Raw genomic sequence first — 53,938 nt, 5'->3', positions numbered from 1 at the left:
GAGAGATAAAATATATCAAATGAGATGTCATTGCGTAGATCTCGAAAAGTTATGTGGAATCAAAAAAAGAATTGCCTCATTCGGATACCCGAGTCAAAAGTTATGACTTTCCAAAGTTTTACAGTTCATAAGTTGACTTTTTTTACTACGTGTCAACACCAGATGATTCACGCCTAAATTAGACGTGAATGCCTTGGGAATCATGCCTAATTTGGGCATGAATAGTCACGCCTAATTTGAGCGTGAATAACTGCAATAAATTCAAAAATAATTTTCAAACTGCTACCGATTCGTAATTAATTATTAAAAGTATAATATTTTAATTTTTTTACCGTCAATTTTTTGGTCAAATAGATAGTTGTCACATAAATAAATAAAAAATACGTTGCAATTAGTTCCCTTTACAAAATTTCCTGCTCCCACTATATACACATGAGTATAGTAGAGGAAGCTAAAGGAGTTGTATAACTCAATAACCAAAAAATAAATAAATAAAGGTAACGTGATGCATTTATTATGAATGTTGTACTAAGAGATAATGAAAGTTAAGGCATCTTGTGAATTTAGTAACAAGTTAGCTTTTGCAGTAAAGCATGGGATAATTTATAGAAAGGACGTAATTAAGAATTAACTGATACTCTCAGTGACCCAACATGAGGAATATATCCTTTGTACTTGAAATAAAGGAGCTAGCCATTTTCCAAACTAATTAAGTCTAATACAGCGCATTGCATAGTGCGTAGATAGAATCAATCCAAATAATAAATTTCCAGACTCTGCGTTGATTCTCTTCCACAAATGGCTTGTAGATGACTTTGCTAATTCTGGTCATGATATTGAAATTGAAACCATATTTTCTAGTGATGGATAAACAAGATTCTGAGAGAAGGTTTTTAGCATTTAATATGTAGCTACCCTTTATTAATTTAAATAGGTAAACAAGGATTTTAAGAATTCTCTGGGCAAAGCTTTTTTTATAATTAAGAAAAGTAATGATATTTACACCTTAAAAATCTTACATTAATGATTTTGGGAGAGCCGCACCCTATAATGGATTCAACACTACTTGAATTGGAGTAATCAATGAATTGATGGACATATTCAAAAATCTTACATTATTCTTACACCATTTTTTTTTAGATAATAAAACAAGAAAAATATATATACAATCTCTTTCTACATTTCTTTAACCAAAATGTAAAAATATGTAGAGACGTTGGTGTGTAAATATCATTACTCTATTTTTATTTATCTATAATTCATCCATAGTCGGATGTTATGGGAATTCACATTTTGCAGAATAGGTCATCTGATTCTTGCTAGAATATTATGTTAAAGTAATAGCAATTAAAGTGTAGTTTGGTGCACGTACCCAAAAAAAGTTTAGTTTGATGCTTTACTTAATGTAGTTAGCCGGGACTAGGTGCTGATATAATCATAACAAATATTGTATTATGTAAAAAGTAATATATCTGATCATCGGAAAGAAGCCTAGAACCAAAGTGTCTTTTCAAATAAAGGTGTGTTCTTGACTTTCTTTTTCTCTCCCGAAAATGCTCTACATACGAAAAGGTGACTATTTAAGTTACATTGTGCTCTTGTTGAATTCTTACTCGTAATTACTAGAGTCCGATCTATTCTTTTCTTTCTGCGTGTTTTGGATTGTATCTTCAAATTAAGCATGCACGCGTACGTAGTAAAATACATGACGAATTAATGGCCACAAAATTGACAACGGAGCCAAATGTTGTGCCTCATCCACCCCCACAATGCATTTGGTTTATTACACAATAGTCTAAGACCAATCTTGTTTATTAACATATTGCTTTTTAAACTTGGTTACTATCTCTTACGGTATGGACTAGTCTCCGTATGAAGTTTGAACATTGATAATTTAAGTTTCAAACTTCTATATTTTAAATAAAATTATTATACATAAAACTCAGTTTATCAACTGAATCACACACACAGGGTCAATCGGATGTCAATTCACTTGACATAAGATTTGTAAAGTCGGGGAATCATAACCATACAAAAGTGGATTAATAGTAATAAAATAAGAAAGAGAAATATGATATCTATTTTGGATCAATTAAATAAGAAAAATAAATACCCAAAATGACATAGTTTTGGGTGACAAGACAGTCGAGTGACATGACGAATAATATATATATATATATATATAGGGTAGGGATTTTTTGACTCCAGAGTAAGATTTAAAAGTCTTACTCCTCATCCCAGCCGTTGATTTCTGTTCATCTAACAGTTATAATTTAATAAGTTATAATAATTATATATATATATATATATGAAGAGTTATATTTACAAACTTTTTGTTTATAAACTACACTATGTACTCCCGGAAGAACACTGATAGAGAATTGTATGACAATAGGGATATAAACGGATACTGTGTTCTCCCGGGAGTACATAGTGTAATTTGCAAAAATTTGTAAAAAAAAATTGTAAACACATCCTTCTGGGTTTTTGACCCTTTTGCCCCTAATTAAATAATTAATAACCAATTTGCCCCTCCCCCAGAACTATCCACCATCCTGCCCCCATTTAGTCGATTATGTTGCACTTTTAATCGACTAAATGGGCTAAACTCAGAAATTATGAAACGCGAATTTTAGTCGACTAAAAACTCATCTTAATCGACTAAATTGTTTGCACTTTTAGTCGACTAAGCACATTATTTAGTCGACTAAAGATCGCGAAAAACCCTATATCCAGACCTCTCTTGGGCTCATTTTCAAAATATTCGAAATCAAAACTTCTCTCTTGGTCTCTTTCTCTTGTTTGTCAGCTGGGAACCTTCCAATCACCCTTCCATTTCATCCCACCACCTCTAAGACATAATAATTGTGAAATCATTGTCATTTTCCTTTATTTCTCAATTGTTTCCCCCAAATCCGAACCCTAACCCCTAAAATCTGATTCGTACCCACAAAATTCGTGTGAAAGATGAGCTCAAGTCCAAACATGTATGTTACCATGATTTACTACGATGGAAAGCATTATGAAGGCCCCAACGGTGTTCAATTTGAAGGAAAAACGAAAATGTTGAAAATCAAACGGGGCACTACGTACAATGAGCTGAAGGAGAGGATTAACCAAAAATTGGGGCTACACGGGAGCCATGGCGTTCAACGGATGATCGCCAGGGTAGAGTCTATAGTTGGTAAGGATGCTATATTCTACATTGGTAATGATATATGTGACGATGAAGATGTGGATTGTGTCATAGATGCAATTGTGGACCGAAAATTTCAAAACTTTATTGAGATATATGTTGAAATAGACTGTGGTCAATCTTCATCTGCACCTGTGCATGGAAGAAGTCAAAGTCAAGAAGACAGAGTGGTCGGTTTATCTGCACCTGCACCTGTCTTAAGTCAGATACCACTGAGGGAAATAGACGAGGATGAGGATGGGCATGACGAGGATATGGACAGTGAAGACGATGGTGAACCCGAGAGTGTTATTCCGCTAGGTGACACCTCAGATACGGACGTAGAGGGGAATTTTGACGCTGATACTAGTTCAGGAAACTTGAGTTCCCAGGTTATGCCACCGCTCCGTGTTGACCCTGTTAGCAGTGGTAAGATTGTAATATAAAGTTTTAATTTTGCATATATATATTTGTGTTTTCTTTCGTACTGACGGATAAGTTTAAATTTGGACGTAGGGTCTGAGATTGAGCCATTTTGGAACGACAGCCCACACTATTCGTTCATTAATTGGGCTCACCCTAATGATGAGACGGAGATATTGTATGGCGACGATGACATCCACGGTGGCTGGCATTTAGGAGATCCATTATATTTGTACCAGGAGTTTCGAACTAAATCTGAAATGCAACATGCTGTCAAATTATATTGTATGAAGTCTCATCGTACTGCTGTGGTGGCAAAAAGTGATGACCACAGATTTGTGATGAAGTGTCGACACCATAATGATGGTTGTCCCTGGTACGTGCAGGCTATGTTGCCCAAGAATGGAAATAGTTGGGTTGTTAGTAAGTGGGGTAAAAAACACACCTGCCTAAACCAAGGCCTTACTCGGGACCATAGACAGCTGGATTCTGATGTAATCTGTGCAGCCATTATAAGTATGTATTACATTCATTTTTGTTTATGGTTTAATTTTTCGGTATATTTATTGATTGTGTTGACTTCGAATTTTGTGTAGGTATGTTAAAAGAAGATCCATCCACGAAACCAGTTCTTATTCAGGAGAGGGTACAAAGTTTGTATGGATACAACATATCTTATAGGAAGGCTTGGAAGGCTAAAATGAAGGCCATTGTGAAGTTGTTTGGCGACTGGGAAAAATCATATGCCATCTTACCTGGTTGGCTGAACTACATGACACAGATAAATCCTGGTTCTGTGTTCAAGATTGATACGGATCAGTGTTGTGACGAACGACGAGTCTACACCGATAAGGCTGTCTTTCGCAGGGTATTTTGGACTTTTCACCAGTGCATTGAGGCTTTCAAATATTGTAAACCCATAATCCAAATTGATGGCACGCACCTGTACGGGAAATACAAAGGTACCCTCTTGATTGCTACGTCACAGGATGGTGATGGATTCATTCTGCCTATTGCGTTTGCCATTGTTCCACCGGGTGAGAGATTGGATGATTGGTTGTGGTTTCTTAGCCAGATGTGTTTCCATGTCACACGTAGGCATGGTATCTGTCTAATATCCGATCGTCACCCCAGCATCATCAGGGCTGTGAAGGATCATGCCGGTTGGCAGCCTCCATTTGCGTATCACGTGTTTTGTCTTCGTCACATTGGAAGCAACTTCAACACTAAGTTTAGGGACGTGGAACTGAAGAAAACGCTGATGAAACTAGGTAACCTATTTACATGAATTTTGTACATGTTGTATGTAATGTTGTTTATGTATAACTCATTGCAATTTGGGTTCATTTTTTGCAGGTTACATGTGTTCGAAGATTCACTTTGATTTAAGATTTCAAGAATTTGTCGACAGTAACCCACAAGTAGCCTCATGGATAGATCAGATTCCCAAAGAGAAATGGTGTAGGTCTTATGATGAGGAGGGCCGAAGGTTTGGTCATATGACGACAAACCTATCTGAGTGTATCAATAAGGTCCTACGGGGTGCACGTAATTTGCCAGTAACGGCATTGGTCAAGATGACGCAAAGTAGACTTGTTGAGTATTTTGTGAAGAGGCGTGAAAAGATCCAAAAAGTAAAGGACAAAGGCTGGAGAATTGCAAAAAAGGTTGAGGACTTCTTACAAAAGAATGATCAGTTAACTGTCAGTCTCCGTGTCCGTGTTTTTGATAGAGACTTGCAGTTGTTTGAAGTTGAGGATGCCTACAATCAATCTACGCATGATGCCGGCGACATTATGAGGGTTGACTTGCTAAATCGTAAATGTCAATGTGGACGGTTCACAGCTAGACGATTTCCTTGCAGTCATGTGCTAGCGGTGTGCAAGGTTGAAAAATTGAACCACTATGACTATGTCGATCCTGTGTTCTCAATTACACAAATTGAGAAGGTCTATGCTGCACATTGGTTTCCAATGGGTAATGAGTTGTTGATCCCAGAAATAGATGGTCCAACATTAATCCCAAATGCATCTTTGGTTCGTGCACAAGGAAGACCGAAGTCTTCAAGGATACAGAATGAAATGGATTGGGTTGAGTCCCAACCCACAAGCAGTCAAACTAGATGCAGCACCTGCAAGCAAATTGGTCACAATAAACGTACATGTCCTATGAGGATTAATCCTAGCTGAAGCAATGTTGTGCATGTATTTAAGGTCTTTTGTAAGAGTTCATGTAATTTTTGTAAGACATTGTGATGTTACTTTGTGTTACTGTTTAACTCATTATGTAATTTGACATTTCATTTCTAAGTCCATTATCTAACATTGGTCCATATTGATAGATTGAAACTCATAACTAATACTAATATTACCAAAAAATGAAATCACCAAGTTTCGGGGAGCGTAAACAAACGGTTTGGGGTAATACGTACCCAATCGCATACGAATCCTGTACAATACTATTTTGTACCTGAAAGTGTGTTCCCCAAGTCATTATATGCGTGTACATTGATATTCGATCGGTTCCGTGCCAAAAAAAACGTGCAAAATAGAATGGGGTGTCAAAACCAGTTATTTAGTCGAGCAACCCGTACTGGTTTAGTCGACTACACAGTTTAGTCGACTAAACCAGTACGGGTTGCTCGACTAAATAACTGGTTTTGACACCCCATTCTGTTTTGCACGATTTTTTTTGGCACGGAACCGATCGAATATCAATGTACACGCATATAATGACTTGGGGAACACACTTTCAGGTACAAAATAGTATTGTACAGGTTATAAACCACGAATGTGCATGTACTGCAAAAATGCAATAATTAAGGGTATCCGAAACTTGTGTTCTTATTTTAACTCTGTTAAGGTCACCTGTTCTGAATTTCATTGGACATTTTAGACCCGTTGGACTGTGATTAGACACAAATTGAAAACATGAAGGTAAAAGATATTTGTTCCTTCATTTGGTAAACAAGAAAACAACAATAATTACGTAAACGGTTCACAACATGATGGGAACATCAAATAGTTCATTTCATAACCATAATATTACATAAGCTACAAATGTAAAATAGGAAGACCGAAGTCAATTACATTACAACATACACTAGAAACGTAAAATAGAAACATAAACCCTAAATCTAATCCTCATCCTCCTCGGACGCCGTCTCCTCGTCATCCTCATCTGACACATCAGCCCCCTGCCCTGCAACATCCTCAATCTGCTGTCCTCGTCCAAGCTCTAGACGAGCAAGCCTATCTTCAACACACTTGAACCGTCCCTGTATATGTCTAAATCTTTCATTTCCCTTCTGCACGTGACTCTTCCTCCATTTTTTGTGTTTCAGCGCCATTTTTCCTATTTTCTTCAGCGTGGCGTTTATGCCCTTCATGACATCACGTAATGAAAACCCACCCTCAGGCTCAGCTATCTCCTGCTGGTCACCCTCATCATCATCGTCATCATCATCCTCCACCTCGGGGTCAACCATGTCTACAACTGGAGCAACATCAGGAACCTCAACATCAGCCGCACCTGTGAACTGCCACACTCCTGTTTGGGGGTTCTTTGTCATCTTGCACTGCTCCAGTAGACGTTTTCCAAACTTATGATTATACCCTGTGGTCTTCTTCAAGGTCACATTACCCATGGGAACATCAAAATGCTCCAATATCCTCTGAACAAGACAAGCAAATGGAAGTGCACCCTTGTGTTTGGCCTTATACATCATCCAACACACGTAGTGCCTCCAGTTCACCGAAGTACCATGTCGGATAGCCCACATGATGGGAATGTCATGCTCCAACACCCTGGAATGATTGAACGCTCGCGGAAACAAAATGTGGGTGATGACATAGTGTAGTATGCGGGACTCCACAGTAAGCAACCCCACCGTATAGGCAATGTGTTGCCCACGGACTCTCCTCTGCTCCTGCACGGCATCACCGCGTGTATATCCTGGAAGTATGGTCCCGCTGTCTGCGTCATATTCCACAGTCTGGGCAGAATCAAAGTCATACCCCAGTAACTCCAACCATACCGGAGCCGTCATGATGATGTCCACCCCGCAGACCCTAGACCTCAGCTCACCGTGATGGTAGCTGAGATTATGGTAGAAGGCCCGTACATGCAGCTCAGAATATGAACACGACAGTTCAGCCAAGGTCCTAAGATGTGATTCCTCCAACCACCTCACAATGTTAAAACCTTCTTGTTCAAAAAAGGCTGTATCAAGTGATTTGGCCCCACAAATCGGTCGGTTAACAAAGTCACGGACAAAAGATTCATGAACCACCGGGTCATTCTCGAACAAGTATCCGAATGGGAGGTCCACAGCAGCGGGGTCTTCCTCTTGTGGCCTTGACGAAGACGGATGGTCTTGTCGTAGCTTTTGTCGTCTCTCATTTCCAGTGCTAGACGATCTTCTACGGCCAGCCATGGGAACAACTGTACCTACAATGCAAGTGGAAACAAAAATCAATGAACAATAACAATATCAAAAAATTTAAAATTCAATATAAAAAACAAAACCTAATCCTAAAATAAAACAGAAATCAGAAACCCAATCCCTAACCCTAAAACAGAAACAGAAACCCTAACCCTCAACCCTAACCCTAACCCTAACCCTTACCCTACACCCTAAAACAGAACACAAAAACCCATTCCTAACCCTAAACACTACAACCCAACCAAAACAGCAACGTAAACCCTAACCCTAACCCTAACCCTAACATAACCCTAACCCTAAGCCTAAGGCACCACATCAACCCTAACCCCCACCCTCACAACACACTTAGCACCCTACCCCTAACCTAAATCCACAAAACCGCAAACATAAATCAAATACATGAAGAAAATAAAAAAAAAAACTAAACTTAAAACCAAATGCAAGTCAGAATACGTTACCTAAATGTCGATTTCGCAAGTGTGAACCAAGGAAGCTTCAATCGCACCTTCAAGGGTTGAGATTCAGACTTGGTTGGAGAGAGGGGACGAAATGCAGCCTTTTAGTCGATTAGGGTTTGAAAATAACCCCCTTTGCGAAATGGGTTTTTTTTTAAAAAAACCTGATCTGCGACATTTAGTCGACTAAATAATGTGCTTAGTCGACTAAAAGTGCAAACAATTTAGTTGATTAAGATGAGTTTTTAGTCGACTAAAATTCGCGTTTCATAATTTCTGAGTTTAGCCCATTTAGTCGATTAAAAGTGCAACATAATCGACTAAATGGGGGCAGGATGGTGGATAGTTCTGGGGGAGGGGCAAATTGGTTATTAATTATTTAATTAGGGGCAAAAGGGTCAAAAACCTCATCCTTCCCCTGTATGTATATGTATATATATATATATATATATATATATATATTTTTTTTTTTATATATTTCCCATTTTGTAGCTAGGAGATAATTTTATATATTAATGCTTCTCATAAATGTCTCTCTTGTTTTCACATAGGCTCATATGAACCCTATACACTTTTATAGGAGTGAAGAAGATAAAAATGAAATAGAATTATGTCCTACAAAACATGAGAAACATTATATATATATATAGGAAAAAATATTTCTACAGCCACTTTAGATAAGCTTGTCTACAACTACCTCTTTTTCACTGAGTATGTCTGGTCATACTTTAAAATTACATTTTCTCTCTCCACCACGTCAGCCGACAGTGTTTGAGGAGAGAGAAAAAAGAACAGCTTTATTGTTATAACTAAGTATGACCGGTCATACTTAGTTAAAAAGGAGTAGCTGTAGACAAGCTTATCTAAAGTGACTGTAGAAATATTTTTCCCATATATATACATATAGGGCTTATATCGTTTCTCAAGTTGCTTGAGATAATTTTATCTCAAACTACTAAATAATAACCGTACAAAGATGGATCAATGATGATAAATGAAGAGAAAGAAAAAGGAAATCATAATCATTCAAAGGTGAATCAATAATTATAATAAAAGAAATAAACAACACGATATAGTTTTTGGGTGGACGGAGATAAATATATCTCAAGTAACTTGAGAAATATTTTTCTCTCTCTCTGTATATATATAGTCTCTTTCTCTCTCTATATATATATATATAAAGAAAAATATTTATCAAGTTGCTTGAGATATATTTATCTTCGGTTATCCCAAAAATATATGGTTTTGTTTATTTATTTCCTTATTTTAATTGATTCACCTTTGAATGATTATGATTCTCTTTTTCTCTCTCTTCCTTTATCACCATTGATCCATCTTTGTACGGTTATGATTTAGTGACCGAAGATAAAATTATCTCAAACAGCTTGAGAAATGATAAACCCATATATATATATATATATATATATATATATATATATATTACTTATTATCATTTTAATTTTATTATCCTTACTCCCCGCTTTTTAACCTTTAATAGACTATCAATTGATGCAAATTTTCTCTTTCTTTATAGGTAAAGAGAAAGTTAGGACTTGGGTTCAAAAAAAATTAACTTCTCATGTTGGAGGAGAAGTGTATTTTCCATATATATATATATATGTGTGTGTGTGTGAGGTAGGATCTTTTGACACCAGTGTCAAATTTGAAATTTGACATTTTATCTGATAGTCGTTGGATAAAAAAAGATCAATGGTGTCACATGCTTACAGATTAGAGTCGTTGATCTTTTTTGATCCAACGGCTCTCAGATGAGGTGTCAAATTTCAAATTTGACACTAGTGTCAAAGGATCCTATCTCTATCTCTCCCTATATATATGGGAGACTGTTGTAGTGATAAATAATTGGTATAATTAGTTGAGAAAAATAAGGAAGAGATAAATAAAATAAAATAAATTATTATATTTGAGATTGTTGATTTAAATATAATCAACAGTTATAAAAAAAATAGTAAAGGTATGAAGTTTAAATAGGTAGGCAATATAATCATGTATATATATATATATATATATATATATATATATATATATATATATATACACATATGAAAAACATTTTCTCATGTTGCATGAGAATTCAACTCTCATGTTGTGACCCTTCGATTTGCGTGCAAAACTTTTCTTTTCTTCTTCTTTTTTTAATAAATGTGGAGTCCACCACTAATTGAGTCACAACATGATAATTGAATTCTCATGCAACATGAGAAAATCAAACCCATATATATATATAGGAGTTATCATTTCTCAAGTTGTTGGACGTCTAGCTAAGAATCATAACCATACAAAAAAAAATATTAAATGTGGGGAATAAATGAGAATCAACGATCAGGATTACTAGTTAGATGTCTAACAACTTGAGAAATATTTTTGCCATATATATATAGGGTTTCAATTTTCTCATGCTATAAAAACATCTTGTGTGAGGGGATATAGCTCAGTTGGTAGAGCTCCGCTCTTGCAATTGGATCGTTGCAATTGCGGGTTGGATGTCTAATTGTCCAGGCAGTAATGATAGATCTTATACCTGAACCGATGACTCACTTTTTCTAAGTAATAGGAAAGAGGACCGAAACATGCCACTGAAAGAATCTATCGAGACAGAGATGAGCTCTCAAGAACGTAGAGGAGCTAGGTAGGATAGACAGTTGGTCATGGATTGTACATGGACGGTAGTTGTAGTCGGTGGTCTCCTAGGATTTCCTCATCCAAGATCCTGGGAAAAAAGATCAAACCAGCCTTTGCAAACAGCTTGATACACTATCTTCCTTCAACCCTTTGAGCGAAATACAGAAAAGCAAAAGGAAAAAAGAATCCATGGACCACAAGACCACTCCATAGAATCCTGTTCAAAAAGCCAAATGCATAAGCTATTCGCTCTCGGACTGGACAATAAGGGTCATTAGAAGGACAATGACATATTCGACCGCATTAGGGGTTTTCGTTTGCCTCATTCGCAAAACCCAGTTAGCCCACAAATTTCTGGTGGGAAAATCAAGTCTCGTTCCCGCCATATTATCCTCGCTTATCAGTCTGCATTAAAACCATGGCTTCCGATTCTTCTCCGACGAATCTCTCCTTCTAAGTTCTTCACATCATTTTCATTTCATTTGGAATTTGGTCAAAAATCTCTTTTCTCAGGTCCTTCATTTCCTTTTTCATATAAGCGTTGAAGATGTGATTGTTAATGTGGTTCATCTTGTTCCCTCGAGCACATTGTGGACATCATCCTGCTTGTCCTTTGATTTTGTAAGTAATTGAACATGTCTTTTAATTAAGCTGATCAAGTAATTAAATATTAAAAATATAAGTTTTAACTAAACATCTGATCATACGTTAACTTATTTGTAAACTTTGATTGACTGATAGCAATTAGCAAGGGCTCTTCGAATGTTAAATGAATTTAGCTTTATTATCTTGAAATATTTTTTCATACTTAATTAAAATATATCTTTACTTACCCAGTGGGAGAAGAGTAATGAATTTGACTGTTTGCGCCATGGATTTAGGACAAAAAAAAACATTTTAAATTTTATTGAATGAGATAAAAATGAAAAAAGAAAACGCTACATAATTATAAATAATAAATTTAACAACAATTATATTATTTACGAGCATGAGTATTATACAGAATTGGTTTTTAAGAAATATAAATAAAGATTCTTTTTATAATTCGTCTACTTTTTTTAGCGTAGAAATTATTTAGAGTAAGGAGAGGAGATAGTAGTCTCAGTCGATAAACTAAAAAAAAATAAAAATATTGGACATGTTAGAGATTAATTTAAAAAAAAAAAAATGCATGAAAATGGTGCTGTAGCTTCATGTAATATAAAATGGGACATGGAAGGATTTAGACTTTAGAGAGAAGGTGAAGGAAGGTGTAGTGAGGCAGTGGTTGACTTGAGAGTAGTGCGCCGTGGTTGCTGTTCGCCGATGGATTTGTTCCGTTCGGAGCCGATTCAATTGGTTCAGCTAATTATCCCCGTCGAATCCGCTCACCGCTCCGTCTCTTACCTCGGCGACCTTGGCCTCCTTCAATTCAATGATGTCACCATTACTCCATTTCTCACTCTTCCCTTTCCCTTTTCTTTTGTTTCTTCACCATCATTTCCATTTACTCATGCCTACACTAACTATTAATTAGTTAATTGAAGATTCTCACGAGCATTTTTAATCTCTGCTATGTGTGTTAATTGAATGGTGGAAATACTCTCCAGATATGATAGAATTTTAACATAATATTGTTTTAATTTTTCTTTTCTTTAAACATTAGTTTATGTGCCGATTTAATCAGTTAACAAAAGGAGTGTGTTAAAATGATTATGCCAGTAACAAATTATGCAGTCAACGCAAGCCTCTTTCCTATTCTAGATTGAAGTATGATGATGACGACGTGCTATTTTGGAAGGTTTCTAAAAATATAACGTGTTTCTGCCCTATGTTATTTTCAGCTCAATGCAGATAAGAGCCCTTTTCAACGAACTTATGCGACTCAGGTGCCTTTTTTTTTTTTGTTTAATGCTATCGTGAGCCACTACTACTTGTGTTTGCTTGTGGAACGTGGACATGGTGCTCTGCTTGTATTAGATATTCATGAAAAAAGAATGAGAACTAAAGGATTTTGCGATGGCAATAATAGCTTTGAGTGATAATAATTATGTCCTATCAGTTAACTGACCCAAGTCAACCATATGCCGATACTTCTTCGTGTTCTTGTTCTTGCAATACTTTTATATCAAAGTGAATTTACCGATTAATCACGAAATGCTATGGTTCAATTTAATTGTAGTCGTGATGCAAAGGATTCTCTGTATAGGAGGGAAGATGGTGTTTGGGGGTGAGGTGGGGCAAGAGAGACCCTGGATGGAAGAGTGAATTGTGCACAATTTTATATTTTATCATTGGAATTTATCATCTCTTTCATATCACTTAAATTTAGAATTTAGCTCTTTCATGCATATTTTGATAATATACTTTACTGGTTCAAATGAAGTTAAAAAGATGTGGCGAGATGGCTCGTAAATTGCGATATTTCAAGGAGCAAATGTTGAAGGCTGGTGTCTCACCACTAAGTTCCACAACTCAACCTGATCTAAACATTGATGACCTTGAGGTACGTTGATATGTTTGTTAATATTGTTTTCAACGTTTGTAAATTTTATTGTATACGGTAACCTTGGGTGTATCTTTTTTGTTGGTGTTTCAAGGCTGCTGTTGATGTCCTATTTTTTAGGAGTTAATTAGTTGTTTTTTAAATTGATTAGTCTTTTGTTTAGGAGTTTGTTTACTGCATTTTACTGTTATTGCTTTGTTAGTTTGTTGCTGATTTTGTGGACCAACAAAATCAGCTGGTTAGTAGCAACTGCATGAGCTCAGTTTTGTATTTAAAACAAGTTCATTAGTCAGGATAAAAAATAAGCTGTTGCACAATATTGTTTCTGATGTTTGTTTTTCTCATAAAAGATCAACATTGGTATCAAGAGCCTTCTTGATCTTAAGGGGCTGTGAGTGACTTGAGAAATTAATGGAGGGAGGATCGAGTGGTTTTTCAGCAATGGCTCCACCAATATTCGATGGAGAAAATTATCAAGCATGGGCAGTGAGAATGCAAGCCTATCTAGAGGGTTGCGATTTTTGGGAAGCTGTAGAACAAGATTATGAAGTTGCTCCCCTTCCTGATAATCCAACCATCAATCAGATCAAGTTTCATAAGGAGAGGATAACAAGAAAAGCAAAGGCAAAGTTTTGTTTATATGCTGCTGTCTCACCTGCCATTTTCAGCAGAATTATGGCTTGTGAATCAGCTCAAGCTATTTGGGACTTCCTCAAAGATGAGTATAAAGGAGATGAGAGGATTAGAAGCATGAAGGGGCTGAATCTAATCACACAATTTGAGAGATTGCAGATGAAGAAGTCTGAAACAATTAAGGAGTATTCTGATAAGTTGGTAAATATTGCAAATCAAGCAAGAGCTTTAGGCACTGACCTCTCTGATAATAGGCTAGTGCAAAAGGTTCTTGTCTCCTTGCCCGAAAGGTTTGAAGCAACCATTGCATCTTTGGAGAATACCAAGGATTTGTCTCAAATCAAGTTGGCAGAATTGCTAAGTGCTCTGCAAGCACAAGAGCAGAGAAGGTTAATGAGGCTTGAAGGAAGTACAGAAGGAGCTTTGCAGGCTAAAGAACAGCATAATGTAAGATGGAAGAAAGGAGATGACAGTAGTGGTTCAGAAGCTGCTGCAGGAGAGAACAATGCAATCAACTCTAAGAACAATTGGGGCGGGCATTCCTCATGTAAGCATTGTGGAAAGCAGAATCACCCACACTTCAGATGTTGGAAGAGGCCAGATGTGAAGTGCAGAAAGTGTCATAGGCTTGGACACATTGAAAGGTTCTGCAAAGAAAAAGGAGATCAGCAGCAAGGTGAGGCACATGTTGCAGACCAGCATGAGGCAGATCAATTATTTGCTGCCTCTTGTTTCTCCTCTAGTGCTCCATGTGATAGTTGGCTTGTTGATAGTGGTTGCACAAATCACATGACAAGTGATGAAAAGCTATTTAGAGACCTTGACAAGTCATTGCAGTCAAGAGTGAGAATTGGAAATGGAGAGTATCTAGAAGTGAAAGGTAAAGGGACTGTAGCAATAGAGAGCTATGCTGGAACTAAGCTGGTTTCTGGTGTGATGTACGTGCCTGATATTGATCAGAATTTGCTGAGTGTGGGGCAGTTGGTAGAAAAGGGATTTTAAGTGATATTTGAAGAAGGGAAGTGTTTGATCTTTGACTCAAAAGGTCAGGAGCTGTTCAGAATAAAGATGCAACATAAGAGTTTTTCTCTAAATCCCCTTGAGAAGGAGCAAGCGGCATTCAAGTGTCAGACTAGTGATTCAGAAATATGGCACAAAAGGTTGGGGCATTTTCATTACAAAGGCTTACTATTCATGCAGAAGAATGAAATGGCAACTGGGTTACCAATCCTGGAGGAGCAGATCACAAGGTGCAAAGCTTGTTTTTTGGGCAAACAGACAAGACTTCCTTTCAAAGAATCCACCTGCAGAGCTACAAAGAAGCTACAACTAATTCATACAGATCTTTGTCCAAGTGAACTGCATATGGTAGCTGCAAAAAGGGTGTTAAGGTACTTGAAAGGTACTCTTTCATATGGAATCAAATTCTGCAGAATTCAGAAGTTTAAGTTGCAAGGGTATTCTGACAGTGACTGGGCTGGATCAGTGGATGATATGAAAAGTATTTCGGGTTATTGTTTTACATTTGGGTCAGCTTGTTTTTCTTGGTGTTCAAAGAAGCAGGAAATAGTGGCCCAATCAACTGCAGAAGCTGAGTTCATTGCAGCTACTGCAGCTGTAAACCAAGCATTATGGTTGAAGAAGCTGATGGATGACCTGCATTTGGAGCAAAAAGAAGGCATAGAAGTATTTGTGGATAATCAAGCTGCTCTAGCTATTTCACAGAATCCAGTATTTCATGGAAGAACAAAGCATTTTAAGATCAAGTATTATTTTTTGAGAGAAGTGCAGAAGTGAAGCTAATGTACTGCAGTTCAGAAAACCAAATTGCAGATATATTCACCAAGTCATTTCATGTTAGTCGATTTGAATTTCTCAGGGAGAAGCTAGGAGTGTGCATCACTTGATCCAGGAGGAGAATGTTGGTGTTTCAAGGCTGCTGTTGATGTCCTATTTTTTAGGAGTTAATTAGTTGTTTTTTAAATTGATTAGTCTTTTGTTTAGGAGTTTGTTTACTGCATTTTACTGTTATTGCTTTGTTAGTTTGTTGCTGATTTTGTGGACCAACAAAATCAGCTGGTTAGTAGCAACTGCATGAGCTCAGTTTTGTATTTAAAACAAGTTCATTAGTCAGAATAAAAAATAAGCTGTTGCACAATATTGTTTCTGATGTTTGTTTTTCTCATAAAAGATCAACATTTTTAATAGGTAAAGCTTACAGAACTTGAGTCAGAGTTAACTGAGATGAATGCAAACAGTGAAAAGTTGCAACGCTCATACAATGAACTACTGGAGTATAAGCTTGTTCTGCAAAAGGTGCAGTCCATTTTCTGCTGAAGCCACAAACTATGTCTTTCAATCAACTATCTGCTGCTTTAATGATTTAGTATAGTTTCCATTTTTAGCAACATGTAATGGTTGTTATTTACTTTCAAGAAATACAGTTAAAGAAAATAACTAAAGAAACAGAGTGAAATTATGTCTTTTCCTTAATTATACTGGAAAAATGAAAATAGACAATGTTTATGGGTATCTCTAATCAATGTTAAACTATAATATATGAAGCCTTTACTTTTACCTACTAAATTGTCTGTTGTGAACTTATTTTTTGTTAGGAGTCTTGTTAGTCAGTAATCTTATTTGATAGCATTTGGAGTCTTTTACTTGTTGTACTACACTAGTGACCTAGTTGGTGTTTGTGGTTTGTATCTATACGTCATCATATTGTAAGAATATTAATCAGTCATATTTTATCTTTTCTCTCCTTATCCACCCGACCTTGTAATTTCAACATTTTCTCTGCCCTTTGAAATCCTATTCCACAGTCAATTTATTCGCATATGTTTGTTTTGGGTTTCTTGACTTATTATATTTGAAAACCGTGTTCATTTGATTTTGTATAGATAACGTTAGCTTCAGTAATTGTTCATAAGGGTTCATCTCACAAATATAGCTGTTTTTTACGGCCGGCTCGTTACACTGACGCCAACCCTCCTCCTTTATCCTGGCTTGGGACAGGCCATGCATGCAAGCACAATTAGTTTGGGATAAAAGTGTTGTTGATGTTGATGTTGAACGTTAGCTTCATTAATTGTTGCATGCTCAAGTAGGATGTGCTTGATTGAAGTGAAAATGGAGTTGACAATGTGCCAATGGCATGTATTTCTGCTAGCTAAAGAGAAACATATTATAATTTCATGTGTTCTACTTCTACCTAACTGCTATTTGATATGTTGATTGAGGCACTGTCAAAGCTGTCTTAAATTTTCAAACATTCTCAATACTTCTCTGATTGCTAATGTTATTAAATATATTTTACTGATCATTTTGCTCTCTATATGCTGATGTCGAATAACTTATAGTTTCTCTTTGATTGTTAGTTTATAGGATTGGCATTTTAGTAGTGTACTGTAAATATTTATGCACGACATGCCAATCAATGAATAACTAGTCATCATTTTCAGGCTGGTGAATTTTTCCACTCAGCTCAAAGCCATGCCTTGGAGCATCGGAGAGAACATGAATCACTCCATCTGAGTGGTGAATCTGTGGAAACACCCTTATTACAGGACCAAGTAAATTTCATGCCTACTCATATCTAACATTTTACTCTTGTTATATTGACAATAACCTTTTTTCTAATGAAACAATTCCTGCTGTTTTTTTTGTTGTAAAGGAATGTTCCACTGATTCATCGAAGCAAGTTAAGTTGGGGTTTTTAGCAGGTCTTGTTACCAGGGAAAAGTCAATGGCATTTGAGAGAATTTTATTTCGTGCTACTAGAGGCAATGTGTTTTTGAGGCAGATCATTGTTGAGGATCTTGTCACAGATCCTGTTTCTGGAGAACAGGTGCTTACCCATATTTCCCTCATATGCATTCTATCCATGAAATAATTAGTTGCAAGCTAGTTTAATGTTCATGTATTGTCACTTCTATTATAGCTTATATTCAAATAATTAGTCTGGATGCAACCAACGGGTGTTTTTCTTCTAAGTTTTGTATACCTAATGGGTTGCTAGTATGTTGTCTTGGTTTGTACCAAATATTTTGTTGTTTTAGTCAAACTAATTAGGTTACTCATGGAAACTGGACACTTTTTTTTTTCATAAATTTTTTTTTGTAGTGTCTTGGTTTAGTGCCCTGAGAGTTAACCTTACTTGGTTGATTGGTTCATTGGTTGATGTTTCTTTTAAATGATATATCTGTTCCCTAACCTATCACAGCTTACCTTGGCCTTCTAAACGAAGAAATGTATTAGAAGTGTTCTCTATTAATAACTTTCTTTTGAAATATGTATAATAAAGCAAATTCTTTAGTTGTATTTTTTCTTAATTTTTATAAATTAATTTGGCTATTCTGTTAATACTTATTTGTTGGCATTGATAAATTGAAAATTGAGATGATTATTATATTTTCTAATCTCCTATTTTTATTTGAAGGCTAGCTATATCAATCGTTGTGTTATGTTCCCACCTGTACTTATGAATCTTTGATCACTATTATTATTAAGCATAAAGTAGTAAATAAGGTCGTGCGTTTTAGGTTGAGTTTTTCTTTTTTTTGCCTGCTGCAATACATTTTTCTGGTTTACATTTTATGGTGACTTATGAATGTCATGCTGCAGGTTGAGAAAAATGTGTTTGTGGTCTTCTATGCTGGTGAAAAAGCAAAAGCCAAGATTCTGAGAATATGTGAGACATTTGGTGCTAATCGTTACCCTTTCACTGAGGAACTAGGAAAACAAGTTCAAATGATATCAGAGGTTTGCTTTATGCTTCTTACTTGTCCTAAGGATAAGCTTCTGTTTTTTTTCTAACCACCTCCCCCCAGTTTTTTTTTTAAACAATAATATTATTATTTTGGTCAAGCTCCTGTTGTACTCCTTTAAAGCAGTAAATATGGAAGAAAACTGTGATCTTAGGTCAACTATGAACAAGCCATCTTTGCATTTTAATTGTGGAAGATATGACATAGTTGTAAAGAACCAATTCAACCCAAAAGCTTAAGTTGTTGGGTGAGGCTATATTAATGGTTTTATATATCTCTTACACGCCCCCTCATACGAGAGCTCATTCGGCTTGAAGGGTGGGTGATGCATCAGGTCCAGCCTACCTGTGCTAAAAAGCTCCACAAGACTTAATTAATTATTAATTAAATAGGAGCGGTGAGGAACGAACCCGTGACAACCTGGCTCTGATACCATGACTACACTCATGGATCCTAATATCAAATTATTGCCCGGATAGGGGGAGTCATTATCTGATCCTGGACGTTATCGGAGGTTGATTGGGAAGCTTAATTATTTCACTGTAACTAGGCCGAACATCTCTTTTACTGTTAGTGTGGCTAGTCAGTTCCTTGACTCCTCTTGTGATTCTCGTTGGGATGTTGCTGTGAAGAACCTCCGGTACATCAAAAGAGCACCAGGGGAAGGCTTATTATTTTCAAATTAGGGACATACATAGATTTGTGGTTATTCATATGCTGATTGGGCAGGATCACCCTTGGATAGACGCTCTACTTCAGGTTATTGTATCATCTTTGGAGAGTACGAAACAAACTGTTGTCGCCCGATCCAGTGCAGAGGCTGAGTATCGTGCAATGGGAGCTGCCACGTGTTTCCTATATGCAGAAGCATCAATAGGGTAAGACAACATATCCAAGTACGCCTGCATCAAAGATCGACTTTTACGAACATATGTCTCCATCTGAATGTCAGATGATTTGCACAAATCCATGAATTGAGAAATGATAGAATAGAGCTGCTGAATATCATTAGTGTAGAGGTGTTTAGCTTCCTCCCACACTTCATAGCTGGTCTGAAAATAATGGAAAATGTCCAAAACGATTGGATCAATAGACTGCCAAAGAATACTCAGAAGTTGGTTGTCAATCCTTTCCCAATCAGATTTTTCTTCCTTTAAGTAGCAGCAGATTTAATTGTCAGATGTCGCCCATGCCCCTATCCAAAGAACCAGACACGAACAGAGGGGCCCAATTCTTATAGTTAATAGAACCCTTCAGTTTGGAGGAGGTAATGGGCCCAACATTAGTGAAGATGATACCCGAAGAACTTTTGGCAGGAAGAGGAGGAGAATTGACCTCTGAGTGAACAAGAGATGATTTTGCCGTTATGAATGCAATAAAAACTTGTAGATCAAAGCAAATGGAATCAAACGATAGCCAAACAAGACGAAACACGCGCCAAACAAGAGACCCACGAAGAACCAATAGCAGATTTGGAAGGAGGAGACAAAAACAAGTAGTTCTGTCTTGAAACGACCCAAAAAGGATGCCAAAACAGTGTTTTCGGCGATGAACAGTAACACCAGTGAACAGTGTAATCGTGAACAGTGACGCCCGTGAACAAAGGTTCTGACAATTGCAAGCCAGAGGGACGCACGGTTTAGGGTTTTTAGCGGAAGCGAAAGTTCCCAAAACAGTAGAGCTTTGGTACCATGTAAAGAACCAATTCAACCCAAAAGCTTAAGCTGTTGGGTGAGATTACATTAATGATTTTATATATCTCTAACTGTAGTATTGAAATGATGTCAGAGTTAGGTGGTCATGCAGGTTTTTTCTATGGTTTGAAAATCATACCCTTTTAGCAGTACTTAATAACCTTTATTGTGGCCTCAAAGTGGACAAGAGAAGATTGGCTCAATTTCAAAGTTTTCTGAGATGTCTTCCATAACCATAAGGCATTGAGTGAGTACTTGTAAAATTACCATTAGGCAGTAAAGAATTATTTCCTTGGAGATGTCTTCCATAAACATGTTTGCTTGCTTGCATTTGAAGTTTTATGAGGCATGCTGCTACCTGCATTTGATAACTATGATTTGAACTTTACTAACTTTATCACTTTATAATCAAAACTATGGAAAAAGTGTGCTTGTACTGTTGTGTACTGTTCAACGTTTTATTGATCCTGTTTCCAACCCAGAAATGGGTTCTGAGTTTACAGAGAGAGATTAGAAAAACAAAAAAGGGAAAGGGAGAATAACACGTTGGTAGTGTTTATTGAATTACAAAGAACCTAAAGAGAGAATTCTCCTTCCATGAGTTTCCCCTTTTTCAACAGAGTCTTTGCTCAATTTTCCAATCTAAATTCCCTAATTCTTCCCTTCTTCCTTGCTATTTAAGCTAATCCCTGTTCCTAACTAGTAACTACCATTCCGGTTAATAGATTGTAACTGTAACTATCTAAACAGACATCCAATTGTCTAACTAACTCTGAACCTGTTCCCATTTATTTTTTAGGGGTCCTATCAGATATTTACTTGAGCTATTTTTCTGTTCTCAGGCATAGGCATGTTATTTTGAATGTGCAGATTGTCAGAACAGTTTTCATGGTGGACTGGTCTCTGACTTTAATTTTAATGATATTCTGACACATGAAAGAAATTATAGAAGGGTGAAACTAATGAATATATTTGCTTGCAGATATGATAAACAACTCATGATGAAACCCTAACTTGCGAGGGTAGGGGTGAGGAAATCATTCTACGTAGTTTTTGCAAAGTTTTTTCTTAGATTCGAACCCATGACCCTTCGGTCACAAAATCGGATAATCATTGAAAAGGGATGCCTTTTTTTGTATACTTTTAAAATATAAAGAAGTCTCTACATATAGGAGAGACGTGCAAAACATTGGGGATGAATAATTTAGGAAAAAAATCCATAAAAGTCAGGAAGCTAGTAAACGGTTGCTCTAAACTAATGATCCGACCTAATAATTAGAGAATATTAATGAGCTGGCCTACTAACTAAAGAATATTTATAATAAGTAGAAAAAAATTTAATTAAGATATCATTCTGATTCATGCAAACAACAATAATCTTTTAATTTATGCTTCACAACGATGTTGATCTAGCTAAGTTGTTGTTTTCTTGTATGTTTTATTTTTAGGAAGCCTCATCATTTTTCCATCTGTGCTAACTATTAGGTAAGTTACTAGTTTTTCAGCTGTATGTCCAAGTAATTCTATCAAATTTACCTGCAGGTTTCAGAAAGACTTTTAGAATTGAAAACCGCAATAGATGCTGGACTGCTTCACGAAGACAACTTGCTTCAGGTTATTGGGGTTCAATTTGAGCAATGGAATCTTTTGGTATGTCAAATATTATGCTCAGTTATGTTTTTTGTTATGTACGTAATGAACATTGTAAGGAACCATTTCAACCCAAAACCTTAAGGTGTTGGGTGAGGATCTTTCTAATGATTTATATTATTCTCTAACAAACATGAACATGTATGCCTGATTGTTTGCCTTTTTATCATGTTTTTAATTTAGATTAAGTTTTGGTTCCCTATTCTAGAAATTATTTATGATTTAGTTTAAATATTTTTATCCTGTTGGCACTGACTTCTTTTTACAATATTTATTTCAATTCATGTAGGTGAGGAAGGAGAAATCCATTTACCATACTCTGAACATGCCTAGCCTTGATGTGACCAAAAAATGTCTCGTGGCCGAGGGTTGAAGTCCAATTTTTGCAACAAAGATGGTATTTATTGTTCTTGCAAAATATATATATATATATATATATATATATATATATATATATATAGGTATTTCTTTTTATTGAGCCAGAGCTAATAATTTCCTTTAAGATAAAATGATTACTGTATGATTGATTCTGTGGAACAACCTCAATTTTTCAGATCCAAGATGCATTGCAGCGGGCAGCATTTGACTCTAACTCCCAAGTCAGCGCCATTTTCCAAGTTTTGCACAGTAGGAAGATACCACCTACCTATTTTCGCACAAACAAATTTACCTCTCCATTTCAAGAAATTATTGATTCATATGGGTGAGCAAAATGCTGATTTCTTTTCCCGTTTGTTTCATTTCTTTTCTTTTTGTTGGGTAGGTGGAGGGAAGGTATACTTAAAAAATAATAATTGCAGAATAATTGCAACATACATTTGTTTGCAAGCTCGCATAAATTTTTCGCTTTAAGAATTTAATATACCATTGGAGTTTTGCATACCATGGACAAACAAATTTGTCCTTGCACAATATGGCAATAAAGTACAAGGTTCAAATAAATGACTGAAGCAAACTGAAAATTAGATTAGCAGCCCACAAAGTAATACTTCGAATTGACAGAGATATCATGCTCTGCACAAAAATGAATTCTGGAAAATCTAAAATTTTTACAGTCCGGACCAGATTTGATACCTGTATTGAAATTCATAGATTTATTGTGTAGAAATGTGAATTTTAAAGTAGACAGCATTAGCATCCAAACAATTCAAAATCAAAAGCTAAAATTCAATAAACTTTTTTTTATTCTAATTTGTAATTATATTGATCAAAACCATACAGTTGAACATAAAAGATACTAAGAGAGACTGCCGTACCTCATGGTTTACCTTTATCGTAATATTGAGCCAGATGGGGCAATTGTCTTAAATAGTTTATGAACTTAATTACTTATTTGTGCTTTTTTTTAATGAACGATTGTACTTATACATGAATTTTGTACTATTATTTCAGGGTTGCTAGGTATCAGGAGGCAAACCCTACTGTATATACCATAATTACCTTTCCATTTCTTTTTGCGGTCATGTTTGGTGATTGGGGACATGGAATATGTTTACTCCTGGCGGGTCTTATTTTCATAGTCAGGGAAAAGAAACTTTCTAGCCAGGTAAGCTTAGATTGCTACAAAAAATTGTTCTGGAAAAAACAAGAGTAGAAAAGGCAAAAGATATGTTATTATAAGGGGAGAAATTAAGTAGATTTTCTCCACCCTTTTAGGAAATGTCTGACTACCTGTCTGATGCTGTGTATGGTGATTGGTGAGTCTATATGAAGAAACATATTTGTAACTTGGTGATAATTAATGTTGACTTTTTGGCAAGATTAGAATTTGTTACGATCCTATTACAAGGTATAGGACTTGGAGGCCTACATCAGAAACATAAAGTTTTGTTGTGGGGTTTATATGGACTTTGGACTTTCCTACTCTACGAGCTAGTTTTTGGGGTGAGGCTCTCCCAAGGTTTGTATCAATTGGTATCAGAGCCTTCTATTATGTTTTCCAGTTGCAATCGAGCGGCGTAGATGGTGACGTTGACATTTCAGTGTTCACCAAGGGCTAGTAAAAAACTAGCACAAAGCCAGACCACATGAGACTTGGAGAGCCACATCGAAAACATAAAATTCTAGTGTGAGGTTTATATGGACTTTGGGCTCTCCTACCTTATGAGCTAGCTTTTGGGATGAGGCTCCCCAAGGTTCATATTAGAATCCTTATAGATTAATGAAAACATTTGGCAACCTGGTGCAGGTTAATATTGTATTTATTAACTCTTCTTTCTGCAGTTACTGAGAACTCTTCTATAGCAAATAATTAGTTTTCGAGTACAACTTTCAAGTGTTGTATAGTGCTGCTTGCTGATTGAGAAAATGTTTGGGTTATTTTTCCTTTTAAGATCATGCATCAAGATTCAATAGTGATAAAATCATTCCAATTAGTGGTTATTGCAAGAAACCATAACTTGTTTTTTTACCTCTCCCTCCCTATTGAAGGCAGGTTTCATCCCAGATCCTTGGGCTCCCTGCAAAGGACTTCAGCAACTTAGATAGTTGATACCGTTGACCATAATTTTATTTTTGTTATTAACTAGATGATGAAAAATCTTTAAAATTTTGTTGATCGATTGTGAAAGCCTTTCAGATTCATATTACTCTTTATTGTCAATTTCTGTTTAGTGGTATATGTTACTTTAGTTCATCTTGCATAATTAATTATATTTTGAAGAGGAGTTTTTGTTACATATTGTTGTAAATAATATTGATTTAGTTATTATTTAGTTTTTATTTAGTCATTTATTGTTGTATTGGGCCAAGCCCTTTGTTGTATTGGGCCAAGGCCTTTAGGTTAAAAGTAGGTCAAATATTCTCTATAAATAGAGAACCCCTTGTACACATTATTTACAATTCCAAAATATATCAGAATACCCTTTTTCAAGTTGGTATCAGAGCTCTCGATCTTGAGGGCTCTGCTTCCGCGCCTACGAAACCTTTTTTTGTTTTCCATCTCTCGCTGCCATCAGCCGCCACCGGAAAAATTTTCCGGGGACCTCTTGGACCGAGAGATCACTGCTTCTCTTTGTTTTTCTCTCATCTTCCTCAATAACAAGACCCCAAACTGAACCGTTCAACGTCACCTCCAAACAGAAAGCGTTTTTCACTAACTAAGAACACTGTTCATCACGATTGACCTTCTTTCTGGCGGCCATTCAACTCCGATCAGCCCCAGATAGGTTCGCAACCCTTGGACGACCTTCGCCTGAAAAGCCCAGCCCGATCGGACGTCAGACGCGCCTCCACGCGCCGCTTCTTTCCCTGCGCGTGAATCCCACGCGCCGCCTGCTTCACCGGCGCGTGACAGCGCGTGACGATTGCTATTGGCTGCGGACCGGTGCAGTCTTGATCGACTCTCCAAGCTCGTTCTGGATCTGTGCTCACCTCTTTGATCGGACCTCGTTTGGTAATTTTTTCGTGATTTTTTGGCTTCTTGGTACTATTCCTTGAGTTGTTTTGCAGTATGGCCGCTTCCGACGGTGATTCAACTCTAAACTTATCTGAAAAAAATTCTACCTCATCTGTGGTGACCCCTCTTGGTCACAATGATCTTCCAAGTCTACATCAGAGTTATCGATTTGACGGATCAAATTATTTGTCATGGTCTCAGTTCATTCGTACTACCATCAAGAGTCGCAATAAGATTGCTCATCTTGATGGCCTTGCTCCTGCTGCCACGGATCCCGATTTTGCTGTTTGGGATAATGAGGATTCTCTTATCATGACTTGGTTGTGGAATTCGATGACTCCTGAAGTGGGTCGTCATTGTATGTTCTTGTCTTCTGCTATGGAGATTTGGGAAACTGTCCGCTCCACTTATTCCTTGAAACAGGATATGGTTGCGCGCTATGAATTGCGCAATAAAATATTCGCTACAAAACAAGATTCTTTATCCGTGACTGAGTACTATGGCACCTTGAAGGAGTCATGGACTGAACTTGATCAATTTCAGAGTTTGAAGATGAAATGTACTGCAGATGCTACTGCTTTAGCCAAGGAGGTGGAAAATGAGCGTATTTTTGATTTTCTTGCTGGTTTGAATTCCGAGTATGATCCTATTCGGGTTCAGATACTTGGCAAAGAAACTTTTCCATCCCTTTCTGCTGTTTTCAATACTGTTCGGGGAGAGGAGAATCGTCGGGGTGTTATGATGAACCCTGATAAATCTGTCATGTTATCATCAAAAGATGGTGCTGCTTCTAAACCCACTGATGGGTCTGCTATGATTTCAAAAAAGGATGGTTCTACTTACAGGAGTTCCTTTCCAAAATATTCTGATGGAGCATCTTCTAGACCTAAGAAAGATGATCGCTGGTGTTCTTATTGTAAAAGAACAGGTCATATCAAGGATCTATGCTATCGCCTCCATGGAAAACAAACTGTCTTAGAAAAGATGGCAAGGATGCGTGGTCAAGCGCATTTTACTTCTTCTGATATAGCTCCTACACCTAATGAGACCCAACCTGCATTTCGTCCAGATGAGTTGGAACGACTTCGAACCATACTTGATTCTCTGAGTAAGCCATCTAGTACTAGTGATTTGGCTATGACTGGTATGAGCTCCAAAATTTCTTCTTTTCTTACTTCATGTATTGATTTTAAACATTCTTGGGTTGTTGATTCTGGTGCTACTGATCATATGGCTTGTTGTGCTGACCCCTTTGTTTCTTATAACCCTACCATTGGCACTCATACGATAGCCGTAGCTGATGGCTCCCATACATCAGTTGCGGGTTCTGGTAACATAAAATTACAGCCTTCCTTACATCTCAAAGATGCTCTTCATGTCCCTAAACTTTCTACTAATCTTCTTTCTATTCATAAAATCACAAAAGATTTAAATTGCACTGTAACCTTCTTTCCTACTCACTGTGTTTTTCAGGATCTCGCCACAGGGAAGACGATTGGGGGTGCTAAAGAGCAAGGTGGGCTGTATTATCTGGTGTCACAATCTCCTGCAACTTATGTTAAGGATCACATCTTACTGTCACATGGCCAGTCAACTGTTGATTCTCTGATTTGGCTTCATCATAAGCGCTTGGGACATCCTTCATTTAGTTTACTCAAGTCTTTATTTCCGTCTTTATTTTTGTCTAAGTCTGTTGAGTCTTATCATTGTGATGTTTGTGAGTTTGCTAAGTATCATCGTGTGTCTTTCCCTTCTAGTATTACTAAAAGTGTTGAACCTTTTGATCTTATTCATTCTGATGTTTGGGGTCCTTCTAAGGTCCCTCATTCTTCTGGAAATAAATGGTTTGTTTCTTTTATTGATGATTGCACTCGTGTAACTTGGGTTTACTTAATGCATGAAAAGTCTGAGGTACCAAAACTGTTCTTTCAATTTTATAAAATGATTGAGACTCAATTTTGTAAAAAAATCAAAAGACTAAGGACAGATAATGGTACTGAATATGTCAATCACTCTTTTTCCCAATTTATACAAAATCAAGGTATGATTCATGAACTTACATGTGTAGACACCCCTCAACAAAATGGGGTTGCTGAAAGGAAAAATGGTCACCTTCTTGAAGTTGCTCGTGCCTTATTGTTTCAAACACATGTACCCAAATGCTATTGGGGAGATGCCATTCTTACTGCAGCATTCTTGATCAATCGTCTACCCACTCGGGTTCTCGATCATGTAAGTCCTATTCACTCCATGACTTCTTTTTTTCCTTCTATTCCAACTTTGCAAAGTCTTCCTCCTCGAGTGTTTGGGCGTGTTGTCTTTGTTCATATTCATAAACAGCATCGCAGTAAGTTGGATCCTAGGGCTCTTAAATGTGTCTTCCTTGGATATGCTCCTGATAAGAAGGGCTACAAGTGTTATCACCCTGGAAGTCGGAAATTTTTTGTTTCTATGGATGTTACATTTCAGGAATCTGAGTCTTTTTTCCAAGGTCCTCATCTTCAGGGGGAGAATGATTCACCAAAAGACTCGTCACCTTCCTTCTTTGACACTTCAGTGTCTACTCCTTCACCTGTGTCAGTGTCTCTTCCTCTTGTTCCTGTTCCTAATGTGTCTATGTCTGATCCTCCTATGACTGATACATCAAGTACACAAGAGATACGGAAGATTGTAACTAGGGATGGCAAAAATGAGCCAACCCGACACAAAACGAGCCGGGTTGGGTTGGCAAAAATGAGCTGCCAGCTCGATTTAGCCCGACCTGAGCCAACCCGAGCTCAAACGAGCCAGCTCACGGGTTACTCTTTTTTTCTTTCTTTCTTTTTTTTTTAATAAAATACAATGGACTTTACTAATGGATTCTCCACTGATGGACTTTACTATATTGGTCGCTTTTGCAGGTCCTTTTTTTTCATGATTGACTTTTGATTCTAGATGCTTATCGTTGAAATATATAATGGATTTCTTTTATTTTTTATTTTTTGGCTTTACATACGTTTTATGGTTATCGTGAGTTAGAGTAATTCAGAAAATCATGATAAATGACTCCTGTGATTCGTGGAGTGGTTTGTGTTTCATTTAATGTTTTTGGATTTTGTAAACTACTCTACTTGTAGTTGGACTGCAAAATACAATAATTTTATACAGGAGAACAAACCACAAAAATTAAATTTTTTTAGCCAACCCGCGAGCCAATATTTTGAGCTAACCAACCCGCGAGCCAACCCACTAGCATCATTTCGAGCTAACTCGCGAGCTTTTTTTGAGCCAACCCGTGAGCTTTTTTACGAGCCAACCCGCGAGCTGATTATCGAGCCAACCCTAACCCGGCTCGGGTCGAGCCGGGTTGGGTTTTCTGGCGATTTTTTTTTTTTCGAGCCAACCCGACCCGACCCATTTTTTTCGGGCTGAATGCGGGTTGGGCCGGGTCGAGCCGGGTTGGCCCGTTTTGCCAACCCTAATTGTAACACCTAAATTGGTATATCAAAGAAGGAAACAGCCCACATTGCCTCAACAGCAACCTCAATCGTCTGAACCACTGGTAAGTCCTGAATCTCATATTTCTGATCATGATACTTCTGATGACTTACCCATTACTACTGCTTCTGATGATTTACCCATTGCTTTAAGAAAAGGAAAAAGATCTTGTTCCAAGAAATCTTGTTCTTCCTGTCCCTCTTGTACTCAATACCCTATCTCTCATTTTGTTTCCTCTGCTAATCTTTCTGTGCAGCACAAAAGCTTTGTTTCAGCACTAGATTCTACTTCAATCCCAAAATCAGTACATGAAGCTTTGAAAGATGGGAATTGGGCTCAAGCCATGCAAGAGGAGATGAATGCGTTGGAGAAAAATAAAACATGGGAGATTATTGATAGACCTAACGGAAAGAAAACAGTAGGATGCATATGGGTTTATGCCCTAAAATATAATTCTGATGGCACTCTTGAGAGATACAAGGCTCGATTAATCGCCAAAGGTTACACTCAAACCTATGGCATTGATTATGAAGAAACCTTTGCTCCAGTTGCAAAGATGAATACAGTGAGAATCTTGTTGTCCCTTGCTGCCCATTACAATTGGGATATAAATCAATTTGATGTGAAAAATGTTTTCCTCAATGGTGAGTTAGAAGAAGAAGTCTACATGGAAATCTCGTCTGGTTTTGATTCTGTGAAGGGGGAAAATAAAGTTTGTCGATTAAAAAAGGCCTTGTATGGATTGAAGCAGTCACCTCGTGCTTGGTTTGGGAGGTTTACTAAGGTTATGATGACCTTAGGATATAGAAGTCAAGGAGATCACACTCTTTTCTTCAAGCACTCCCAAAACGGGAAGCTTACTGTGCTCCTTGTATATGTTGATGATATTATTATCACATGTGATGATTTTGTGGAGAGACAGATTCTGCAGACACGGCTTGCCTTTGAGTTCGAAGTCAAAGACCTTGGGAAACTGAGATATTTCCTAGGGATAGAAGTAGCTCATTCAAGCAAAGGAATTTTTATCAGCCAAAGGAAATATGTTCTTGATCTTCTCAAAGAAGCAGGAAAGCTCGGGTGTAAACCCTCTAATACTCCTATTGAGCAGAATCACAAGATGGGCTATGAAGAAGAGAGTCCTCCAGTTGATAAAGGACAATATCAACGGCTAGTTGGGAAATTGATATATCTGGCTCATACTAGACCAGACCTAGCTTATGCTGTTAGTGTTGTCAGACAGTTTATGCACGATCCAAAGGAAAAACACATGCAGGCAGTAGAGAGAATTCTTCAGTATCTTAAAGGTACTCCTGGTAAAGGATTGTTATTCCGACGTGATGGCAATCTATCTTTAGAAGTCTACACAGATGCTGATTATGCTGGATCCATGACTGACCGTCGTTCTACCACTGGTTATTGCATGTTTCTTTGCGGTAACTTGGTGACATGGAGAAGTAAGAAACAAGATGTGGTTGCCAGATCAAGTGCAGAAGCTGAATTTCGAGCTATGGCTCAAGGCATTTGTGAGTTACTGTGGCTGAAAATTGTACTTGATGATCTCAAAATAAAATGTGAGGGACCTATGAAGCTGCTATGTGATAATAAGTCCGCTATTTGTATAGCTCATAATCCAGTTCAACATGATCGGACTAAACATATTGAGGTCGACCGCCATTTCATCAAAGAGAAACTTGATAGCGGGTTGATTACCACTCCATACATTCCCACTGGGCGTCAATTAGCTGATCTATTAACAAAAGGGCTTCCTTCAGACAGATTTCAAGAACTTACTAGCAAGCTGGGAATAATAAATATCTATTCCTCAGCTTGAGGAGGAGTGTTGTAAATAATATTGATTTAGTTATTATTTAGTTTTTATTTAGTCATTTATTGTTGTATTGGGCCAAGCCCTTTGTTGTATTGGGCCAAGGCCTTTAGGTTAAAAGTAGGTCAAATATTCTCTATAAATAGAGAACCCCTTGTACACATTATTTACAATTCTAAAATATATCAAAATATCTTTTTTCAAGTCACATGTATTATTTAAATTTCCAGTCTTTTAACATGGAAATTTGGGTAAAAAACAGAAACTTGGAGACATCACAGAGATGACTTTTGGAGGTCGTTATGTTATTATGTTGATGGCACTCTTCTCAATATTCACTGGTCTGATCTATAATGAGTTCTTTTCTGTTCCTTTTGAACTCTTTGGTCCTTCAGCATATGCCTGTCGTGACCTTTCTTGCAGGTAGATCAAATCCCTTGATTCATAACATAAAATATTACGCTCTATATTTTTAGAAAATTTAGTTACCATCTTTCCTCTTCTTCTTTCTTTTCTTTTCTTTTCTTTTTTTTCTAACCCTCTTTTTGATGCAGGGATGCTGCTACAGTTGGCCTGATAAAAGTGCACCGCACATATCCATTTGGAGTGGACCCTGTATGGCATGGTACACGAAGCGAATTACCATTTCTAAACTCATTGAAAATGAAAATGTCAATTCTTCTTGGGATTGCCCAAATGAACCTTGGAATTATAATGAGCTATTGCAATGCCAAATTCTTTGTGAATGGCTTAAATATATGGTAGGTTTGTATTATCTACTGTATTACATGTCTGAGCACTTGAAAGCTTATCTGGATTCTGGAGTTTTCTATGCCCACTGTTGTATGTATTTGAATAGTCATTTATTTTGCGAAAATCCAACACGGGCCTTTCTTTTTGGTACACAGACATAGTTCTTTTTTTTAGCAGGGAAGGAGTTGAAATAAAATCATATACGTATTCACGTCCACAATCACATCACTGAATTTCTGTTGATGACTATGAACTTGCTAATTTCAAAATTTTCATAACTTGATTTTGTTGTTTCAATCTTTCACTCTCCAGGTTTCAATTTATTCCCCAGATGATATTTCTCAACAATCTATTTGGCTATCTATCTGTTCTCATTATTGTGAAGTGGTGCACTGGTTCTAAGGCCGATTTGTACCATGTAATGATCTATATGTTCCTGAGCCCTACAGATGATTTGGGTGAAAACCAACTCTTTGTTGGTCAGAAAATTCTTCAGGTTTGATTACTTCCAATTTAATTCCCCCTTGTTTTTCTGGCATATTTAACATGAATATCAGTGACAGTCTGACATGCTTTGTTGTGTTCCTACCAGCTTGTGCTTTTACTTCTGGCCATTGTCTCTGTACCCTGGATGCTGATCCCAAAACCTTTTATTTTGAAGAAGCAACATGAAGATGTATGCTTTCTTTTGAACTTCACTCAAGTACATGCAACTTCTATCTTTGTTCTGGTTCTGATACTTATGTTACTTCAGAGGCACCGGGGTGAATCATATATACCACTTCAAAGCACAGAGGAGAGCTTGCAAGTGGAGTCAAACCATGATTCCCATGGTCACGAGGAATTTGAGTTCAGTGAAGTCTTTGTGCATCAACTTATTCACACCATAGAATTCGTACTTGGAGCAGTCTCCAATACAGCTTCTTACCTTCGTCTATGGGCTCTTAGGTATATCTATATAGACTCTGAATCTTCTCACGAACACACAACCGAACACAAAATATTACAAAACAGTGGCTTAAAAAAAAGTTTTTTAGCTGCCTATGGCAGGTAAGTGAGGCATTCTTATATTTCAATAGTAAAGTTGATCCCACCACAGATACAATGTCGGAACTTCACATCATGCAGTTAATTTACCAATTCATCTGTAGATCTGTTATAATGTATGTGCATATAAATTATGACGATGCATCTACTAATTTTTCCTTTTTTTTCTAATCCAGTCTTGCTCATTCAGAGTTATCAAGTGTATTCTACGAGAAGGTTCTCATAATGGCATGGGGGTATGTTAAGTTTTTGAATTGCTGTTAAATTTTCTCACGCGCAATTCATGATGTAGAGTATAGGAGTGATGAGCATTCAATACGTGATTGAACCAGGAGAAATTATTCTGGACACGGGTATTACAAGATATCTATAAAATTGAAACTAATTGCTTAAAGTTAAACCCAATTTGACTTTTATAATTTGAGTTTTTCCACCTATTTTTAACTTTTAAAAACGAGTAGGTTTCTATTTATGAGAGGTTGACCGAATTATCTCATCAGACTCCGTGGTTCTTGTTGCTCGTTCATTCTCCACAATCGTTTTTTCTTTTGGTTCCCTGAAATTCAACCTAGTTGTTTGACTTTACAACTCGTGGGGAATGACTGGTAATTGCTCTCCCTGGTGTCACAGGTACAACAATGTGATTATCCTGGTTGTGGGTTTCATTATCTTCGTTTTTGCTACCGTTGGCGTGTTACTTGTTATGGAAACTTTAAGTGCCTTCTTGCATGCTTTACGACTTCACTGGGTAGAGTACCAAAGCAAGTTCTATGAGGGTGATGGTTACAAGTTCTACCCTTTCTCATTTTCACTGCTAGATGATGAAGATGACTGATGCTTTAGAAACCGTGGGGTTTCATAGCTTTAAACCTGGGTAGTGATTCTTTCACTTTGGTGTTGCAAATCCGTTATATGCGGCAATATATATGGTGGATTCCTGGGGCCTTTTCATCCAACACCATTTTGTATCTTGTTTGTATATATGCCATTGGGGGAATAATTATATTCCTATTACGGGAGTTTAGTATGGGCAAAGCCCGCGTAGTCTAATACTCACTGTTATAAAAACGGATTCGATTTAGATATTAGACCAATCATGTATTTGATCCGATATAAAATCGGTTGAATTGGGTTCAATCGTATTAAATTGGCACCGAATTTTTTAAAAAATCGCTTTTGTAGAATTTTGTACAAAATGTTTGAAAAATATATTATGTGGATTATAACTTACAACATTTATCACTTAACTAACTTTAATTATTAGTTAAGATGTTTTTGATTTTATATTTTATTATATATATTTAATTTATATGGTTGAATCAATGATTCATTAATTGAATCAATAATTTATTGGCTCAATATTTCGACCTGACTAATGATTGGTTTGAGTTTGAGTTTGATAATATTGTCAATAATTATAAGTAATTATCTCCCTTTTTTCTTAGTATTTTCTAAGCTTTATATTATTATCGTAAGTTGCATGATATTGAAGATGATTTCCTCGTATTCAAGAATTAAGGGTATATTTGGCGGGCCATCAATTTGAGCTTTAGGGCATTAGCTTGTCTCTTTTTCTTTTTCTTTTTGTGAATAATGTTTTGTTTTATTTGAATGATGAACTTCTATCTAATTTTTGGCATATAAATGAAGGGTAAAGGATTTTTTTTTCAGTTAATGGAGATAAGTTATTGTAAGCTCAAAATAATGTCGTTTGAGATGAAAATCAATGTGTTTTTGTAATTCTAATATATTGCAGAGTTATATTAGTCTTTATCATTATAATTTTTTAATCTTATAACACCACAAAACGATGTGGTTTTGAATTCACTGGAGATAAGACAGAAGAAATATTTTTTCCATAAATGAATCTTTATAGCTCTACATGGTATTCACAAACAGAAAGTAGAGGGGAGATGGTAATCTTTAATTAAAAAATTATGGGTTTAGGATTTTATAAAGATTTACTAAACAAATCATAATCATACGAATATGATAATCCACTCGATTAATTTTCTGATTAATGGTTTACAAAGTCTAACTTTACTCTCTAACAAAATGCTGACCATAACTTGTCCAATTGAATAATGTATTTATGTCAAAGCTAGATGCTCCACTGCTGCATTTAATTCTCAGCTGATACTAACAAGATCTAAGATTTCACTTCCTTCCATATCGCTGTAGCTCTACCTTCTTAATACCTCCTGTCGTTTTCTCTCCCTACGCCCAAGTAAGCAGAATGTGGAATAAATTATAAATCTCACCTTAGTATTTTAACAGCCCAACATATTACACAGCATAACATATAACTAAAAATAATGAATTCTGTTTTATTAATCTATAGCCGCTACAGGTGATTCGTGCAAATTAACAAACATTACCGCAAATATGACTATAGTTACCTGCCTAAACAGAGGGCTGAATTCCTAAAATAGGAATTGACAATCAATTACCAGAGAGTACTGTACCCTGCCGGTCAACAAAAACTGGTCAGCATTCATCACTTGTAAGGGCTTTGAACTTTGAAGTGGGGTATATAGTAATGTATTAATATTGCCCGAGGAAACCGGGCACTGAGAGGTTCACAGCTAGAGAAGATAAAGCCTTCGACGTTGCTGGAAAGGCATTCGTAACGGGATTTATTTATTTTCAAGCATCGGTTTTGAAATTTCTCTTTTGCCTTTTTGGATTCTCAAGTCAGTATGTTTGAAAATGTAAAATAAATTTATTTTTTTTGGTAGTTAAATAAGAAATAGTTTTAAAATGTAATAAAAGTTGATAAGATATATTTTTAAAATTTATATTTATCATTTATGCTTGTTGAATTCAAGAATAAAAGCTTATTTTTATTTTTGATAACTTTCAACCAGAAAATTTTAATTCAGAATCATTTTATTTTTTTTATGAATTTCAAATATAAACTTTGTTAAATAAAATGATATTAATTCAAATTAAATATTTTCAAGTTCAATTTACCATAAACACAATGAGTTGCCCCACGGTTGAGTTCTAACTACACACCAAAAAAGTATAGCTATAGGAATGGTTGAATATTTATTTCTGCTTCATTTGAGCGCATAGAAAACATAAACACGATAATTGTTTAAAAAGAAAATCCCAAAACACAAACAAAATACATTCTTCCTTCCATTTTCTTTCAATACATCATTTTCTTTTTAAAAAATAAAAAGGAAACCTAGACAAACTTTTTTAACATATTCAAAAGAAACACACAAAGTATAAATCAAGAAATACAGATAAAACCCCCACAAGGCAGTAATGAAAGTAAATAAAATAAAGCACATAATGATCATATTCAATTGACAACATATATAGCCTTGTCGATCCAAAGTGTCACTCAATCAATGAGTGGCACTCTCCTTTTGTTTCTCTTCCTCTGTCTTGTGGTGATACCCAGGAAGCTTCTCTTTAATCTTCTCTAAAATACCTTTCTTCTCCTTAGCCTCTCCTTCATGAGTATTCTCACCATACTCATATGATGATGCAGGAGGAGGAGGAGTAGGAGTAGTAAGAGTAACCTCCTCTGTCTTCTTGTGACCAGGTAGCTTCTCCTTAATCTTGTCGAGGAAACCCTTCTTTTCCTCAGTTTCTGCTACATCAACCTCATAATCAACCTCAACCTTTTCAACTGGAACAGTCGTGTCCTCGTGCTTGTGATCACCCTCTATCTTCTCCTTAAGACCTTTCTTCTCCTTCTTTTTCTTCTTCTTCTTCTCTCCGTCTTCTCCTTCCTCATCGCTCGACTGCAAACACAATCATCATAAACATTTAATATGATATATTTTACAACAGATAAAACCCTTCTTTTTTTCACATGAACAGACAAAAGAAAATTAAAATAAAAAAACTTACAGAGCTTGAGCTGCTGTTAGATCGGTGAAGCTTCTCCAAGATGTTGTGTTTTTTCTCTCCTTCCTCTTCTTTCTCCTCTTTCTTCTTCTCGTCGAACTTGATCTCGGGTTCCTCAGAAACCGAAACCTTCTCAAACTCGGTGACGATCACCTCCTCCTCCTGAGGCTTTTGTTCTTCCTTTTTCTTACCAAGAAAATCGAATAGACCACGGTCCTTGGCCTCGACCTCACTGGTCTCAGAGGTCTCATAATACTTGTTCTGATTCTCCTCTGCCATGATCAGTTACTGATAAACAAACTCAAATCAAGAAAGTGGGAACAGTAGAACTCTTTGAATATATATAAGTAGGTAGCTGTTACTGCAAAATGTCGTTTCGAGAGAATACACGAAGATGAATGAGCATGGAGTGTAATAGAGGGAGAGAGTATTTATATACTTTACATGAAGCGCGTATCTCGCCAAGAAGTAATTAAAAAGCCACGTAACTGACGCGTCGATTAAGTAAGTTAATGACGGAATGAACTTAGTCACCCTCTCATCCACATGCCTGCAAGTGCACTCGCTTTTTTATGATTTAGCTTCGCTCTCATCCAAAAACTTTAATACGAAATAAGTTTTTATTTTATTATTTTTTAAAAATCATTATAATTTTTTATTTATTTATATTTTATTTAAAGATTTAATATTTTTTCTGAAAATAAAATTATTTCTAGTGAGTTCAAAATAATATTATTTGAAGTTAAAAAATATTTTTTATAATTTTAATTTAATTTATTTTAAAATTATATTAATTTTATTATTATAATTTTTTAAATTTTAAATTTTAAAATAATATCATTTTGAATTTATTAGAAATAAGTACGAATATAATCGAGTTTTATTCAATATATTTTTGTTTAACAAATAAAAGTGGAGGCAGAGACTGTGTTGAGTAGAGAGCGCGTTTGAACGTGCGAGGATGGAAAACAAACAAAAGGATAAGTGTGCAAAAGATGAGAGAGAGAGAGAGACGCTGTAAAGATCGATATGGGATCCGACCAATGAGAGAATGGACACGTGGATGATAACGTGGGGAGGTGTACTGCAGGGGCTGAAGATGTCGGCCTCCCTCGATAGGATATAATTTGCAAGGTCGGTGCAGAACACACGTGACACGTGGCAGTTCATCCACGAGATTCTAGAGTTCTGCTGGTTTTGAATGGAACGAGAACATGCACCATACTCGTGAGAGTGGGAGGACGTGGTTTTTATTTATCCGCTTCATTGTCATGCTTGCTTTCGGTTCAGAAGAGTTTCATTCATTGTATTCATAATTGACATTAATCATTTTGGAGTTTCATCTCCTTTGTACTCAAAATAAAGCTTACACTTATGCGTATATATAAAATAAATTAAACATTTCTCATAAGAATTAGCGCAAGTGGTGAAAGACGTGGGGCATATCATAAGCTTTAAGATAAGACAATCTCATTTTCTTTTTTCTTTTTTATCAAAAAAACAAAAAGTATATATTTAATTAAGGGTTTTGATTTTCTTATGCAATAAGAGATAAGTATTTCATGCTATAGATATATTTTATATAAGGCCCTATATTTATTAAAAAAACAAAAAAATATTATATGAAAATCAAAAAATTATTAATAGAAAAGAACAACTCTGATACGACATAAGAAAGAAACTAATTTTGTTCAAGATACTATGAGCTCGTGTAAGGTTTGCTTTTACTAAATGCAGAAAATAGGGGAAAAAAGGAAGAGTTTGAGTTGCCGACGTAATATGTAATCATAGAGATATAACAAATAAGGGGAAAATAAAGGACTACGATAGGTTACCTCAACTAATATTCGTTCTTGCAAGGAAGTCTAGATATTAAATTACGGGGAAAATGTATATCATTTTAAAGATATAAAATTGAATTATTTTAAGTGAAAGAAAGAAATAGATTATAAGAGAGAATAGATGAAAAAAGTTTTAAAGACGTGAATCCAACCTCTTTATAAGAATAAAAGGACAGAAGGTGTGTCATTTCTTACCAAATGGTGGTAGCTCAGTTGGCGCATGGGAGCTAAGCAGGTGGGGTGAGAGTATGTGTTCGAATCTCTTCAGTACGATCTTTGGGAGGGATTTAAAGCCTTAATTCTGGACCCGCCCCGAATCGGATTAGTTGCGAAACAATGAACCGATTGGAATATTTCTATAAAAAAAATGACACATCTTTTTCTCTTAAATTATTGATCCACCACTACTGACATATTTGCCTTGTTGTCTTGTTGATCTTAGCTGATTGTTTCTATCTTTTTTAATTATTCGATGAAAGAATTAAAGATGGCAGAAACTGTTAGATAAATTAAATTCGAGTAAATTTTGATGCATTTACTTGTAGGGGTGAAAGTGGGCTGGGCTGAACCAAACTTTGTCTCAAAAAGCCCAAGCCTATGCAAAAAAAATATAATTTGGCCTAGTCCAAGCTTAGTACAAGTCTAATTGTAAGCTTAGTTTGACCCATTTATAAAAAAATAAATGGCTCAGTCTAGCCCGTTAGCCTGTTAATTTTTAACTTCCAAGCAGAACTAAAAATCAACTTTACAAAATACTCAAATTCTGTTGCTAAACCAAAAATCATAATTTCAACGTCCAAACAGAATCATGAATCACAACAAAACTCATACAATCTGCATTTAAGTCGCTTTCAAAAGCAAAATGTTCAAACTAAATAACATATATTTCATCAGATCCAACAAGCAAATCCATACTACGTAAATTGAAATAACTATATGAATCCAACAAACACACCATGATACTTATAGTGAGTATATCATCTCCCAAAAACCTTTTAATATATTCATATACACAATCTAACACGCTGAGATGTTGGTTCCTCTTATGTAAGAAATAAAGTCAGATTCTATTAAAACATAATCGAATATAATTAAGTTATAAATAATTGCAATTGATTAAATTTATATATTTTGTTCTTTCTTCAGGGCATATTTATTCTATTCTATTTTATTTAAAATAACTAGTACAATATAGGGCGGCCTGTAGGCTTATAGGTCAGGCCTTGTGAAAGTGGGTCTACGGCCTTTTTATTAAACAAACTTTATCAAGGCCCAAATTTGGCCTATTTTACGAAATATACTAAGTCAGGTCTGGCCTAACGTAGGCCGAGCCGTAAGCCCCTGTAGGCCGGCCCGACACAGTTTCACCCCTAATTACTTGTACATTTTTTTTAATATTATATCAAATCATATGTTATTTGTATCATTTAAAGAGCTTTACCATATGTGTTTTTATCATAGTCAAAGAAAATACATTTAAAGATGACAGTTCGCTTTTATTTTGTTATTTTTAGTTTAATTACAGATCTCACCAGGCTACATATACACCATTGAAATTTGTAGTTAATATGTCCTTTTCTTTGTTCCTTCTTCTTCTTCTTTTCTTCCCCGTTTTGGTTGCAGCGTTTATGAGTTAAAGTTAAGCAGCCATTCTTTATCGGGCCAGCCTGGATCAACACAACTTGTGGAAGCTGGATTACTCTATTGTTGAAGAAATTCTTTTATACCTTCAGATGGTTAAATTCAATCAAATAAAAAATTACATAATTAAATTGCATAATCATGTATAATAGTAGATTAAATCTAGAATATTATTTTACCAAAAAAAAAATCTAGAACATTATTTAATAAATTTTAAATTAAATATCAATCGTTGATAATATTAATCTTATAGTACCTTAAAATTTCTTCTACAATTGAACTTAAATGTTTTTAAAATTGTTGCTGTGTTCTTTTACATTTAAATCAAGTGTGTTCATTTAAAGCCCGTTTCTATATTCTCTTTTTAAAGTTAAAAACTACTTTTAAGTTAAAGCTAAAAATAAGAGTTTTAAAAATAAAATTATAAGTTATTTGATAATTATATAAAATTTTCAACTTAAAAGCTGTTCATTAAAAAAAACGCATATTTTAAATAAAACTGATACAACTTAAAAAAAAATCCTCCTATAAGCTTTTGGCTTTTCACTTTTTTTTTTCATTATAAAAAAAGATCTTTTATTATAAGAGCTTTTATAAAAATCTGTTTAATCAAATTTATGCTTATAAAAAAAAAGAATTCAAACAAGTACTTAAGAATTTTTATTTTATTTTTTGAAATCATACTTAGTAATTTCTCTAATTAGACTTGAACATAGGGCCAATTCACTGGGCTTGAATCGGCCCCTTTGAGAGCCTAAAACTTTACATATTTGGTAATATATTTAAGGAAAAAGTGTGTATCATTCTAAAGGATGTAAAGTTGTGTCATTTTAAGTGAGAGAAAGAGATAGATAAAAGTGGAGAGAGAGTTGACAAAAAAATATAAAGGTATGGGTCTCATTTCTTTGTTAGAGTGAAAGGATATAAGTTGTATCATTTAAAAGGACAAACACTTTTCCCTATATTTAAAGAGAAAAATGTGTGTTATTTTAAAGGATGTAAAGTTGTGTTATTTTAAGAGAGAGAAAGAGATAGATAAAGGAGGAGAGAGAGTTGACAAAAAAATTAAAGGTGTGGGTCCCACCTCTTTGTGAGAGTGAAAAGATATAAGTTGTATCATTTAAAAGGATAAACATTTTTCTCATATTTAAAATCTCTTATTTTTTTTGGAAAATATATATTTAAAATCTCTGTCATCATTATACCTTGCTTTTATAATAACTAACTTTTTATCTTCTTAATACTAAGTATTTATAGATAATTCGCCAACAATGAATCATAACAAATTTGAACCTAACTAACTTTGCTGTGTGATTCAGTCTTACTAATTTTACTAAGTACTAACTATTTTAGCTATAGTAAATTAGTAACTAAAGTTATTCCTCATGCGAAGCAAGGGATAATACAAAAATAACAATATAATTCATAGAAATATATGAATAATAAGTAAAAGATACTTAATATAGATTTGACGATTAAAAGGTTTGCCAGCACCGTTGGCAGAGGAGGAGATCATGACGAATATCAATTTTAACGAATATTAAATTTAGAATATGTCATTCGCACCTGAAAACATATGCAAATATATGCTTAATGAGATATTAATCTCAATTAAATTAGTCATTTAAAAGGTTTTTGCAAAACTATAATATTGTTTGCCATAACTTAATATGAAAAAATTCTCATGTTTTTAATTGAACAATGCTAACATTATAATATTTTAATGTAGTCTAACAACATAAATATATAACGTTTACTGACATTTTCATAGATGTAATTTTTTTTATATATCAGCGCTATGTATTTTGTAACAGCGTCCTCCCGTCTCATTTTGTTTAAAAAATAAATTTCTTAACCCAAAAAATTCAGTTTCTTAATTATATAGATATTTAGATTACTTTTTACGAAGAATCTCATAAGCTTTTTTTAGATAGAGAAATATAAAGATACCTTAATCTTTTGCCAAACACAAAAATCACCTAAACTTTGCTATGTATTAAAACAATGAAAGATGGACATGTGAGATCAAGAATATTTCCTTATCCATCTCACCGGAAACATAAATATTCTTCCTTAATTTTTATTTATTCTTCCAAAGATATCAATATGTTTTTTTATTTGTTATCCTTATGTAGGTAGATATTGATATATATTTTTTTTCTATGTTTGGTGCAGGTAAATAATTAACAATTTCCTTTATCTACTTAAAAAAAAAAAAAGTAACAACTTCCTTTCAGTTGGTAATGCAAAAATAGAAGTCAATGTAAATGTGTTATGATTTTGAATGTTCTTTTAAGGAAAAAAGGAACAGTTTCTTTGTTGATTTTTTTTTTTAAAAATTGGAATGTGTTAATGCTGGTCATTTCTATTCTTAATCAGGAAGACCTGAAATGTCATTCTTGACAAAATATGGTGGCAATTTGTTCTTAGAGTGCAGATAACAGTTATTTGTTAATGTTTTGGCTCTTTGGTTGGTCTATATACATTGAAAACATGCTTTCTTAAGGCCTCACCTAGTCACCTATCTCTCTCATTTGGACAGTGTTAAGAGTGAGGGAGGGGTTAGGAGGACAATTGTCTCCTTAAATTTGTAAAAGCCTTTAGGTTTGAACATTATTTTTGATTTTTTAATTATATAATTAATGATCCTCTTCAAAATTTAGAAAAATCTTTAATTATGAGCATTGTCTTTTTTTTTTAGTCATAAAAATAATTATAACTTTAAAGGAAAATATGTTTGTAATTTTGCTCCCTTTTTAAAAAAAATTCAGGCTCAGTTCATTGCTTGGGAGATAATTTGAGAACTAATTCATTTGCTGGTACACCTGCAAGTACATGATGACACATTTTTCTTGGAAATTATATTATGTACCAGGTGTTCAATTTCGGCAATGGAAGGATAATCAGCAAATCAGCATTTGACAATGAAGTTACCTCTATGGACGATGATCATACAGCACATCTCATATTTTTGTGGGGAAGCACATTTCTGCTGTTATATATCTGCACATTTATATCCCAATTATCAGGTTCATTCCCATTATATTTCTTTATTAGTTTATTTACTGGCTTCTATGTGCAGGGGTTGTATACTCGGTCCCAAACTGGAGTTTTATCCCTTTTTCATCTTCATCGAAGTAGCAGCAGACATAAATCTCGTGTTACATAGGGTAGTATCAGAGTTTCTCTCTGCTGGCTCGAGGACCTGTGTTGAAGACATGTAATCAGGATGGAAAACTTTCTTTCTTCTGGTTTAAGCATAATCTACCTTTAATCCCAATTCCCAAGTGCATTGAGTTGACTTTATTGAACTCTTATTATTTATACTTTGAATTACTATAGTCGGCATGTTATAGTTGATACATCTTTAGACTTAAAAGGGTCATGGACACCAATTTACTGCAAATGCTAGTTTGCTGAAATATCTTTGATTACAGCGATTTAACGCGGCCTGGGAATACATGCGTAAACAATCTGCAGGTTCATCTCATTCAATTTAAGGTATTAATTTTTATTTTGGTAAAAAAAAAAAATTATAGGCATTAATTTAAGGTATCCCATTCATTCAATTTATGTTGCAGGGCCATCGCTTTCCAGTAATAAGTATTACTTGGAACCATGATTGGAGAAAATACTTTGGCTTCAGGCTTCAGCTGATATTTCTGGCATAGTAATTGAATGGAAGGAAGAGAGCATGAACAAATCAAGACAAGAATATACAGTAGTAGAAGTTTAAGGATACAGTTGAGAGCTTGAGAGAATACTTTTGTTTTCTTTGCTTACCTTCTTCTTTAGCTTTTTCATTTCCCCTCTTTTTACAAAATCAATTTTGCTACCATGTCCTTTGTATCCTTAAATTTTTCATTCTTCGCCTGCAGGGAAGGAAAGAAAGTGTACAAGGTGAAACACGTTGATTGTGTTTTGTTTGAAATCGTCCACCAAACGTATTATCGGGAGTGAAAGAGTTAGGTATCTGTATCTGACTTTTGCGTATTTGGAGCTAAAGAGGATACTAATTTCTTTTTGCGTATTTAGTATCCTCTTTTGCGTCAATGCCAGGGAATAGAAAGTCTAGATCCATGCCTATCTTTATCCGTACAGAGAAAGAATAAAGTCTCTATTGTTCATAAATAAGTCAAGAAACTTTACAAAAGTCCGAGTAAGAACAAGGACCGGAAGAGAAGAGATACGGAATCTACATTACATAATTACAGACCAGGAAACAGGATGAATCCTCCAACCAAATAGGCATCACAAACATTTCAAAACTAGTCACTTTCCATGAGGGTAGAAAGACTACAGTTTTACCATAGATGACATTGTCTCAGTGTTTGTTTGGCCCATACCCAGCATTAGAAAATCAAGGTCTCCAATCCCTCCATTATAGATCTACCTCACTTTATGCCTTATATACTATCACACTATTGCCTTCGACGGCGTTTAGTATCAACCTGCAATACCAGGCAAAACATAAATGTTAAATATATCAATTCTTCCTTTTGTCAGCACAAAATTTACGTGAAAACTGCAATCTCTCATGTAGTGATGTAGACCCTTAAAATGATCAAAAACACTTTAACCATATCGGATGGTGTTTTTCCATGGCTAAGGAGAAGAATTCAGATACATCTATATTTTTCAGGCGGTCAAAACTGATAATTCTTATATATAATATCAAGGCAGGTTTCCATAAATATGTAGCCCGAATAAAATGCCAGCCCATTCAAAATGAAGTGTCACATTATTTAATGAGCAGCATAGGAATTAAAAACGATATCATTCTTTTGTCCTAAAATTTGCATTAACCTGGAACAAACATAAGTTAATCAAAAAAGGGGTATGAAAAGATGAGATTCTGAAAATGTATTCCAGTCTCCATCATGCATGTTCGTCACAATCAGGCTTTTTTATTCATCACAACGAAAATTTTATTCAAATTGACTATTCATATTTGCAAACTGTTGAAATATAGATGTGCACCCTATCATGTCATACGGACATAGATTCTCGAACTGAAGAAGTAACTTTCAACAGGTATAAAAACGAACCAACTGATAATGCATCTGAACAGAAATAAAGAATACTGAAGATATAATCATATGACAATGGAATAGGAATTAACAAACCAATACACAATAGATGAAGATATCAACTATCTCCAAGGCCTAGGCAAGTCCATTCAAATGGTATTAAGTGCTGAACACAAACTCAAGACTATCAAACAACAGTAATTAGAAATACCTTTGTATCTGAGAGTCTCGAAGCAGAATGGGAATTTTGCAACTTCTTTTGAGAACAACTTTCACAAAAGAACTGGTCAAGTCTTTTGGCTTCCTCCACAGTCATGTCTATACAAGTAGGATGAAACCTGAATCAAAAATATTATGCCGAAGACCTCATTCACTCAAAGCCTGATATCCACATTATAATGGCCTATGTTGCAAAACAAGCTATTTTATAACATACATATACTCTGGAAAAAGGTGCTGAAAACACTTATTTGTCATGATTTAGCAATCAAACTCAAAGCCTCAAGATATTTCTTCAGAGGCCATTCTTAAAATTGGCTCTCTAATAAACCTTACAAATTGATGATGTCTCCCATAAAAAAAGAGAGTAAAATACTCAACAATCACAATGCAGGCCTTCAATTAGTTTAAGAGCAAGAACAACTATCCTCCCAAGATGATTGACAACAATGATAACAATACAGAAATCATTGATAATAAAAATGATGTTCTCTTTTTTCAAGACTAAGTTTCAAGGTTTTAATTCAGTCGCTTCATGAACTAAATAATTGATCAAGATTTTAATAGTTTGGGATAGCCATGTAAGTCAAGTTCATCACTCCATACAATCTAAGGCTATTTATCAATTAGTCTGTGTCTGTGCTACTATTGGAGTTGCCACTGGAATAATTACACAGAGGATTCCCTTCTCAGAATAAGAAAGAGGGACTACATCCCAAGAGCATTAAACTATTCCTAAAAGGAAATTAATCCTCTGAATCCTCTCATCCCACATTTCAGATCTTCATTATCCTTATATTTCTGTTTAAGCATATTCCAAAAATTCACTTGGACAATTATTTATGGAACCTTAAGAGTTAAGCCATGAATTGGGCACACATATTCAAGAACAATTGCAAGCATAAAAGCAAAAGTGTGAAAGCACTAAAGTACAATAATGAATCCAAATGCATAATTTTTTTTTTTTATGAATTTTGTTAAAAAAGATATGAAATTCTGAAACAAAGTAATTTTGATAGTTCGATATAGTAGATAGTCATAATAAGGAAAAAAAATAAGAAATAAAAGAGACACCTGATCAGGGGAGAACACATGTCTTACCAAATTAATAACATTTACTCAATGAAATACTAAAAAAGAATTCAAATGCAGATTTAGCTGTTAGATTTCATTTTAATATACTAATTACATCAATTTTACATGTTATATTTGATAATTTAGAAATAAATTTTCCAATCTGCAGATTTAGCTTCATAAATTCATGGATTTGACTTCATTAGTGCGTGGATAGGCACAGTAGTAGCACCAACGTTAAGGCTCCAATTACTGCCTTTATGCATGCTGTGATTCCTATAAAGCTGAATAACATGACCGCCTAAAAGTATTGCTTTCTTTAGGTTCCATATGGAGCTTACTTATACTTTCATGAACAATAACAAGGAGACATAATCAAAAGAAACGAAATTCTCTCGAGTTACATTCCAGATGTCCATTATCCATTCAGACACGAGTTACACAACATTTAAAAGCATCACCCATACATGAATAAAAGTATATGTACAAACGAGTACTGTATTGGCAGAATATTGAAAGTGGGGGCTTTACTGAAAGCATAAGTTAAATAACAACTGCCTAGACAGAAGCAGAATATGTAAGAATGAAATAAACCAGAAGAACAAATCACTAATACATAAAATAGTCAAACATACTAGCTGATATTAAGAATTGTAGCATTCATTAAGCAACACCAAGTAACAAAAGATCAATGGAAAGAGTAGTCTAAAGTTAACTGGAGAGTCTTACACAAGGAAAAATGATTCCTGTACGGTTAATGCTAAATTAAAATACTTGTTTTCTTCACATGAAACCAGAAGAAGAAGAGTGTAAAACATGAACAAAAATCTGAAATTTAAAATGAAATACATCAGGATGATGCAAAATATCTACAGAACTGGACATACTAGAGTCCAGAAAATCAAACAGATAATGGAACACAAAACAAAACAATAGAGCAGAAGACAAATAAATTAGAGATAATATCACCGTGTATATATTGAACTTACCAATCCTTGCAGTCTTCGCCGTCACACTGGACCATTAAGTCATCAGGGTTGTAGGGCATCTCGCATTTACAATACCTGCAATGAAAATTTCAAACGACGAACATCACATGAGCCAGAATTCTGATAAGATCCCACAGCTTCTCGATTCTAACAAAAAAAAACCTGTTACTTTCCATCCTCCAACTGAATAAGCAAACAAAAATTTTAATGACAAAAATTGAGCAGTTTCTTTAAAAAGTAAAATAAACCCATGGCTGATGATATAAACAAGCATAATAAGAGTCGTAGAATAATCAGTGAGACCTGACCAATTTAAGCAACAGAAATCCAAAGTGGTCATTAAGCAAAACACAGTCCATATCAATTGCTCGTCGTTAGCTGCTGAATAAGGTAAAGAGCGAAATTCCATTCCAATACACACACAGACAGAAAGAGAAAGAGAATAAAAACTAGATATTACGAATTTAGCATAGCAGAGAGTGTGATAGAAAGATATCTCGGTATAAAATTCGAGAACGGTTCAACTCACACAGCAACTCTATCAGGATTGAAGGCGCCGGTGGAGGAATTGTACTCGAAGCGACAGAAGAAATCGTCATTCCCAACTGCATCGAGCTTGGTGTAGCTCTTGAAACTATGGACCGTACACTTGCCTTCGATGGTGTCGGCGCCCTGAAGATCGAAGTGATCGGAGAGGAAAACCTCCTTAGAGCCGTGGAACTGGCGGCGGCCTCCGATTGACTCCTCCGGCCGGTAGTACCAACGGACGTTAACCTTCACGTTGCCGCCTCGGGAGTCAGCTTCGATCCGCTCGATCCTAGCCACATACGACGGTTTCCCCGGATCAGAGGGTCGCATGAGCACGCAATCGCCCGCTATGACACAACAGTAGAACAACAACGAATATTAGGAAAACAAGCAGATGAAGCACAAAAAGAAAATCAATCAATTTTTTTCCCGGGAAAATTCCAATAAATTTTTCCCGGGAAAAGAAGTTTTTACCTCTAATGGTTTTGTTTATGTGTTTGACTGTGTATGACTCTAGGGTTCGCCTTGGAGCTTTCGGTTTAGCCATGGAATGGAAGTAACAAACACAACGGAGAAGATTGAGGGTGAAAAAAAAAAACCCACAGAAAAAATATTAAAGTTTTTTTTAATTATTTTATAAATATTAGGATATTAACTTTATTGTTTCGGTGCTTCGCCGAACACGGTGAAATGGTGCGTCGATGATTTTATCAACGTTTGCTTGGGCTTCAGGTATAACGTACAGAGAATGGACCAAGGAATTTCGAGTGCAAAATGAAACGTTGACGATGATATATAGGGTAAATTCGTAATTAAATGCAAATGTAGGGTTTTTTGTGTATCAGGGAGGGATAGACGAAATTCCACGTTGCATTCGGTATAATCTAGAGCTTGCTTTACACATCACAGAAGCGTGTATCTTTCCGGTAAAGTTTAACATTTTCCGTTTTCGGCATAGTTTACCAAGTGTGCAACCCTGTTTTGCCTTGCCACATTAATATCATATTTTTTTTGGGGTTGCTGGCGTTCACATGTAAAATTATGGATATTGGATTCTGAAACCCATGCCGTTTTAGATAAATAAAATAAGAACTAAGTGTGTATCATTTTAAGTAAGAAAAAGATATAGATAAAGAAGAAGAGAGTGGATAAAAAAATATAAAGGTGTGGATCTCACCTCTTTGTAAGAGTGAAAGAATTTAAATTGTGTCATTTAAAAAGACAAACATTTTTCTCATAAAATAATTAAGGTAAGTCTTTTGTAAATTAATACTCTTTTCAAAGTAAATTACAAGGTTGTCTCTTTAAATTTAAAATGTATGAAATTAGTGTTTATCATTTTAAAGCATATAAAATTATAGTAGTTTAGTCAAAATTAACGTATTTTATGGTGAGAAAAATAATTACACGATAAAAATTATACTAGAAAAAAGTCGGAGATTTTTTTAATTTAAAGAATAAATATTTTTCCTAAAATGTATATTAGTATTTTATTTTTTTATACCTGTACGTCAAAATATTAAGGAACAAGAATTTTAAAAGAATTTAAAACGTTGCTAACGTGGTCATTTGCTTTCGAATTCTTTATTTCTCTTGGAGCTACACTTGCGTTATGATTGAAATGTCTCTTAAATATTGAGGCATGCTCATAGTACACATGGGACAACTTTTCCATAAATTCTTTAATGATTTGTCACAAATAAAATTAATATTTATGCTTTGGGAAAACTTTCGAGACTCCAATTCTAATTGCCATGTCTTATATTTTGAAATAATTAAGAATGCAGTTATTAATAAACAATCATATTTGAAATAGTATGTAAAATATTGCCATAAAGTACATTAGATTAATGATATGTGGTTAGTAATTATGACAATAAAATGTTTCGCATGCTCGAAGTTAATCCTCAAATAACCAAACCAAAGAATCATTGATTTCATCTTCTAAGAGTGCACATCTGAGTAAAGGGGATTACAAATAGTTATTTACCGTGATTAGTGGTCCAAAGGCATGAAATACTTATTAATCATATGTGTAGATGAGATCCCAACAAGCTTATAGGCTTAAATGGGTCTTGCTTTAATTCAAAAAAAGTTTACCATAAATCGGGTAAATAATTGACGAAATATGATTTTGTCATATTTGACGAAACAAAAAAGAATTAAAATCTACTTGTGCATCCCTTATATAATTAATCGGGTAAATAATTTTGCTTGGATGATTATACTTTTATTTTGTTTTGATTTGTTAATAGAAATTTAAAATAAAATAAAATTTACAAGCACTTTTGTAATTATGGTTTCTAAGTCTTGTATAAAAGAATAAAGAGTTAAACTTGATCCATTGTGAATATAGCGTTGTTAAGTCCCATAGTCATGCTCTTTCACCTCATTTTCCCTGTATAAGTAGTCATTCTATGTGTATTGAGATAATAAAAAATCATAACACCTGTGATTAATATCAAGGGTAAATTATTATTTTTTTAAGAACAACTTGGCTTTTGAGTATTTGTGGGTTTAGGGGAAAAAAATTAATTTATTTCTTTTTTAATAAAAAATTACAAAAATATAGTCGTTTTGAAATTAATTCCGAAAATATAGCAGTCAAACACGTCCACATGGAGCGTGTTCCAATAAAGAGAAACACGCCCATGTGGGGCGTGACCTAAGCGTGAGTCACGCCCACATGAGGCGTGACTAAGTTGGAGAGAGACACGCCTCATCTGGGCGTGACCGATGAGAGAGACACGTCTCATCTGGGCGTGTTTCACCAAGTGCTGCCACGTGTCACAAAAGTCAATAATTTTATCGTAAAACTTTAGAAGTCCATAACTTTTGACTCGGGTATCCGAATTAGGTAATTTTTTTTATTCCACATAATTTTTCGAAATCTACGTAATGACACCTCATTTGGCATATTTTGTCTCTCACAAAAAAAAATTGAATTTACAAGAATGATACCATAATTATTAAAAATGACATGACTTTGTTACCTTATAATTATTACTAAAAATAATCTAACATTTTTATAATCATGAACAAAAACTTAAAAATCAAAATAAAACGAAAAGCACTCACTTGACTTTTTAATATAAATTATTCGATATTCTGTCACCGACAGATGTTGACCGAATAAAATTATAAATTTCATAAAATTCTTCATTCAAACTTTTAATATATATCTCAATAACATACATAATTAACCTTATCATAACTTACCATAATCATAAAGATATTTATTATGAATGTTTCTAATCATAACAGTGGTTTTCTGCTTATTAATTTGAGTTTAAACGTTCTTATGGTATTATTATTATTGTAAATTCAATTTTTTTTGCGAGAGACAAAATATGCCAAATGAGGTGTCATTACGTAGATCTCGAAAAGTTATGTGGAATCAAAAAAAAATTACCTAATTCGGATACCCGAGTCAAAAGTTATGGACTTCCAAAGTTTTACGGTCAAATTGTTGACTTTTGTGACACGTGGCAGCACCTGGTGAAACACGCCCAGATGAGGCGTGTCTCTCTCCTCGGTCACGCCCAGATTGGGCGTGTCTCTCTCCAACTGGTCACCGTGTTTCACTGCTATATTTTCGTAATTAATTTCAAAACGACTACTTATTCGTAATTTTTTATTAAAAAAGCAATAAATTAATTTTTTTGTCACATAACTTGATCTCATGTGATTTTAAATATATCACTTAAATCATTATAATTACTGTGTGCATAATAATTATTCTATTTCCTAGCACTGTTTTTGAAAAGAAATAATTTTTTTTTATGTGTCTTGTAACAGTTTCTGAGGAAAAAAAATTTATTTAATAGCATGTTCTATTTTTATTCCAAGAATGATAATTTTATTTTATAACACAACAAATAATAGAATAAAAATTATTCTTATTAAACATAAAAGAACTGGAATCATCACTTTTCTTTTCATATGGTGTGGTGGCGATGACAGTGGTGGTGGTGTGGTGATGATGGTGGCGGTGACGGCGGCGACGGTGATAATGGCGATAATGGTGACGACAATGGTGGCGGTGGTCGTGGCATGGTGATAATAGTGGTGGCTGGTGATGGTGGTGGCGATAATGGCGGTGGTGACAGTTGTATGGTGGTAGTGATGGTAACGATGGCATCGTGGTGATGATGGTGATGACGACGATGGTGGTATGACGACGAATGCGACAATGGTGACGGTAGTCATGTTGGGGTGGTGGTGGTGGTAGTGATGATAGTAGTCTACGGTGGAGAGTGATTGAGAGAGATAAATATTTCTCATTTTCTGTCCGAGAACAAAAAAATAGAAATTTTTTATTTTTTTTCTGTTCCTCAGCACATAAATTGAATCGGTTCATTCTCGGGAAAAAAATAAATCGATTTTGTCAAACACTGTTTATATCAATTTCTAATCCATATGGTATCACTTAATTCGATATGGTTTCAAATTATATCACTTGGACCTAGTGGCGGACCTATTTAGTTTTTTATGTGTGCAAGTGCACACATAAATTTGGTCATACATTTTTTTTTTAGTAAAGAAGAGATATATTTTTTAATTATTTATGAGTGTCACTCAAAGAGCAATTTTAGTGGCTGTATTACCAGAAAAAAAGCACAGATATTAAGAAAGAAACACATCTTATTTACTGCTTATGTTATGTTTTAGTGGTTTTATATCATTAAGATGATTACTATTTTATGTTAAGTTCAAGTTTTCTTTTCTTTTGTTGTTTGAGGATTACATCCCTCATATTATATGAAATGAAATTTTTTGTCAAGTTATATAATATTAAAGAAAGTGAGATGACACATTATTCAATGAATTAATCTTGTCTTTTTCTTACCAGGACAAAAAATTTGGTTCAAGTAATATAAGAGATATAATTTTTTTTTATATTCTTTTTTTTAATACATTTAAAATTTTGTTTAAATTTTTTTCCGGAAGCACTGCCTCCAAATCTCCTCCACTAAATATTCGGACTAAATATGCACACATAAATAAAATTTTCAGGGCCCGCTACTGCTTGGACCTACAGTGGTTAGTGGTGAATCTAGAATTTTTTCAGTGGGGGGAGGAAATAAAAAAATCTATATTATAAATAAGAGTAAATACAATAAAATATGAACCTAATATAAAATACCTATATGCAGTCACATTACAAATCATTTTGTATATATATATATATATATATATATATATATATATATATATATATATATATAGGGTTTAATGGATGTAAAGTGACTGCACCTAAGGATTGGTGCACTCATATAAAATGTGAAAGCATTAAATACGGATAATAATAACCATACAAAGGTGGAAATAAATATAAAGCATAAATATTTGTAATCATAACCATACAAATGTGAAAATAAATATAATATTTTCATTTTCTACAATTAATTTTGAACGCAAACTTCCTTTATCCCACAAAAAACGGCGTAGTTTTTAGGTAACTGCACTAATGCTTATATGCAGTCACATTACAAATCATTTTGTTATATATATATATATATATATATAAAATGTTATCTCCGGCTACTAAATCATAACCGTACAAGGATGGATCAATGGTGATAAAGGAAGAGAAAAAAAATAGAATCATAACCATTCAAAGGTAAATCAATTAATATAAGAAAATAAATAAACAAAACGACATAGTTTTGGGGTTGCCGGAGATAAATTTGTCTCAAACTGCCAGAGACATATATATATATATATATATATATATATATATATATATGGATATGTTATTCTACCTACTCCCATCTTGCCTACCTTTTGCTTACTTCTTTCATTACCGTTGGATTACAATCTAATCCAACGGTTCATATTTACGAAATAAAATAACCCTTTTTTCTCCTCACTTTCTC

General features: G+C 35.0%; 2 protein-coding genes and 1 pseudogene across 3 annotated transcripts; 1 reads left to right on the top strand and 2 right to left on the bottom strand.

The window, feature by feature from the left end:
- Positions 1-12,228: 12,228 nt before the first annotated feature.
- On the top strand, positions 12,229-34,018 carry LOC133306586 (V-type proton ATPase subunit a2-like; annotated as a pseudogene).
- A 1,909-nt stretch (positions 34,019-35,927) lies between these two features.
- On the bottom strand, positions 35,928-37,161 carry LOC133306629 (dehydrin ERD14-like). Of its 2 annotated transcripts, XM_061506957.1 has the most exons (3): positions 36,741-37,161; positions 36,550-36,631; positions 35,928-36,480 (listed from the first exon to the last, which is right to left on the bottom strand). In XM_061506957.1, the coding sequence occupies exons 1-3, from the start codon at positions 37,014-37,016 to the stop codon at positions 36,230-36,232; spliced, it is 609 nt and encodes a 202-aa protein (XP_061362941.1). In that variant the 5' UTR covers positions 37,017-37,161; the 3' UTR covers positions 35,928-36,229. The 2 variants fall into 2 exon arrangements, with proteins under 2 accessions (XP_061362941.1, XP_061362936.1); XM_061506952.1 differs by having other exon boundaries at positions 35,942-36,631; positions 36,741-37,156.
- A 7,147-nt stretch (positions 37,162-44,308) lies between these two features.
- Positions 44,309-48,803, bottom strand: LOC133306578 (chromatin remodeling protein SHL). Its single transcript, XM_061506901.1, has 5 exons — positions 48,534-48,803; positions 48,061-48,406; positions 47,532-47,606; positions 45,461-45,587; positions 44,309-44,670 (listed from the first exon to the last, which is right to left on the bottom strand). The coding sequence occupies exons 1-5, from the start codon at positions 48,604-48,606 to the stop codon at positions 44,641-44,643; spliced, it is 651 nt and encodes a 216-aa protein (XP_061362885.1). The 5' UTR covers positions 48,607-48,803; the 3' UTR covers positions 44,309-44,640.
- Between the last annotated feature and the right edge of the window lie 5,135 nt (positions 48,804-53,938).

Source organism: Gastrolobium bilobum, unplaced genomic scaffold, assembly GCF_033153095.1.
Source record: "Gastrolobium bilobum isolate Gb01-03AN ecotype WA unplaced genomic scaffold, APGP_CSIRO_Gbil_v1 utg27758, whole genome shotgun sequence".
NCBI classification, from domain to species: Eukaryota; Viridiplantae; Streptophyta; class Magnoliopsida; order Fabales; family Fabaceae; genus Gastrolobium; species Gastrolobium bilobum.
This window is presented reverse-complemented; position numbering and strand designations above follow the sequence as displayed.

What these genes read in the sequence shown, in the direction of transcription:
- LOC133306629 (XM_061506952.1), bottom strand. Translation starts at nt 37,016, where the DNA reads ATGGCAGAGGAGAATCAGAACAAGTATTATGAGACCTCTGAGACCAGT. An exon ending in CTAACAGCAGCTCAAGCTCT is followed by an intron (nt 36,632 to 36,740) that starts GTAAGTTTTTTT and finishes TTGTGTTTGCAG; the next exon opens with TCGAGCGATGAGGAAGGAGA.
- LOC133306578 (XM_061506901.1), bottom strand. Translation starts at nt 48,606, where the DNA reads ATGGCTAAACCGAAAGCTCCAAGGCGAACCCTAGAGTCATACACAGTC. An exon ending in AATCCTGATAGAGTTGCTGT is followed by an intron (nt 47,607 to 48,060) that starts GTGAGTTGAACC and finishes TTTTCATTGCAG; the next exon opens with GTATTGTAAATGCGAGATGC. An exon ending in CGAGACTCTCAGATACAAAG is followed by an intron (nt 44,671 to 45,460) that starts GTATTTCTAATT and finishes CTGGTATTGCAG; the next exon opens with GTTGATACTAAACGCCGTCG.